Source organism: Ictalurus punctatus, chromosome 26 (assembly GCF_001660625.3).
Source record: "Ictalurus punctatus breed USDA103 chromosome 26, Coco_2.0, whole genome shotgun sequence".
Lineage (NCBI taxonomy): Eukaryota > Metazoa > Chordata > Actinopteri > Siluriformes > Ictaluridae > Ictalurus > Ictalurus punctatus.
The window spans coordinates 3,132,735-3,193,903 of NC_030441.2; the positions used below are offsets into that span (position 1 = coordinate 3,132,735).

Sequence of the window (61,169 nt, forward strand, 5' to 3'; positions counted from 1 at the left end):
GTAAGGTCTAAGGAGAATAGCCAGACTGATTCAAGCTGACAGTGGCTTCAATTTTTACAACCATAGTGAGCAGAAAAGCATCTCAGAACGCACAACGCATTAAATGGGTTGCAACAGCAAAATACCTTTTTTTTATAAAAAAAAAAAATTTTTAAAAAAGAGAGAGAGAGAGAGAAAAGAAAAAAGGATATATCAGAGCAAGTGAAAATATCTTGAATATCTTGAAGAAAAATGTATCTAATATTTCTGCTTATGAGATTGTTATGCAGCAAATACTGTATATGGCAATTAAGAGTATTTCTGCTCCTATTTACATAATTTCATGCTTAAAGATAATTTTGCTTCTGTCTAGAAATAAAATCTAAAATGTAAACCACTAGTAAAATAATCTGTTAGCAAATTAAGAAAATTTCAATCATGAATTTTTTTTTTAAAGGAAAAAAAACAAAAATCTAGAAATAAGCTTAACAATCTTATCTTTGTTTAAAATCTAATAAAAAGAGAAATTTTCATTTCTGTTTGCCTATATTCGAGATATGCGTAGGCCTAAAGGAATAACAGTCTCTGGTTGTTTCATTAATCTTTACTGAGCCACACTGACATGTTTGTATCAGTTCGCTCCTCTGTTTTTTAATGAGCATGATACACATAATAACGTGGTTTCCAAATTCTTTTTTAAAGGCATTCGCTTTATAAAGCACAGCTCTGCATTGACCATTTTCTACAGACTAATGCAGTATTAGAAATAACAAATTCCAATGGTCATGCGTCTCTTATAACGTCTTTATAAAGTTATCCTTTAATAACATGTCGTCATTTGCTCATGTGACACCAGTTAGATTTAGAATCATTTCTAAGAACATTAAATCAACAACAAAACAGCCATATTGGAAAGGGATTTTTTGTTAAAGTAATTAAATATAAATCTTACCTCAATGTTCACAGGTTTTTGGTTTGTTTTTTTTGGATTTCTATACACAACAGAGCACAGTTTCCATAGGCCTGTTTCACGAAACCGGTTTCATTGGCAACGCAGGTAAGTTCGAGTTAAGTTTGAGCAAACTCTGGTTTTCCTGTCTCAAGAAGGTGAACCGGTTTCTAGGTTTCGTCACCACGGTAACTTTAAGCTACATGGCTAACCTGCTCTGGCTTTTCCCGATGACTGTCTGTACAGAAGATATGGATTTTTGGCAGATCGTATAGTTTGAGTAAACCTCGATTCAAAGTTAAAACCTGGGTTGACTGAACAAGTTTATAACCAGCATGATGAAACCTGTTAACCTTTTTGTTTGGTTTTGTCAACTCAGAACTTACTTTTGCAACAGTTGAACAGTTTATTCAACTTGCTTCATGAAACAGGCCTTTGGTCTAAAATTTGCCTCTTTGTCAATCATTAAGCTGTGCTTTAGAATGTTCTGGTGTCTCTGCACTCTCTTGGCGAAAGGCCATGGTCTGAGGCCGATGGTAGTGAGCTAGGTTGCTAACTTAAACTAGCTAGCTAAAAGATAGTGTAGAGAACAAAAATCACATTTGCTCATATGGTCATTTGATGTGTATGTATTTTTATTAGCCAAATTGTGCACACTGAGTATTTAAAAAAAATATATATATTTGTTTGTTTGCCTCCTTTTGACCAAAAAAAAAAAAAAAAAAAAAAATCCTTTTATAACATAAAAATTGCCCCCCAAAAAGAAACGGTTGTCTATGGTGTTCTCTGTGCTGTCATCAGAGTATTACCCCTTGAACTGGAAACACCATTCGGAGTCTTTGAAACTGTGATATTCTATATATCCACTGGAATTAGATACACTTTTTCACAATTAACATGAATAATAGTAGAATGTTTTTGGTGTTTCTTTTTCAAATTTGTTGTAGTATCCTGTATATTAATAAAATGCCAATATACAGGTGACAGCAGTAGGATGGTAATGTCCATGGAAAAAGTACAAATATGCATGTGATTACAGGAACCGGTAAGTTTATTTACACACAGATGTGTCAGTGCAATGGCAGCATACTGGAAAGTACATCATTTGCAGGGATGTGTTTACAGGCGTCATGTATTTTTAAAAAGATTTAAATAAAATAACCTTAATAACAGGCATTGAACTACTTTCCAGGGAAGGTTCAGATTTCAAACATTTCAAATTATTTCAGGCAAATAAATGACTAATAAATGCTAGTAGCCAGCCCATGTGCTGATGTTAGCTAAAGGAAGCTTAGATACCAATGCCTTTGTTAGTGGAGGAGTGAATATATGTTTATTTATTGGCTATAAAATATATTTTATGCTACAATCTCTGACAGCTTGTAAATAATCCTGGTAATCGCTCTCAAGTGGCGCAACAGAAAACTGTTCACCCTAAGCCACAGCCATCCGTGACCAGAAGCCAAGGGAGCAAATCTGGGTTGAAGGGATGGTCAATTCTCTCTCCCCTGTCTATCAAAGTGACACAACCCAATCATGTATGCTGCAGAGGACGTATAGTGCGTTCCTTCTAGTGGGTCATGCTGCCTTGTGACTTACCATGAGCAGTTCAAGAAGATGCAGGGGCTGGCTTAATTTGTCTTGGAGGAAGCGTGTGTTAACCTTCACCCTTGGTAGCGGTTGTATGATAGGGGAAAGCTGGCTGGTGGGTGAAAATAGGCAAGAAATTTGGAGAAAGAAATCCTACAAATCATTTACAGTTTTGCGAGTGCAATCAGGTAAAAAGAACTCAACTTTTTTGGAAACACACATCCATCCATCAATTTTCCATACTGCTTATCCTACACAGGGTCGTGGGGATCCTGGAGCTTATCCCAAGGTAGGGGACTCCCTGGATGGGGAGCCAACCCAGCGTTAGGGTTAGGTAACCTATTCACACACTATGAACAATTTTGAAATGCCTATCAGCCTACAACGAATGTCTTTGGACTGGGGAGGAAATCGGCGTACCCCAAGGAAACCCCTAAAGCACATGGAGAACATGCAACCTCCAAGCACACAAGGCAGAGGCAAGATTCAAGCCCCCCAACCCCGGAAGTGCGAGGCAAACATGATGTTACCTTAAATCAGTAGGCATTCAGGCATTAGCTCTGTTGTTTTTCTTGGTCTGAATGGATATTTATGTGTGTGTAAGTGTAATGAACTTGTGAAAGCAGATGGATGGTGGATACTCTGTAGTTCCTAGCAAACAGCTGTTCTTTTGATTGATTTATGCCAGTTGTCTGTGGTATTGCCTGATGCAAAGGTTTGGATGGAGTTTGCTTGAGTCTGCTTGACTCGACATTTTTCCCCATCTTATTCCTCATGAACATTTTATTTCCCCAGGTCCTCGATAAAATGTTTCAATAGTTTTGAAGTCATTGTTTGGGGAACCGCTTGGGAAGCACAGATCATATTTACAAATAAACAAAGTTCTCCATTCAGTGTCATTATGGTCAGGTGTCTAACTGATTGTTTCTCCACAATTGTAAATCAGCAGACTTTGTGGATAGATTAATAGATTAAATTAATAATATATGCATACGCACACACGTACCTATGGCCCATGAGTCGCCAAAGGTCGCTGTGAATAAGTCATGAATCTCTTTCTGCAAGACTAATGACAAATCCCACATACTGTCTGTCCCAAACCTTAAAGACTTTTTCCCCTCAGAGGTCACCATAATTGCATTTTAATCCACCATTAACATAAAGCTATATAGCATAGCAGCATGGCAACTCAATTGCTAAGGATGGGGCTTACCCCAAATTAAAACACAGAGAGGGGGCAGAAGGAGGCATGACAGAGGGGCACAGAGATGTGGAAAGGTCCATAACCCTTCCCCGTCTGACACAGCACTTCCTGATTAGGTCTCCCAGAGTGTTACAGTATTTTCTACAAGAAGATAACATAATGGGAAAGGACCTAGTATAGAACCCTGAGGTACTCCCCTGTATTTACAACACCAGGTCTCACTTGGAAGAATATTATTTAATAAGGATTGTGCTGCACTCTTCCTCCACTGTGCTTCTAGCTGCCTTGAGGCATCACTCAGGATCCACCATATCAAACTTCGCCTTTATATCCGAAATCCTGGAAAAGGCTGCATTTCAGCAGCTGAGCTGATGCATATGGAACCATGCATGAAATCTTTCAGGTAGGATTTAGGCTTCATGACAATTCTGAGATGCTGCACTATATTGTACTGGTAAAAGTAGTAAATAACCTACTACTGGCCTCTGATCATGGCTGATCTGCACAATATTTGTCTAGACAAGCTAAAAAAACTTGCTGGCATTAAGTGAACAGCTCTTTCCTCAGTGAAGTCGTATCTGACAGACCAATTCAAAAGTAAAGTTTGGCGTCCCACAAGGCTCGGTACTAAGGCCACTATTTTCTTTCCTATATACCACCTCTATAAAAAATGTAACTGAATGTAATATGGAGCTCATTAAATAAGAATGTAAGGATGTAATGTGATTTTTGACCTGAATTTAAAGTACTGTATCCAACATTGATCAGAATGTTTGTCCATAAAAACGAAATATTTTTGGTTTTCTTCAACCTCCTGCCAAGAAAAAGAACATCATGCTTCTGGGTGTTAAATAAGGCAGGATGCCATTGAGAGTTAAGGGAGTAGACGAAAGTCATGTTGCACTCCGTACTCCTGTTCATGTGTCCTCCTCCAGGTGTCCATCTCTCCCTTGCTCTGTTTATCAGCCGCCAGCTAGTCACAGTGTCTGGGATAAATAAATTAATATATTTTGATCTTAAGAGCAATGGAACAAGACATAAGCATTGACAAATGCCCCATTTGTCCTTGTTCTTTCATTTGATCTTCAGAGAAAGCACATGGAAGTCCATTATGGATCTGATTTTTCCTCCTACTTCCTGTTGGACATTGAGGTGTTTGGTTGTGGATGCTGGGTCCACAAAAAAAAAATTGAGTGAACATGTCTGTATAGCTGCTGTTATGTAAGTGACAATGGTACCTAACTTGTAGTTGCTGGAACTTAACACTTGCAGAATCATATATATATATATATATATATATATATATATATATATATATATATATATATATATATATATATATATATATATATATATATATATATATATCCCTTTTAGTGTAGGAGTGTGAAGAAAACCCATAGAACTTTACTGCATGTGTGACCTCCATGTTATTATCCTCCTTGAGGTTACAGAAAGAGTGTGTTGCTTCTACACAAGACTTCCTGACCTTCAAGGAGAAAGAAAAGCTGGCCACAGGCTGCAGGCTGGATTTGTAGCGAATGAGGATACACACAGACCCCGGAACAATGTGTGTGTGTTTGCCCTTGTGTAGCTGTACAGCTGGAACACTCCTGTGGCTTTAGGAGGATCAACACTGCAGCGTGTTTGGTCTCTCCGCCTACTAATGTTGTGCGTTCTGTCTTTGATCCGTACTGTGGAGAACAGGGTAAGTGTACGTTTATGGTGGCAATACGAGAACTGAATCCAAATTAGCCTCAATGCATTGCAAATTTTTTATGCATTTACCGAAGTAACATCCTTGATTCGGCTGAATCAGTCCGAGTACAGGAAGGACAAATGAAAAACATGATGTGCTTTGGGGGTTTCCCAGGCACAGAGATCAAGAACATGTCTAACAACAACACATCTCAAAATCCAGAGAGACAGAATTGCTGCAGGAGAAAAATGAAGAACCGACTTTGTATAAAATATGTAGGCTTCCATATACATGACCCTTTTCAGTTTGTTATTGTGTTGTTCATGAAGAAATAGTGTGACAGCTGGAATCACTACACACATATACATACATTACTGAATGTTCTGCATTAAATGGACTTAATTTGTGTAAACAAATATAATATGTACGTCTCAAAATTCTCTTTTTTTTTTTTAAAGAGTTTCTCTTGCTTGGAAAGTGTAAAATATACTCATAAATATTCCATATTCCAGCCATCCAAATCCACTCATCACACACCGATCTGCTCTTGAAGGAATTCTGATCAAACCCGCCTGCCCTTGGAGTTATTTTTGTATGGACTTACCCGGTTGGTTCTGTTTCCCAAATACAGCATAAATTTAAGTTAGTCATTTAAACTAAAGAGACCCTGATCAGGATGGAAGGTTTATTAAAGATGATCGAATGAACTTGGTGAACATGTGCAAGCAACCTGCCAATGTTAATAAACATTTTCCACAAGTTTCATATCAGACCTCCTGCTCCAGACTTTTTTTTTCTTTTAAATTGGGTCCTATGGGATCCCAGTCACAATCCACACTTCTATTTAGCCCATTCTTTATTTACATAGCTCACAGCTTCAAATAGTAGAACACCTAACAACTGACTTTGATTCAGATTAACCAGCTTAGCAGTGATTTCCTAAATTGATGGCACTTAAAGATCCAACTCAAATTCTAAGACAGCCTAGAGTACGTTCATGTCATTAATTTGTGATCTCGCACTGCCCCCTGGTGGGAAACATCAGATCGTTTCAGTACAATTTGAACACTGTATGTTTAGGGGGCCAAGTGCTTGGAACCCTTATTTCAGGTATGGCCATACAAATCGACAAAATTTATATATGAATATTGTTTATCTTTTGAAGTTTTTATACTTGAGGGATAGTTTTGTTCCATCTTTCACATACCTTTTAGTTGTTTTTGTTTGTTTGTTTTTTTTTCAAATCATTACGATGCCATACGTTTAGCATTTTTGGAACTGATAATGTTTGTGATTTAATGTTCATGTGATTTAGACTTAGCTTAGTTAGCATTTCTGCTTTCACTCAGCAAGAATAGACTGATCAGCATGGTATGTTATTTGACATCACAAATAGCTTGATCGTATTGCTACAGGAACAACCGTGACCCGTTGGGTCAAGGTTTATTATTTTTCTTTATTTGATGCAGGAGCTAAACAGTTACAAACCCACTCACATTATCATGAACCCAACATTGCAAGATGATGAGGAGGGTAACAGGATTCTGGTGATTTACAGATCGATCGTGTCCTCAGAGCGAGGTAGGGGATTTTATTTAATTTGTCACTGGTTAGACCTGAGCAATCAGACTAATAAACTACTGTATAATGGCAGTGATCTGGAGTCATTAGTCAAGCTCACGGCACTTGCAAATGGGAACATAACACAGTGTAAAGTACCTCCAGTCAAAACAAGGGATGTAAGTAACTCTCACTGGCATAGATTTATGGTAAATGTACCAGAAAAATATAGATATGCACGGTAGCAGTAAATTGAAAATGAGATGTATTTGTCAAGCAGACAAAAGCTGCTCATGTAGAGAGAATCTTGGGAGGAAAACAAGGCAATAAATAACAATATTTACAACCTGAAGTCAACATAAAAAAGCCTATGAACACTAAATCCTTTCCTCAAAGTAACCTCAACCGTTCTGAACTTATACCATGACTCAACTTTTTTCATTTCTAAATATGTTGATATTAGGGTCTGGTTTTTAAATAGAAACGCATTAAAACGCAAATTGCAAAAAAGCAAAAAAAAAAAACAAACAAAGAAAAAACAACTGGATGTGCTGTTATAAGAAAATAATTATTTTATATAATTATTATTTTTTATATAATTATTTTAATAATCAATAATCAATGACTGAGTACAACCCCGATTCCAAAAAAGTCGGGACACTGTGTAAAATGTAAATGAAAACAGAATGCAATGATTTGCAAATCTCATAAACCCGTATGTTATTCACAATAGAACTTAGAAAACATATCAAACATTTAAACTGAGATAATATACTGTTTTAGGGGGAAAAAAATATGTAATTTTGAATTTGATGGCCGCAATACGTTTCAAAAAAGTTGGGACGGGGCAACAAAAGGCTGCAAAAGTAAGTGTTGGTAAAAAAGAACCAGCTGAAGGTTGATTGGGAACAGGTCAGTAAGATGATTGAGTATAAAAAGAGTATCTTAGAGAGGCAGAGTGATGGGTTTCTGAGATTTGCAAATCATTGCATTCTGATTTTATGGTTATAGACATTTTACACAGCGTCCCAACATTTTTGAAATTGGGGTTGTAGTTACTGTTACCATCTGAAAGTTGATTAGTTTCTTCAAAACACCTCCTGAAGTGTTGTGTTCCTCTAATACCACAGCAATTTGCCACCAATTACTTATTTTTAATTTATAGTCTCATTTAGGGTTGTAGAACAGCAGTGAAACAAGTTAGCTCCTGTTCTCGCTTACGTTATAGCAGCTATAAACAGTCGCTCCCTCCTCAGCCCCTATTTTCTCTCTCTCTCTTGGAGGAAAAAAAAAACAGTAAATGTAAACTCTTCCGTTTTGAAAATATTGAAAATTGATACTGTACAAAACACGTGCTCTGGAGACTCCTTCCAAAAAATTGCCAAATCAATCATAGAAAACGTCATCGTATTAAAGATTACACATCCTTTTATGTGGAGCATCCACCATTCAGTCTCTGTGTACATTGTTACTATAGAAACTGCAACATATTAGAATATAAACCTTTGATCAATCAATACCTTCTGACCAATCAAACGCTATTGTAGTATAATAACGTTTATGAGATTACGGTCGAGTTATTACGAAATGGATTCAGCCTAGAAGGTGAAAATGTAATAAGACCTGATATATAATAATGTTTATTGCATTATGACTGATATATTAAGCATTTAAGCAGTGAAAATAACAAATATGATGTAAACAGGCATATCATGCTAATCTGATCCTTGCTAATAACGGTAATGGCCCAGATATAATTACAACAAGAGTATACTTCCCGGTGTTTGCCATGTTAGCAAATCATTTTAGCTCTTCCTGTCTTTTCCTAAGCTTGCTAACAGTGTGGCAGGTTACTGCTTGGCACACTTGACGTTTCTGTGCTAAGAAGAGAAGAGTTTAAAACACGGCAGAAGTAGTAGGTCCTCAGATTTTCACAGTATGCTTCTTTCAAAAAAAGCCCTAAGTGCTTGTGACCTGTTAAACTGCTGTGCCATGAAGAGAAATAAAAACTGGTATTTGCTACTACCAAGGCTTCTAAAAGATTTGAACCCCAGCACTGATATCAGGCAGTGATGGGGGAAGAAGGACGTTCTTCTGGACAAGGTCTAATTCGTATGAATTTTTTCATAAATAAGTCGCTGCGAGCAAGCACGTCCTTTGCTTGCTTTATGCCTTTCTCAGCAGGGCTCAGCTTCAGGTGTTATTGTATGGAACAATGACTCTGATGCAATTAGGAACCCTCCCGTGAGAGGTTCAGCCCCCTTTTCAATTATGCCAAACTCTCATTTTTAATAAGGAGCTTGTCTGTTAAGTCCATTTGGGGAATTTCTGTTAGCAATTGTTCTGATTAGGAAAGTCTTGCTAGTAGATAAGCTGTATGAGGGGGGAAAAAAAAACATAATTTCTTATGTTAGTTTTATTTTTTAAAATACTGACCAGTGAGCGACATCCCAAAGTGTTGTATTCCTCCCATACTGCAGCAATATTTTATATATATATATATATATATATATATTTTTTTTTTACAATTGTTTATTTAGTAAAGAATGAGTCTTACCATGTTGAAAAATCACTCACTGTAACATGCTTCATTTAGGGTGGTATCTTGACCAGTTGGACAAAAGGACATCACAGAGCTTTACAATAATAGTATTAGTTCCATCTTTGATGACGCACAACTTTCTTCCTCGGTGCATAGTTTGGTATGAGATGTCACCCTGTATTTCAATTGCTACAGTTCCATTTTTTCATGCATAACATAGAACAACGGTTTTAGAGTTGTACAATGATACTAGAAGTGTTCAGTCGAGACTGAATTTGGCCTTTCAGGCTCTGGTTTGAGACAACACTGTCACCTAGAGGACCAGGCATGTAATAGCAGATAAAGTGCACAATTTTCTGCAGTTCTGTGCTTTGTGAAGTGACCTTGAAATCAAGAAAGGCACCATATATACTCAGCAAAAAGAAAACAATAGAAAGAAAAAAAGAAACGTCCACTCACATCCAACTGCTTTTATTTCCAGCTAATTTCTTAACATGTGTAAATATTTGTATTAGCACAAAAAAACATTCAACAACTGAGATATAAACTGAAGAAGTTTCACAGACTTTTGAGGAACAGAAATGGAATAATGAGTCCCTGAACAAAGTGGAGGTCGATATCAGAAGGAACAGTCAGTATTTGGTGACTTCCTGCTTCTTTAAGTACTACAGTGCATTTCATCCTCATGGACTGCACCAGATTGGTCAGTGCTTGCTGTGAGATTTCCCTCCACTCTTCCACCAATCAAGTTCTTGATCACATCTGGGGGGGGGGGGGGGGGGGGGGGGCATGCTTACACATGGTTTTCCACTGCACGGACGATCAGCTGTCCTTCCTGTCTCCCTGTAGCACTGTCTTAGGCATCTTACATTGCAGACATTACAGTTTATCGCCCTGGCCACATCTGCAGTCCTCATGGCTCCCTGCAGCAGATCTATGGTATATTCACGCAGGTGAGCAAGAACCCTAGGGATCTTTCTTCTCTTGTTTTTCTTCAGTAGAAAGGTCTCTTTTCAGGTGTCCTAAGTTATTGTAACTGTGACAATCGCCTAGCGCCTGTAAATTGTTCGTGTCTTAACTGTTCCACAGCTGCATGTGCAATAATTGTTTATGGTTCATTGAACAAGCGTGAAGAACATCGTCTAAACCCTTTCCGATAAAGATCTGTAAAGACTTTTTGGATTTTACGTCCTGAAAAATGTATGTTTCTTTTCTTTTCTTTTTTGCCGAGTAAATAACTTAAACTCACTATTAATTCAGATACATTTAAAAACACACACAAAAAAAATACAATGATTTTAAATATGACTCGTGAGTAGATCATGAGTTGATTAATTAAGCGCATTCAATCATTCATTCATTAATTGAGAGTTGTCTTACATTAGGTTTCTGCTTAAGAGGGCACGCTAAGTGTTTTCACTTGGCAGACCAAAAAAATGCCCTTCCCTACAATCAATATAAACTGATTCAGTTCCAGCATAATACAAACAGCAGTCAATTATTTGTGCCTCCTCCAGACTAACGCCACAGCTGCTTGATGAACTGGTGGAGAGACAGAGCCACGCCACGTCTTGCTCTGGCCCTTGAATGTAATCAAACTTATTAACTGTTAAGTAACCTAGCTTTATTTATTCATATGCTTTGTACAAGCAGACCTTCTTGAAAACACTTCACGTTAATCCATAACTGCTGGACTATATCTGTACAACTAGAAACGCATTTTCTAAAGAAAATGCTGAAAACCCTCCAAGGTTTTCAGCATTTTGTTTAAAAAGAAACCATTCAGGAGGGAGAGAGAGAGAGACACACACACACACACACTAAAATTAGTGTTTTAAAAATGACTAATGAGAATGTCTCAATGTTTCCCACCGTAGCTTGCTATCAAGTAATAAAGGTTTTTATGAGCAAAACATGCACATAATCATGGTCCATGGTCTCTGGTGGGTATATTATGTGGGTCTATTAACTTATTGTCTGGCAAGGTTTCTTTGGTACCATACATGCATTGCATTCTTTGTCAACAATAAGTGATATTTTTTAAGCTGAATGCATAATTGATCTACAAGTCATCTTGTTACGCTCTCTTATTACTCGTTAAAATGGTCGTGCCGATTAAAGGCTGATGACGCCGACATCATGGCATGTGTTCCCAATTCTCATTCATGACTATGGAGCGCTCATTAAAAGCTATTTTACAGCATAAGGTTAATCGTTTAGCTGTAATGCGAAGACAGTGAATACATTCATACATGTTAGTTATTTATTCAGATAAAACAAAAGAAATTAGGATATATTTGATTCACAGCCATTATCCAAACGATGCCTCTGTTAAAACAGCTATGTGGCGCTACACCAATGTTTACGAACTGTATATTTTAGCTTGTGGGAGACAAACCCCTTTTGTCCTTGTTCCATGTGTCATTTAGCTAAATGTCTAGATGGATTTTGCCAACACGATGCATAAAACCGTCCATTGTAGGTCATGGTACACACACAGCTGAACTTGACCCCAGAATGAAGAATATCCGATTGTACATTAGTATTCGTCCTGCATTTCGTCCCTCCTTTCGTACTCCTGTGGACTGGGAGGCTTTTTGTTGAGATGGTGAAGGGATCAAATTTTAATAACAGTTGATCTGGCAGTTTCTTTGTATGATAAAAGTCCTTTATCCTGACGTCTATTTCCTTAAGAGAGTCACATTTCAACTCGTAGTGCTCTGCCAAGGCCTTGAAGCAAAACCCCGGCAGGATGATATAAGGACTTCTACAAAACGATGTAGTCATAGTCAGGCTGTGACAGTCTGACAGAAAATTGCAGTGCCTGAAACCCTGGCTTTTAGGAGGCACACCTTTACAAACCATAGCGTGTGATAACGTAAAATGGCTGAGAGAGAGGGATTTTGGCTACACAGACTCCAAGACTGAGAGGCAATGAATCTGACACCTGTGTATAAAATTGAGAAGTGTGTGTCTCTGGACAAGTCACGCATGGCACTTAACATCTTGGCACTCAGCATGATCGTGCCTGTCTGGAGTGCACCTGATCACACAAATCCTGGATTCTGAACCAGAGTTCTGTATGAATTTGGAACTCTCGAACCAACCAGCATAAAATTTAAGCCTGAGTGCTCTTGTAACAAGTGCTTTCCCTCAAGCTTCAAAATAGACCTCCCACCGGGATCTCTTTTTTCAAGTCCTGGTAAACCGAACCCAGATTTTCTAGTCAGTCTAAATGGTAAATGGTGTGCACTAATGGTGCGCTTTTTGAACCTTAGCGGTTCTACAAAGTGCTTTACACTCTTTCACCCATTCACACACACCAATTGCAGCATAGATGCCATGCAAAGCACTAGCCTGCCATTGGGAGCAACATGGGGTTCAGTGTCTTGCCCAAGGACACTTCAGCATGTAGGCCAGGAATCGAACCGCCAATTCTGCGATTAGCGGACAACCTGCTCTACATGAACTAGAGCCACCCCAAATCTAGATAAAATCTAGATAACAGGAAAACACAAGCTGCACTTGCATTGAGATGGCACACACATACAGACGTTTAATGCTGGTTCAGGAAGTTCTTGCAGGCTGTTAATGACCTTTAAACTACAATCTCAGCAGTGTCTGACAAGGGGTCCAGTTCTGCCCCTGCCAGCTCGCATGCACCAACGATTTGAGACAGCAGGAAGGTTTTCCTTTGATAGCGGAGTGTGTGCTTTGACACAGTACATGTACTTGACAGCTTTCGTTTGGGATTCAAGCAGGACCCATGTTTGGGCTCTGCGGCACATGCCTGCCACAAATGCTTGTCTTATATTGCTGATGGTCTCACCAGATGAACTGGCTACTGCTGTAGCCAGATGTCCTGAGTGCGCAGGCACTGGCTCTCTGACGAAAGCATACAATACAGCAAAACAGTGTAGACTGCGGTTATGTTGGATATTCTGCTGCTAGCATTGGAACAGTGCAACTGATCTGCTCTGCCTGATATGTGCAAATAAACCCTACCGAAGTTATCTTGTTTTTTTAGGAGGGTGGCCAAAAGGACCCCTCCTGTGGGGCCTTTAAAACCACACTCTGGTTTTGTCTTTCAGCACCTGCAGGGAACCCATCTAATACCTTTAGGGGAAGCATTTAAAGTACCTGTGTCTACCTACACAGTCCCCACCCCACTCATTCTCACAAAGCACACTTCTGAAGGGCAGGGACTGGTAATGTGGCGTTTAACAACTGAAAATAATAGCTTGATGGTAAGAGGGTCAACTCTTGACACAAGAAGTTCATTCACTATTGGAGAGAGGTGCTTCAACAAAGTTTTCTTCATCAAAAAATGTGTTCTTTTTTTGCATGCTATGGATGACAGATGTGGTTCATGCTGTGAAGTCACAGGACTGGTTCCTGTCCATTATTTTTATGTTATCATTGCTCCAGAACACATGGTTCCTGTCTGATGCTGTTGGCTTCTCTCAGTCACATCTTCACTTGGGTTGGTTGGTGTTCGGTTGGCAGGGTGACAATGTACAAAGGTGGCTTCATGCCATGTCTGCCCCTCGCACTTAGTGCCCGATGTAATGCCACTTCCACATCCTGACACTTTTCCTACTGTGGTTCATCTCTCACCCTTTAGACTCTCTATCCAAACTGATCCAAAACGCTTCACTTCTGTTCCTCCTGTTTCTTGGTTGTAAAGCCCATCAATACTTATGTCTACCTTCCTTTTGCTGTGGAAAATTTTACATGGACACCCTAGAAACTTACCTACTACGAACTGCTGCATCCCAGGACCTTCTATTCACAACAACCCCATGCCCAGTATCTATTACCAATAGCACTATACAAATACATTTCTACTGAATTGAAACAAAAAAAAGAAAGAAATACTGATCTTGTGTATTAAGGCTAAGGTTCACACTAGAGTCTGGTGCATTTTTTATTTTATTTAAGTAATAAACATGATATTTATTATAATGCCATTCATGTTAGAATTAAAATAAAGGGACAAGAAGCAGGATGATTTAAAGCTGGAATTACCACTGCATGAAATATAGACTTGCTAATGAAATATTCTGTATAGATTGTTTTGTTGTTGTTTTTTTCACAGCACACAATTTAAGCCACTATTTTAGTTTAAAAACAAATTTAAAAAACATTATATGAATGCAATATACCATTCAATTCATGCGTTCGACAAGGATACAATATTACATTTGCTACATAACATGCAAAATATTATTGATTAACAGCTTTATCCAAAAACAGGGGGTCTATTCCGAGAACACATGGGACCAAGATGGGAACACACCATAAATGTGACATCAGTCCGACACAGGGCATCATACTCTCATACATATTCATACCTAGAGCGATTGATCCTAGAGTATCCGTCTACTGGCATGTCTTCGGTAGATGGGAGGACAGAGAGAACACATCAAACTCTACACTACTCTGACCCTGGAGCTCAGGCATCAACGCTACCTGCCGTGTCACCATGCTACCCGACTACGAAGCAATTAATCGGGGTTCTTTTTTCTTTTTTAAAACAACTTATCTGTAATATACTAAGTTGCTGTGTGGCTTCCCTCTTTTGTGTGAACGCGCTGGTGTTGTCGAAGGTTAGACCTGCAAGTAAAACTCTTCCCGCACTGGGAGCACTGGTATGGCTTCTCTCCCGTGTGAATGCGCTGGTGTTGTCGGAGATTAGACTTGCAAGTAAAACTCTTCCCGCACTGGGAGCACTGGTATGGCTTCTCTCCCGTGTGGATGCGCTGATGAATCTGGAAGCCTTCTAGGTAATTGAAACTCTTCCCGCACTGCGAGCAGGAATACAGCTTCTCTCCCGTGTGAACGCTCTGGTGTCGCTGCAAGGTACTCTGATAAGCGAAACTCATCCCGCATTCGGAGCAACGATACGGCTTCTCTCCCGTGTGAATGCGCTGGTGTCGTTGGAAACCTCCCAGTTGGGCAAACTTCTTCCCGCACTCTGAGCAGTGGTACGGCTTCTCGCCGGTGTGAATGCGCTGGTGTTTTTGGAAATTCCCCATCTCTGAAAAACTCTTCCCACACTGCGAGCAGCAGTACGGCTTCTGTCCGGTGTGAACGCGCTGGTGCCGTCGGAACGTACGCTGGTAAGCGAAACTCTTGCCGCACTGGGAGCAGTGGTACAGCTTCTCGCCCGTGTGAAAGCTCAGGTGTTGCTGAAGAAGACTCTGGTGAGTAAAACTCTTCTTACAATGTGAACACTTATACGGTTTGTCTCGTGTGTGAACATGCTGGTGTATGTGGAGGGTACTCTGCTGCGAAAACCTCTTCCCACACTGCGAACATTGATACGGCTTCTCTCCCGTGTGAATGCGCTGGTGGTCCTGGAGAGATGTTGGGTGAGTAAAACCCCTTCCACACTCCGAGCAGTGGTACGGCTTCTCTCCGGTGTGAATGCGCTGGTGTATTTGGAGGTTGATCTTTTGAATAAACGTTTTCCCACACTCTGAGCACTGATATGGCCTCTCTCCGGTGTGAATGCGCTGGTGGAGCTGGAGAGCGTTTTGGCGAGTAAAACCTCGACCGCACTCCGAGCAGTGATAGGGCTTCTCTCCCGTGTGAATGCGCAGGTGCGTTCGGAAGTTACCTTGTTGAGCAAAACTCTTCCCGCAGTGCGAGCAATGGTACGGCCGCTCTCCCGTGTGCATGCGCTGGTGTCGTCGGAGATAACTCGCCTGAGTAAAGTTTTTCCCGCAGTACGAGCACTGATACAAGTTGATCTTCTTTCCTGTGTGAATGAGCTGGTGCAGTTTGAGATCGCTCTGACGGATAAAACTCTCTCCACAGTCTGAGCAGTGATACGTTTCTATCTGCATTTGACTGTTAGAGGCTGTAACGCACAAAGTACCAGAGGACTCAGCGCCAATTTGATGACTATTGGAGCTGTCGGTAGGCATCAGATTTAATATCTCGTATGTAAACGCCCCTGAATTCATCAGTCTCACATACTCCTCACAGTGGCACCTCTTGATGTGTTTGTGGAAGTGAAACAGAGATGTATAGGAAAGTGCGCACAAGGAGCAGGAGAAGGGTTGCGACAGGATGCCATTCATCTCTGGAGCAAGACAAAAAAAAAAAAAAAACACAACTTGAAATGCAGTGCAAAAAGATTTAGGAAACAATATTTGTTATGGACTGCTTCAACAACAACAATAATAAAAAAGACTATTCACTCTCACTGCCATAGTAAACCAGACTGCCAGCCAGGCTTTGTGACAGGCATATTGCTTCCAAGCCTTTAATGTTGTTGTTTTTTTAGTATTCTGACTACACTCTACAGTCCTATGACCAGTCATTCTCTGTAAAGTTTCTCATGGCTGCTGGAAGCAAATCACTGCATTCTGTCAGACTTTTAGAAGGGACATTTAGAAGCAGACATACTCATTTCTACTCTTGCCAGCATCTACAGTATTCATCGAGCTTCAGAACGGTAAGAAAACTGCTCATACCAAGCTAACTGTCAAGGAACGTCAGTCCTGTCTGGAGAAACGTTGTCTACTGGCTTCTACTGTGGCGAGACCGCCCAAAACGTAACACAAGGTCCAGTAGTCTGACTCAGTAGCAAGGACGCTCAATCATTTTTCATAGTTCACATAACCTGTCATAGTACAGCAGTCAGAAACCTTCATTCATCTTGCAGTGCTCATTCGATAGGCAGCCAGAAACTTAATAGACGTTAACAAAGGACTCCATTCATGTTCAAGAACTGGACAGGAAATCAGTGGTACGGTGCCGTGCTACACCTGCACACGGAGCAAATCGGTTTCTGGGTACAGAATCTCCTATTGTGTTTGGTTTATCCTGGCTCAACTCTACAATTTGTCGGAAATCACTGTGCTTCTTACGAACAAGAAACAACATCGTGTAGAACCCTTTATTCTGAACTGTACGAACTCCGGAACTGGAGTTTGTAGCCATGCAACACTGTCAACTGGGCTGATGTAGTCACTGCACAACAAGCAACTGCCATACCACATCCGAGTGTGGCTGAGGGTGCGGGCATGGCCCTTTCTCGCCTAGGGCACACACAAGGTTGATGGAACTTTTGTGGGTGCTGAAACATGGAACGGCACTGCCACGACCTTAAAAGTACCATGTGACCAGTCTGTTTGGTGGTTTCATGATTCTGAAAGCTGTGCTTGGCAGCTGGTCCAAAGAGCAGCCCAAGCACAAAGGGCAGATATTACCAGGGTAATATAACCGTGCCCTGCAAAACAGACTGATCCACAGGGGAGAACCCCTAAATCATGCATTAGGGGAAAACATAGCAGATTCAGCCATGAACAGTATGCAGTACAGGCAGGGGAACCCCATCAAACACATTGGCAGTGATTATACAATTCATCAGTCAGACAGTGGGGAAAAAACTCTGAGCGGATAACGCTGAAGGAGAAACTGGTGAGATGAGAGGAGGATGAGGTGAACCTGACATCACTCCAGTATGCTCCATCTTGTAGGCTCAGGGCGAATGTGTGTGGGATGACAACAGCGCCCCACTCAACTACCCCAGTGGCCCACTGGACAGCCAAATGCTCAGAGGAGACGGGAGCCGAGAACCCGACACGGTGGGAGAAAGAGAAGTACGTGCCACTACTGAGCAATGGTACAAAGCAGTTTGTAAAACTGACTTGTGAACTGCGCAGTGAGTGATGCTATTAAGACTAGCAAGGGCAATAAAGGAAACCAATTCAAATCTAGAAAGAAAAAAAAAAACTAGAAACATTAAATATACACTCACTGCGACAGAAGAGAAGATACGAGATGATAAGAGTCACCAGCTTTGGAGAACTGGACACCTGTAGCTCCATCAATGGTCCCAATCTGCTAAAAGGACAGCTCCATATGGTGCATGTGTAGTCTGGTGTATACAAGGCAAGAAGAGAGGAGAAAGACGGCTGTATGACAGCCATATTTACTGTATACACTGTGCCATATGTCAAAATGGTTTCTGGGTGATTCTGAACACACATGGACGTTAGGAGGGGTGAAATACTGCCTGGGTGCAGATCGTTCGACTCTCAATTGTTAGAAAACGGCATGTGGCTATACCAATTACACTTTTTTTTTTTTCTTTTAAATCCAACAATTGCCAGCATGATCCTTCAAGTTCCATCATACAAAATACGAGAAATGAAATCTCATTATTGTTAATAATAATTGTTATTATTACCACTGTTCAATGAGCTGATAAACAGAAAAAATAAAAACCTCACCGTCTAGTATTAACAACTTAAGATTACTGTTTTTCCATTGCCTTCCATTTTTGTAGGTTGCATTTTCTTTTATTTGAGATTTTCTTTTAGATTTACCATCTATTTGATCTTACAAATTTTTTTCTGTCTGACATTGCTCTGGATTTTATGACCCATAGTAGGTTTTTTATTTTATTTTAAATGCTCATTTTAACTCATGTATATGTTATTTAACCAGACTGGATGTGATTTAGTCTGACACATCGCAAGAGAGCTTCCCTGAAAAACGAATAATGCCCAACAGTTGTCTGCAGTCCTGCTGTGTATAATTAGCTCTATAGCTTGACGTTCACATCCTGTAGACCAACCATCTGTAAACGTGACTTTAATCAGTGACTAACTCAGCTCATACCATATCCCCCCCTCCCCCCCCTAGCTGATAGGCCTCTTCTCAAGATAAGATGCATTTAGATTCTCCCCCATAATATCTCAAACACAGCTTCTTTTTTTTTTTGGAAATTCTAGAGGTTTTTTTTTTTTTTCTGGTTTATGGAACCATCCTAATACAGAATCAGTGCTAGCTAATGTGGCAAATTACCAACCGCACGTCTCGGACATGTTGAGTATATGTACTGGACTTGAGTACAGCATTTGACACCATTTTAATCATGATTATTTTAATAGACAGGTTTGAAAACATGCTTGATTAAAAACAATGGTAATCTGTGTAATCAATTGGAATTATTCAGTGCCTAAAAAAATAGTTCAATATGGTGTCCCACAAAGTTTGGCCTGCTACATTTCTGCCTTCTTGTAATTTCCAAACACAGCTACGGAAGATATATTGAGACTTTTTATAAAAAAAAAAAAAAAATTAAAAAAAAAAAAAAAAGAAGAAGAAGAAAAAAGAAAAAAAAAAAAAAACACCACACAAGAACAGAAGTGTCCACCTCTTAAGTGCTATTAAAAGAAATACTGATCTTGGGTACTACATCTGTCCCTCAGTAAGGACAATTTTACTCTAGAGCTTGATTTTTAATTCAATTATAAAATACACACATATATATATATATATATATATATATATATATATATATATATATATATATATATATATATATTATATATATATTATATATATATATTATATATATATATATATATATATATATATATATAAAATGCTATTCACGTTAGTATTAAAATAAGCGGAGACGATACAGGATGTTGGAGAGGGGAAAAAAAAAGTCTGAAATCCATTTCGTGGAACATAATTTACAATGAAAATGTTCTTTATATATTTTAGCAACACTATTTAAGCTACTATCTAAGACAAAGAAAACATATGAATGCAATATAACATTCAACACATGCTCTCGACGAGTATACAAGACCATTTAGCTACATAAAATGCAGAACATTTTCATTTCATCTCAGTCTTAAGTAACGGCTATTTCCTCATCGGGGTGTATCCCAAGGCCTATCCCAGGAACACTGGGAGCATACCCTAAAACGGGACAGGATTTTAAAAAAAATCACACACTCATGCATTTATTCACAGATAGGGAAGTTTAGAGTATCCATCTACTGGCATGTCTGGAAGGTGGGAGGAAGTCCTTGCAGAAACAAACTAACACTACTGGACCCTGGAGCTGTGAGGTACCAACACTACCTGCCATGTCGCTGTGCTGCCCCGACCGTAACGCGAGTCAACCTAAAAATCAGCGATCGTGACAAATCAGGTTTCTTGCTCTTGCGTCTTCAACGTCCGGCTTCTCTCTTTCGCGTGAACGCGCTGGTGTTGTCGGAGATTGGACTTGCAAGTAAAACTCTTCGCACACTTCGAGCAGTCATACGGCTTCTCTCCTGTGTGAATGCGCTGGTGCTGTCGGAGGTTGGTCCGGCAAGTAAAACTCTTCCCACACTGGGAGCAATGATACGGCTTCTCTCCTGTGTGGATGCGCTGGTGTATCTTGAGGCTGCTGGCGCTCGTGAAATTCTTCTCGCACTGTGAACAGGAATACGGCTTCTCTCCCGTATGAACGCGCTGGTGTACTTGCAGTTTGTGCTGGGAAGAAAAACTCTTCCCGCACTGCAAGCACTGGTACGGCCGCTCTCCCGTGTGAATGCGAAGGTGCCGCTGCAACCTGTGCTGGAAAGAGAAACTCTTCCCGCACTGTGAGCAGTGGTACAGCTTCTCTTTTGTGTGGATGAGCTGGTGCTGGTGCAAATTCCGCTGGTGAGAGAAACTCTTCCCACACTGGGCGCAGTGGTACGGCCGCTCTCCGATATGAATGCGCTCGTGTTCTTGGAGATGGGTCCGGTGAGTGAAACTGATCCCGCACTGTAAGCAGTGATAAGGCCGCTCTCTTTTGTGAATAGACTGGTGTTTCTGCAAACCCGCCAGTTGGACAAATCTCTTCCCACACTCTGAGCAGCGATACGGCTTCTCTCCCGTGTGGACACGCTGGTGTAGCCGAAGAGCGCTCTGCTGCGCAAAGGTCTTCCCGCACAGCAAACAATGAAACGGTCTCTCTCCCGTGTGAATGCGCTGGTGCGTGTTAAGATTGCTCTGGTGGGTAAAACCCCGCCCACACTCTGAGCAGCGATACGGCTTCTCTCCTGTGTGGATGCGCAGGTGTGTTCGGAGGTTACTCCTCTGAATAAAACTCTTTCCGCACTCCGAGCAGCGGTACGGCCTCTCTCCTGTGTGAATGCGCTTGTGTGCTCGGAGATGGCTCACTTGAGTGAAACTCCTGCCGCAATGCGAGCACTCGTACGACTTGGTCTTCTTTCCCGTGTGAACGTGCCGGTGCAGTTCGAGATCGCTCTCTTGAACAAAACTCTCGCCACATTCTGAACAGCGGTGAGTTTTTATCTGCGTTTGACTGCTAGAGGTTGTAACGCCCAACATACTAGAGGAGTCAGCTCCAGACTGATGACTACTCGAGCTGTCGGTAGGCATCAGATTTAATTTCTCATAGGTAATCTCTCCTGAATTCACCAGTCTCACATACTCCTCATAGTGGCATCTCTTGATATGTTTGTGGAAGTGAAATAAAGATGTATAGGAAAGTGCACACAAGGAGCAGGAGAAGGCTTGCAACAGGATGCCATTCATTTCTGGAGCAGGACAAAAAAAAAAAAACAGACAACTTCAAAATGCAATGCATTGTTTTAATTTAGGAAACAATATTTTTTGTTTATGAACTGCTTCAAAAACAATAATGTTAATTACTAATATCAGTAGCAGTAACCAACCAAGCCATGTAGTTTAACACAACCAATAACAAAAAAAACGTTCACGTCCGAGACACAACGTAGCGACCACTAGACGCGGTAAGACACTTGCTAAATAATGAGCACAAACACGCTAGAAAACGGGCTGCTCTGACACGGAAGTGAGGCAGCAGCTTCACAGCTTTAGACCAGATTTAATTCCCCCACAGAAATGCTCTAGCTAGGCTGACAAGTCATTGACACCCGTTATCAGCAGATTAGTTCCTGTACTTACCGCATGAAGCAAAATATAATTTCAACGACGGACGTTCGTGTTAATACGTTCAAAACGCCACCAAAACTCAAATCCCATGCGCTGAAGAAAAGTGCGCATTAGCTGTCATTTGGACAATGAAAGAAAGGTAACAATTTGCATACTGTGGAAATGAGACCTTAGGATGAAACGCTGGTTTGGGAAGTGGGCCCCAGAAACAGCCACAGTCGATGGCAAGCATCGCAGGCTTATCGACAGTGTAGAAATTCGAACCAAATCGTGGGCTAAAGAAATCACCAATAGAGAGGCCTACTTGTGGTTCAAAGAAAGTGCAACACCACATCCCATGGCAGGAGAGGTAAAGGTCCCAGGAGCGATAAGAATTATCATCGATGATACAAACTCATTAGCCATCCACCACTCAGAATGCACCAGACCCTGAGCGGTAGCTTCAGAAGAATCTTCAGCATAGACAAAGTCACACTGCTGACCTCTCCATCTGTTTGCCAAGGGGGCTCGGCCCAGAATATCAGGTGGAACTGATGGTTAAAACCACAGCAGGCAGTTTGTCAAGTCAAAAGCCTGACTTACCTGTGGGTGCAGTTCACTCACCTGAAGAAAATCCCTACATTGACAGGGCATCTCCCACCTGACTGCTCGTACCTGGATGCAAGTAAGCAGAGTAATAAAAGACAAAACAAGACAATACCAACATAAGTGACAAAAAAAAAAAAACAACAATAAAAAATAGGTGCCCCTTTTATGCCATGGAGGCATTTTGCTGGCTTGGTTTAGGTCCACTTTAATTCCCAGTTGAACACCAACTGAGAGAACGGTCTATAGGAAGAACCGTTCCATCTCTTTAATAACAGTACAGTAACAGTTCAGAGACTTCAAAGCAACATGAAGGTGTTCTCGTGACTCATGGTGGCCCAAAACTTTACTATGCACATTGAGTTTTTTTCCTTTAACATGGTCACCCACCTGTATATCTATAGGTGACAAAGCTGACAGGAGATTACCAACCTTTTTCTGACAGTTATATGTGTTCCAACAGCCTAGACCATTTATTTGCACGTGTCATAGTGGTGGATAACTCTAGAGAACTTTAGGGATCCGACCAAAAAAAAAAAACACATTTCCATTATAATAGATTGATGACTGCAATGATTTTGATCAGATCTGCTCACTACATGACTAAGCTAGATGGTTTAAAACTGTATTAATAAAATCTGCCTACCTCTAGATTCTCTGAGTTTCACTCCAGATTCACTCTTAAAAGCATCGGATGAAAATATCTGGCCTTGACAAACGCACCTGCTACGTTTCAAAGACTAATGAAACAATTTGCTAACATGTGTAGCCACAGTTTATGTGGACACACTCTGGAGAACCTCGAGAGGTGTTTCAACACCTTGATACCTTATATTGAGCATGCATACATGTCAAGGTCGTTAATACAAAGTCACATGGCTAAAATATGACGCTATAAAACGCCCCAGAAATGGCCGGCATTCCCAATGGAACCTTCTTGCTGAATTTGGCTTAGGTTCCAAGTGACTGGGAACCCTCGTGGCTATCTGGAGTTCATAGAACACCGTTATATACGTAAACGAACATTCCATTTCACCCCTCCTAACACTCCCAGGTCGGTGTTTCAACAGCAGGACAACCTATAGAACTGACGTACCCTCTAAATGGAAGGGCAGCAATGTTCCTCTTACAATATCTTAGAATAAGGTGCATGCCGATGAACAATGCAAATCTCCTGGAATGGCATGCTTCTCAGAGTCCATGAGGATGAAACACACCTTTGGTTGTTTGCCATAACAATAGTACTGTAGCAATGCGAACATTCTACAGATTAACACTTGCTGCACACTGCAAAGTCAACCCCTAGGTACTTGAGGCACATAACCTTAAACAGGAACCCTGAGTTTTGTCACAAGGTCACTCTGAAACCATCTGGTTGTCAGAGCATGCAGGGCAGTCTTACTGCCAAGGCAAGCAGTCCTCCCAGCCCACTGTCAAGGTGACTGTTGGCCAAAAAAAATGCTGACAACGATAATACTACAGCTACATGAGCATCCTGTCTGAGTCGTGGGATTAAGAGATCTCAACACATGGGGGAGATCCCGCATCTGACTATTGGGGAGCCGGATAATTGATGGACACCTAACTTTTTTCAGAAACACTCCTTTGGCTTAAAAGCTCCCAGCATAGAAGGCACTCATGTCTTGAAAAGTGCCCCATTGTGCTGCCCTGGTGGGTAAGTCATTCTCCAGAGGTTAACCATTAGGTCCAACAATTTCCAACTGTTCGAACAAGTCTGAATCCCACCAATACCACAACCATCCGTGGCTCTATTAGTGGGAGGGATGGCATATTCTCCCACCACGCTAATCACAATCACCGCAACACATAATTGTCTTGTAAGTGTTTCTGAAAGAAGCTAATTGACAAAATATTTTTTTAAAGAAAACTTGACAGCACAAATACAGTTAGGAAGGACTTGAGGGTCTCTCCTTTCTGAAAGCAAACCCTGCTTCCTGAGAGTAGGAGCTCACGCGCTTCTAACTAGAACAAGGATATGTTCCTGTCTGTGGTACTTGGGATTAGGTGCAGGCTCTATGGACTTCTAAAATCACTTTATTTGCAATCACCCATGCAGGGCCTACTGCTGTAGGTGCGGCTCACAGTCCAAGCATGGCAGCAAGGCCTGGATTTCACCATGATGAGCCGTATGGTCTACTCCAGTACTAGCTATATCTCCTGTTCACCATGAAACTGTCTGCATCGTCACCGTGAGATCTGCATGAGGGTGGTGTACATATTCCAGATGGCCTGTTCCTTGATAGAGGCCCATCAGAACCCATCTTATGCATGGTGGCACCTTTATGCCTCTGGTTCCCAGAGGTAATAGGGCCATTCCCAGATGTGATGAGGCAGTTTGCCTACACACACGGCTCTACAGAGAAGATGGATGGTTGGACATTTACTTGAAATATCGGTCATGTTGTCAAAAGGCGACTTGAAAGGGAACGGTGTTCCAGAGCGATAATAGCACAAAAAGCACATCTCACAGCACTACTAATACAAGTCTAACAGACGAGCTGCGAATACGAATGTAGTTTCAGAACAAGAAAAACAGGAATTGTGGTAAATAAAATGCAAAAGTGTTTGTCCAAGCAGTCCATTGTGCTTCTGAGGAAAACAGTAGGTCATTGGCAGAAATTATGCTTACACACACACACACACACACACACACACACACACACACACACACACACAACTAAGTAATCAAAATCCCTGTCTGATGCAGACACAGCTAAAAGATTTGGTTTTTGATGTCCCAAATGTCCCATCGGCAGCACTTCATGAATGGCTCCATGAGGTGGAGGGGTATCCACAATTAAAAGTAAGTCAATAGTGCGGGCAAGATGTCAGTGTGATGTTTGTACTTTTAGGGCTCAAGACCCAGACAGTTTGGAGCCTACCAGCAGCCTCTGTGGCTGGTAAAGGCTGCCAGATACTGCTGAAGCTTGGCGGTTCACAGTCAGCTGGGAAATATTCCCCAAACACAGCTATCAACATGGCATGAGAGCCTTTGACCGTTTTATTGGCTAAGCATAACCGCATAATTAGCACAGGGAATCTCCCTACTGAAAACAGTTGCTCTGCCATGGTTAGTGCTGTGAAAACTGACTGGATGCTGGTGTCTGCTCCCAGTCTCCAGAAATGCTGGAGAGAAGATGGTAGGGCCAGATGAACACGTGTCATGTACACGTTATGTCACTACAGCGGAAAAAATACCAGAAACTGGTTATGAATCGGCTGTAGCTATAATCGCTAGCCTGAGCATTTAACCCATTTTTTGGGCTTAATTGCCCATAAACAAGTTCAAGAATGCTTGCGAAATTGAAGTCACGACTGTAAATAAATGTAACGAGCTACTAGCAGTGACTAAGCTCATTATAAAATTTTAATGAAATTATATCAACTGTGTGCGCATGTGCTCTGTGGTAAACAGCAGTGAAGATGCTTATTAAATTATTATATAGCAAAGTAGCCCTGATTACAAACACGTCGCTTCACTTCCCTTGGTTTCTTTAAGTCTCCCTTGTCATGTTTGAGAGCGGAGACATCGGCGGATTTATCCGTTTGGCTGTGAGATTTTATAAATATATATATATATATATATATATATATATATATATATATATATATATATATATATATATATAAAAAAAAGGGAAGCTAAGATGCATCAAAGAAAGACGTTTTCATTGTTCCGCTCCAAGGTCAAGACAGCAGGCTATTAAGGTTCGTGTAGGACTACAAAAAAGGCAAAAAGGTTATGGTTGTATTATGTATTATGGTATACAACACACTGTTTTTTTTGTCAATATTAAAGCTGCGGATGCCACGTTTTCCCACAGACATTTAAAACCTGACAGCCATCACAATAGTTGGAATCTATCTGCGCTAGAGCACTAATCCGAGGACAAACTGCTCGGGGATATCAGAAGGAAGCCAACGGGTTGCTACTTTACTATAGACTGCTGTGAAAGTATAAATCGCTAAGCAAACCAGAGAATTAAATTCTCAGTGGAGACTTAACCCCAAACTTGAAGATCTTTTGGAGACGTGGGTTAACTGTTAGTGACTGAAGCCCTGGAAGTTGCCCAGAAGGCTTTGGTGAGAGAGGCCAAGGCAAACCCTGCTCACTGATTACACAGGAAGATGGAGGACTACCCCTCCAGCCCATATAGGCAAGTTCATGAAGAGCAAATTCACCCCACCACACGCCTGACTCAGTGTTATAATCGCGTAATTACAAAGTCAATCCCACTCCACCACACTCATGGCCTTCTCACATGCCATGGTACCCCAAGGGCCCAGTACACCAATGGACGCTGCCCCAACCATAATTGCAAAGTGCGTGCAGCGTAGATTAATCCATTAACCTGTAGCCAAATAAACACCTGAGAAACTATCGCCAGCTCTGACTGTAGTTACAAGCTATTACACGGATATGCCTGATGTGTAGAAGGCAAAAAGAATTTAAAAGAACACCAGCCAAATATTGATGGCATTTTATGATGCCACATGGTCACCACGTAACTTTGTGTTAAAGGTCTCTACATATGTGCGAATGTGCACAAGGTATCCAGGTGTTAAAATACCACCCCTGGCAGTTCGGAGGAGTGAAACAGAGCTAAAAACGTTTTACTTTGAACTTCAGTGACCCAAGTCAACCCATACGTCTCCTCATGTACCCAATCCCCTCATGGCCACCAATCATGCCCTCAGAGAGAGGATGATTTGATTGGTAACAAAGGCCATGGGGGACATCCACTCTAGCACAACAACATGAAGCAGAGGTTACTTCCAACCCAGGGATAACAAGCACTTCCAGTTTAAGCCCTGAAGAGCAGCAGCTAGCTCAAGAATAACAGCTCTGGATGGGTCCAGTTTGTCAATACATATCTAGTACCACTAATTCTAGCCCAAATAATGATTAGAATGTGTTCCCACCAACAAGGGAACACCCTGGTTTAACCTGTGACATACAGTGGTGCTTGAAAGTTTAAAATTTTCTATATATCTGAATAAATATGACCCAAAACATCAGATTTTCACACAAGTCCTAAAAATAGACCAAGAGTTCCTAGTTAAACAAATGAGACAAAAATATAATACTTGGTCATGTATTTATTGAGGAAAACGATCCAATATTACATATCTGTGAGTGGCAAAAGTATGCGAACCTCTAAGACCAGCAGTTCATTTGAAGGCGAGATAAGAGTCAGGTGTTTTCAATCACTGGGATGTAGATGATGATCAGGTGTGAGTGAGTGAGCACCCTGCTTTATTTAAAAGAACAGGGATCTATCAGAGCCTGATCTTCACAACACATGCTTGTGGAATTGAGATTTCTGAGGATCTCAGAAAAAGAGCTGTTGATGCTCATCTGGCTGGAAAAAGGAGTGAACACCAACAAAGATCACTCCAAGAGAAAGACGTGTAACAGTCTGTGAGGTCATTAAGTCACCAGGGTAACTTTTAATCAACTAAAGGTCTCTCTCACATTGGCTAATGTTAATGTTCATGAGTCCACTATGAGGAGAATACTGAACAACAATGGTGTACATGGCAGGGTTGCAAGGAGAAAGCCACTGCTCTCCAAAAAGAACATTGCTGCCATCCTGCAGTTCAAAGATCACATGGACAAGCTAGAAGGCTACTGGAAAATTGTTTTGTGGATTGATGAGACCAAAATAGAATTTTTGGTTTAAATGAGAAGCATTATGTTTGGAGAAAGGAAAACACTGCATTCCAGCATAAGAACCATATCCAATCTGTGAAACATGGTGGTGGAAGCGTCATGGTTTGGGCCTGTTTTGCTGCATCTGACGGCTTGCCATCATTGGTGGAACAATGAATTCTGAATGATACCAGCGAATAATAAAGTAAAATGTCAGGACATCTGTCCATTTACTGAATCTGAAGAGAAAGTGGGTCGTGTAGCAAGACAACGACCCTAAACACACAAGTTGCTCTACCAAAGAATGGTCAAAGAAGAATAAAGTTAATGTTTTGGAATGGTCAATTCAAAGTCCTGACCTTAATCCAGAAGAAATGTTGTGGAAGAACCTGAAGCAAGCGGTTCATGTGAGGAAACATACCAACATACCAGAGTTGAAGCTGTTCTGTACTGAGGAACAGGCTAAAATGCCTCCAAGCCGACGTGCAGGACTGATCAACAGTTACCACAAATGTTTAGTTGCAGTTATTACTGCACAAGGGGTTCACACCAGATACTGAAAACAAAGCTTCACATACTTTTACCACTCACAGATATGTAATATTGGATTATTTTCTGCAAAAAATAAATGAACACGTATAATATTTTTTGTCTCATTTATTCAACTGGGTTCTCTTGATCTACTTTTAGGACTTGTGTGAAAATCTGATGATGTTTAAGGTCATATTTATGAAGAAATAGAGAACATTCTAAAGGGTTCACAAACTTCCAAGCACAATTGTAGTTCTACTTGGGTAGGAGAATCATAAGCAAGTGAGTTGCCCTAGAATGGACAGGGTCAACAAAAACTGCTAATATGTATACCTGTAAAAAAAAAAAAAAAAATGCTTTCTGTGTCTAAACGGCATTTGCAATACTACCCGATTCATAAGTCTTATTACCAGGTCAGGTCTTATTACCTCAATCTGTCTGCAGGAGCATACACCGTATGTAGTACGAATCAAGTACACTTTTTTTTAAAAATCATAGTCTAAATAAGCATAATGAAATTAAAACGTTGGTACATAACCATTCGTGGAACACTTTTTGTTCCAAAGGTATTCAAATGCAGGACTGAGATCTTTGGCGTATTCCTCTTCGTAGCCCACTAGAAGCTCCTGTCCTGGTTTGATGGGTCGACAGCAGCGGTAGAAAATCCCTCCTTGGTACTGAAATGCCATGAGATTCTGATCCTCATCAGTACAAGCGCAATTCACGTACCTGAAAAAGAATGAGAAACAGAGATCAAGCACAAGCAAAAAGACAGAATTTAGACAAGGAGTAGCAAAGCATGTGGCAGGGGAAATCCAAATAACTCAACAGCCATCAGCAGTGTATTCCTCACCTCATCCAGTTAGCATGAATCTCATTCGTAGCGTCTACATATTCCTCACGCTGCCTGTCCTTGTATATCTGCAAAAAAATATTGCAATAGTTACTTTCGACACATTAGCGTAGTTAGTTTTTTTTAACCGATCATTGACTGATTTAATTGATGGTATTTACTCACCACCCATGAATAACCACTGTTCATCGCTTCCTCTCGGTCTACTGGATCTCCCTGGTAGGGTCCGAAGTGTGCTCCAACTGGAACTGTCTCTCCCTTATTAAACACCCCCAGGCCGGCATCGGGAACGTCGGACTTCCGAATCTCAAGTCCAGGCGGAAGGGTTCGTCTGGCACGCTCCGCCACCCCCATGGGAACCGGAGCGTCGGGAACGAACAGAGCGGGACCGTGAACCTCGCACTTGTTGACGAAAAAGCATTTGCAAACCTCGCAGTCTGGAAGCAGAGAAGGCGACAAACGTGCTTTGTGTACGGGCGGGTTCTTCATGTGTTCCAGTAAGTTAAGTTACCGTGTATCCTTGTTCTGAGTCGTTTAATATTTATTCAAGTAGGATATAGGAGCTCAAGTAGATCGCTCATCTTATTCAGGATGTTTACCATATACGATTTTATCCATATTCCAGTAGATTAACTCGTATATCTGTTAAAGTAGTTCATCGTTCATGTTTAAAGTGGTTTCTGTGTTTTCAGATTTATATCAATTACCCATCTTCAAGAAGTTCATTATTTGCGCATGCATAGGTAGATTATCACGTAACCAAGTTTAAGGCAAGACACTACAGACACGACAAATGACTCTTTTCTTTACGCTGTAGTCTCATTTTGATCGATTGATTTGTGTCCTGCTATATGTTTATACACACGCCATTTTGAAACATGTCAACTTCCTTCATAAAACCTTTATAAACCACACCCAAAAAATCTAAAAGAAATAATAATTTAAAAAAACAATCCTGCAGTCAGGATATTATAGAGGAAGTTATCTAGACGCTGCTCACAGCTGGATTTGTATTAGGACATTTCAGACAAAAAAAATCCATCATAAGATATATAAGAAAATATATAGTATATATAAATTTAAAAAAAAAAAAAAAAAAAAAAACATTTCCACAAAACAGTGTATGGTATTTTGTTAAACAAAGAAATTATGATCCAAAAACCTCTGTAAAACCATCCAAAGATTAGAGGTTTTATTTTGGGTCTCACATGATCCCAACGTACATATATTTATGTTAAGCCTTCTTTGCATAAATAAAAAAATTAATAATATCAGCTCATCGTTTTAAGATGCTACACGCAGTGTCTTGCCTTAAAGAGTTTATTCTGTCATATATAAGGAACATATAGTGCACTACACAGGGTGTGTCACTTAGCACATTTACATGGACAACGAAATTCCGATATTAACCCAATTAAGACGATTCTCTGATCAAGAAACTAGCATGTAAACAGCGATTACTGATGGCCTCAATCCGATTAAAGTCATACTTGATGTAAACACAAATCGAATTAAGATGTGTGGAGTATTCCTGTTTTAGTCGCATTATTGAAGTGCGTTACAGACATGTACACACCTTAATCATACTATTAACGTCATGTGGGAGTTTTCACCGCATTTTGCGACAAGACACGTACATACACGGCAGCGCTCAACTGTTTGATGGCAAAAAGAAAGCACGGCTGCGTCCGAAACCGCGTAATTACCTAATATATAGTAGGCAAAATACATCTATTTCTATATACTATATAGACGGTAAGGACGCGGTTTGGGACGCAATCCACGGCTTCAAGCAGTCATCTATTTGCACGGATAGCATGACAAATAATTAACTGCACTTGAAATGGTCGTAAAATTAAAACTGAAACACCCAAAACTGTATAAAGATAATATTCAGACAAACAATAATACTGAATATTATCTTATTCAGAATAAGGTCAATAATTAGATTATTGCTGCCCATGTAAACACCTTAATCAGAATACTGTCTTATTCAGAATAAGGTCAATAATTAGATTATTGCTGCCCATGTAAACGTTGTGACTGAGTGGACTCTGATGTGCCCTGCTGTCTTACAGAGGTAGTCGTCGTCTTCGGGATCTTCCTCCTTAATGCAGATGATGTTCAGTCTGTCGAGATCGTTTCCATCACCGTCATCATCCTCGCTGTCCAGCTCCAAAGACTCTTCCTTCAAGCAGCGTCCTAATGTGCACATCGATGAAGAAACCCACACACACAGTCAGATACAACGAAAAGTTCATCAACACATTTATATAAAGAGGCCACGTAACCATCTCTGCACTGACCAGACTCGTCGGATCCAAACTCGTCGTCAAGAAGTTCATTCTGTTCGAAGTTTGACGTCTCTCCGCTTGTACGAGTCGGCACATCTTCAACCTGACGGCCGGAGAGAAAAAACAAATTGTCAAATTAAAGCCTTATCATCAAGCGCATGTCGGTAAACCTGGATTCTCAAGGGTGCATCGGCTGTGCGATGTCGCACAAGCATGCAAGTTCTCAGTGGTTCTTTCAAAAACGAACCCTGGTGCGTTCCGTCTGGTCCGTCAGGTCGGAACCAGAACAAACGGTCCGAGACCATCTCCACAAGCGCCCCGAATCACCTCAGATGGAAGGAAGCGAATCAAACATGGTGTGCGTTTTGGGTTGCAGACAACAAAATAAACTTGAGCCAAAGGTCAGAGTTAAGCGCTTAGGAAGCTTGCATTTACCCCAAATTCTGGAGAAACAAGGTGCAGGATGTGATGCGCGAAACACTTTACACTAGTCAGTTCCAGAATTATCTACTAAGATATTAAGCACGCCGAAGTGTTCTCCATGCTTGGGTGGCTTTTTTTTTATTTACGGTTAAACCGTACTTGTTTAACGACACCGCGGTAAACTGTTAACTTGTTAAAAGGTTTAAACGAGAAAAAGTTGCGCAGTGCGGGTGCTCTAATCTGGCAGGCTCTACGTTTTTGCGGTTATGACGCCGACATACCGTAGCACGTCCACCTTGTATTCGTACTCATCGGTATGTCCTGTATAGACGGCCGTGCCGTACGTACCGTCACAGTTTCAGACTCAGCCTCGGTAACGGTTTAACTTTTTCCCCGTCACCGTATTTCTGACCAACGGACGAAGGATTTCTATGCATGCGTTTACAATCCCTACAGTTGGTCTGGGGCTCGTTTCGTTTTCGCGCCGAGTCCACACTGGAGGAACAGGTGTGAACGCACAATCAGAGAAAGAGCACACCAGCCCTCATCCTGAACAGCTGTCGAATGACACAGGAGGGCTAGCTAGTAACCTGGGAACTAGCTAATGACCAAAATTTGGAGAACGTAACCTTTAAAAACAAAAATAAATAAATTAGATGTATGTATATGTGTATATAGATAGATAGATAGAACAATGAGGTGTTTCACAGGAAAAATTTGGAAAACATAACTATTTTAACTGGATAAACGAATGAGATATTTAAAAGAATGAGGTGTTTCACATGGCTATTCTTTACCTGTGAGTGAGCAGGGTCATGCGCCTGCGTCCGAGGCATTGCAAGAGACCACCGTCTGAAGAAAAGTATAAACACTTCATTTAATTTGTTTTGGGTTTTTTTTAAGATATACAGATTGAACGTAAAGAAACCTTCACAAAAGTTTTTTTTCCTAAAATAATAATAATAATAATAATAATAATAATAATAATAATAATAATAATAACAGGCCTCAATTGCGAAACATTTTAGTCACTGGTTGCAAATAAGTGAGGAGGAAAAAAAAACCTTGACCAGGGTTGATTAGCTAACTCTCAGCAGCTTGACCGCTTAGCTCTGAAATGTTAGCTAGCGTGCTAATAACTCGCTGAATGCTAACAGCTAAAGCCTTTGTGGTGAATGTAACCTGTACACTGCAGCGGACAAACTACACAGGAGTCGTCCTTCTAGGCCTTCGTGTCTGTTACATTTCACATTTGTTATGAATTTATTTATTTATTGAAATTGCTGCCTGGTGCCAACTTATCACATCTATGGTTATATAACCGTGCTGTGATGTTTGAAGAGAGAAAAGAAAAAAAAGCAGCCGAGAAGAACAATGTAGGCTAAACGAACCTGCCTATTTAATCACTAGCGGAACACCGAAACAATAACTCTCTCCATATATATGTATATATATAACACGCTAATTTATGGACTCCATAAATCATCGCTTAACATAAAAATGTTAAAACAAACAAACAAAAAACAACACAACACAAACAATGGAAAAACTAGCTGAACCAGCACCCTAACGATTTACTATGGCTGAATCCCAAATAACTTCCTATTGGATAAATCAAGTGCACTGCAAAGGGGCGTAGGCGCCATTGTTTTCGCAGCCTCTGTAGTGGACGTATGCAGGAAGTGGAAGTCGATTTGGGATTCAGCCACTCACCGTTAGCCGAGCAGCTCAGCCAGCGAGGTGCGGTTTTAATTGATCTCAGACACAATAACGAGTACTTTTATTTATATTTTTAACTCGATCAGATTAACTTGGTCGGAATAGTCTTTTTTTTTTTTGTAAAAAAAAAAAAAAAAAGAAGAAGAAGAAGATGATTAGCTGAATGAGAACGCTCAGGTTCCCGAGCCGAAAAAATGCAGAGTGTCGCCGTCACCAGTGGAAATTATTTTTTCTTCCTTTTTCTTCTTCTGCACTGAATTTATTACGTTAAGTAATTAACGTAGTGAGTTATCTCCACCTAGCGGCCTGGTGGTATTATTATTATTGCTTTATTTTTTATTTAATATATTTTTTTAATAATAATATTTTTTTATTATTATTATTATTTTTTAACCACGGATGTTACAGAACACGGCATGACACAAAACACACATCCTGTACATAAAAAGAGACTATTTTATGTAACCAATAACACACTCCAGTCCGTGCTGTTATGCAAAATTATTGCACGCTAGGGTGGTGTGATGCGACACAACGTGCAAGCGGAGTGCCCATAACCCCCAGAATGCATTGTTTTTTGTATAACAGCACGACCTGGAAAGTGTTATACAACAGCGATTTTCCAATTACTTCGATGTATCGTTCATTGATATGTTGATACATTGATATGTAATCAATGACACAAGTTTGGGTCCTGTTAGCGCTTACATTATAAACAGTAATTTTTCACCAGTCTCTCTCTCTCTCTTTCTCAAAAAACACAGCCTGTCATTTTACCGACAAACTGGAATGTGTAAAGCTCCCCTGTCCTGATGATGTTCCTGTGTTTTTGTGGCGATGCATGATGACGTAGCAGGTTCAAAACGATGCGGTTACGTGGCAGGCACTTTTTCCACCCAGGGATTGCAGGACAGCGTAACAGATATTGCGTCATCGGGAAGGCGTGGTCTGTTTTGAGAATCTTGCACAGGTCGACAATCACACGTGATATGATAGTTATCTTTCCTGCGTTCGCATGGGGTTTGCATTCATCCTGCTATATCTACAGATACATGCCCGTGATCGCAGGGGTTTCACGTTGTTATGAAATGCTTCTTTCAATTAAATAAATCGGTATTCATTCGGTACATAACCAATACAATTTCTATTGATGACATTATTGAATTTGATTATTCGATTATTGACTTTGCTTCCAAAAAAAATTCAAGAAAGCAGAAAAGTGTTAGTGTGTTGCAATTTCCTTTATTCATTTTTTATTTTAGAATATTTTGTGTGGGTTATTTATATGTACAAATAAGGTGTTTAAACGATCTTTTTCTTTGTTAAATTAAGTAGAATATATTTTATTAATATAAGTAGAATATATTTTATTCCAATTTCTATTCATTTATTTTATGTATATCATTTGCTCATTTAGAGTTTTAATTCCGTGTGTGTGTGTGTGTGTGTGTGTAGTTCTTGCTCAGTAGTTTTTATTTTATTATCAAACTGTTTTCCCCTCATACAGGATAAGGAGGTATTCATTCTTCATCATCATCATCATCATCATCATCATCTTATTATTATTATTATTATTATTATTATTATTATTAAAACATTAATTTACAGCCAATACACAAAGGCCAAATGAAAATCCAATAAGCCACAGTTCTCTCTGTAGTAATTAATAAATTAATTTTAATAATTAATTAATAAATTAAGGTGAGGAATAAGAGCTCTCCTGCAGGTCACGTCACATCACATCATCTCTAATTTAAGCTCCTTTTCATGTTCACCCCAAGCTCGGTTCTCAAGATGCCAGATTTACGCCTTAAACAAACAAAACATTGAAATGCAGCTTGGAGCTTCTCGGTCAGACGAGCTTGTTGTCGTTCAGTGTTTCACGGTGTCTCAAAAATCGATCCAGCATGAAACGTTTCCGCTGACCCTCTTACAGTATGATCACAGAACGGATTTAATTTTTTTTTACGAATATACGAACATACGATTGTGTATGTGCGTAGAGTCAAAGTTGTATTGAGATGGTTAAATACTGCCCCTAATGGAGGGGAGTGGAGTTTTGAGGAAATAAAGTGCACGTCGTCCCGACTGTCTGGGGCCAGGCCAAGATAGGGTAGGTGCACAGTTCAAATCAGCTCAAAACGTAAAACTTCAGGAGGCCAGCAATCCATGCTCTAGACATTATTGCCTGAATTGATACAGTGAACCTTGACAGTCGTGACTCATTTAAAAGACTGGGTCTGGGAAAATTTCATGGAGAGCATGAGATATCCCTAAAGCCAGACCCCAAGCCCTTTTTTACCGTCAACGCCCTGTCAAATTCCACTACCACTAATGTCAAAAGTGAAACAGGAATTGGAATGCACGGAGAGTCAGGGCGTGATTGAAGAGTAGAACAGCCAACTGATTCCTGCACAGGCACGGTCGTTGTTCTGAAACCCAGCGGCACAGTAAATAGGCAAAGATACGTTGTTCCTTCTGCGGAACATTCTCCGGGTCGACTGGAAGGAGCCAAAGTCTTCTAAAAACTCGACGCTGACTCAGATACTTTTGTCACAGCCCTCCTCACCGCCTTTATTACCCCTTTCGGAAGGTTCTCCTTCACCAGACTTTGTTTTGGAATATCTTCAGCTCCAGAACATTTCCTAGGAAGCAGATGCTTGATTGTCTAGAGGGACTCTTGGAGCGTTCCGGACGGAACGTGACTGAGGTCTCTTTGCTGTGCTGATGAGACTGCGAAAGGAAGCAGTTACCCTCAATGAGAAGTGTGAATTCTCTAAGAGGAGTGTGAGGTTCTTTGAGCAGGTACTGGATGAGTCAGGAGATCCTGAAAAGGTGCAAGCAATCACATATATGAGCAAGGCAACAAACCCAAGTGAAGTGAGGAGATTCAGGGGAACGATAAATCACCTAGGTAAGTTTTTACTTAGCGGAGAAGACACCGCTTTCAAGAGATCTCCTTCAGAAAAAAAGAATATGTGGGCATGGGGAGAGCAGGAGCAGAGGGCGCACCCCCTGGGCTTGATCTTTATGATCCAAAAGCAACCACAGGAGCCGTATTGCTACAAATGCGAGCTGACAAACAGCTTCAACCCGTAGCCTGTGCATCAAGAGGACTCGCAAACACTGAACGAAGATATGCGCAAATTGAAAAAGAGGCTGTAGCTGTCGTCTGGGCTCGTGAGTGCTTCTCTGACTTTCTGGTAGGTCTTTCCTTTCCACAAACCCTTGGTACCTCTCCTGAGTTCCAAAAACCTAAAAAATTCAATCGTCTCAAACTCACCTGCTACTGAAACGAGACTTTCACGAGAAATGCAGCAATGTCAGGAAGCCGATCCGGTTTTACAGCTGGTGAAGAAGTACTCTCTAGAGGGCTGGACGACTGAAAACACAGCGGTGCGGCCGTACTTCCAGTTTGCAGCGGAGTTAACGCTGGAAAACAGACTGTTGTTAAGCACGGGGTCGTGAAACGTGAAATTTAAATGAACTTTAAATTAAATGTATACTGCTAGTGTCCCAGCATACAGTGTAGACCAGCGCTTCTCAAAGCTGTCCTGGACGACCCCCAGCACTGTACATCTAACACACCTGATTCAGCTCATCAGCTCATTAGTACAGACTGCAAGACCTGAACTGGGTGTGTCAGATAAGAGAGATGTACAAAACGTGCAGTTCTGGGGGTCATCCGGCGCATTCTATTACTATATTTTATAGAGAGAGAGAGAGAGGAAGAGAGAGAGATTTTTTCTATTCTCTTCCTATCTAATGTGTATTCTTTCTTATCTGTGTTTTGTGTAATTGAGCTGCTGTAACGAGGAAATTTCCCCAGTGTGGGCTCAATAAAGTTGATCTTATCTCATCTTAAATCGCTGCAGAGATTGTGATGTTGCGCCAGGTGTCCATCAGGTGGCAGTGATCTCAAACGTCGGCCTGCAGCGCGTCAAACAGAGCGACACGAAGAAGACGCAAACAACCGGGGCCGCGTCCCAAACGAGGGATGATTGGATAGTTAAGTGCACTACGGAGACCGTAGGATGCGTTATGTCATACCCTAGCTAGTGCACGCACATAATGAACGTAGCGTTATTTGGGATTCAGCACGAACTTGTACGGTACGTTTTCGCTGCGTCGTAGTTCGGTTAAATCATTCGCCTTTTACATCGAAAATGTCGTTTTACATTCGTAACTAAAACCTTTGGTGAATTTTCCTAGCTTGGACAAACATATTTAGACGTCGTTGAGTAAACTACGTTTTTTTTTTTTTAATAAACGCCATGCCTTGTTCCTGCTGCGCGCCGTAGATAAAAATGACCGTTGTTTTATTAGGAAAAGAGTTAATATCTGTTTAGCTTAGCTTTAACGCTAACGCATACGCGTCTCCAACATATGCTCTTGTTGTGTTTTTTCCGCACTTTATTCTCGACTAACGGAGACTAGCCATCCGTTAAATCGAAACGCACATTGTTTTAGGCCGGAGTTATTTTCTGATACGTCACACAGATCCAAAATGGCATCTCGGAGAAGCTTTTTTTTGAAGGAAAAAAAAAAAGCACGCGCGCGCGTCACATCTGTAAAACGTGTCCCGTTACAACACAGCGCCGCGTAGGAGTTCCGCCTTCTTCATTCAAAATGCACCTATTATGAGTTTAAAACGTGCCTAAATTTTATTTAAGGTCTCATACAATCGATTTGCATGCTTCCAAGATCAAAAAAAAAAAAAAAAACATTTTTAACGTGCTCATAATTTAAATTGCAGCATTAACAACAAAAATAACCCCCCCCAATCACAAACGACTCGTTAAATGATTCGTTCTAAATGATTCATTCTAATCTCCTTTCGGAGAGCATACTCTGCTCTGATTGGTCAGATGTCGCGGTCTGTTGGCGTGTTTGAAAAAGGAAACACCCTCGAGCATAACGCGTTTCATCTCCGAGAGGAGGGGCTTTTTGTTCTAAACCTACGTAGGTGTAGTACCGGAAGTAACGGCTGGAATTACTAACGACTCATTTCAGGTGTTCAGAATCAGTTCCTTCTTTTGGGAGTCAATTACTTCCGTTTTGTCGTGCGCTTTAATTTTGGAAACTTTGCAGACTTTTTACATTCGCAAAAAGCGATATAACACGCTGTATGAAAGGTAATTTTGAAGAAAAAAAAACATAATAGGTGCACTTGAGATGAATCGTTTCTACAGTCACAGTCTCGAAATAATGCGATTGAAAAGGCGTGGCATCGTCGAAACGGTGACATTTTTCCAGAAGGAGACTCCAGTGTTAGGGGTCAAGCAGGACAGATGAGGTTCTGGTTCCTATACGATGTGTTTTTGAATAAATTCATTGTTTTTCTAAAAAAAGCACCACCACACTCTGCTGGTTTTAGCAGTTAATTTGGATTTGACGAAACCTTGTATTATAACTAGTCATGTTTCTGCAAAAAATAACAGTGCCGGTTCGTTGTTCGGCTTAAAAGCTAACCTGCGATCATGTCTTGTACTGCAGTCCTGTGCAGCGAGGTGGAAGATGGTTGACCAGCGAGCTCTGAAGAACCCCTATCTGGACTACAATGGGCCCGAGAGCACACAGGACCTGTTCGACTCTCAAGGCAAAGTGAGTTGCGCGCGCCTCGGTCGATAACTAACTGTATGAGCGTTGGAGGTTTAATAGTGTTTCTAAATTGTGAACCCTTTCTGTACGCAGCTCACACCTGCTTTCGCAGGTCGTATCAGCGGTAAGATTAAAGAGCTGCTGGCCGTGATGGAGAACGGTCTGAAGACTGCCGACCCGAGCGATGGAACCGGATACACAGGCTGGGCAGGTACGAGAAAAATTGCAGCGAGACCGGTTGATTGGACAATTGGTAACTTGCGTATCAAAATGATTGCCTCAAAGTTTACAAACTAATCAGTTAACTTCGTCAACGTTTTATTCCTTTTTCTGTTTTTAAAATTACTCACTATAAGCACTTATTAGTGTTATAGAATTCATGAGTTTATACACCAGCATGGAAAGAATGACCAGAAGAGAGGGGAAAAAAAGTATTTATGTTTATTTAGTATCGTTGGTTTATAAGAATACCTTGGAATTAATTGAATACATTATTTTGTTGTAGAAATAAATAAATGAATAAACAAACAAAAATGAATAATGGCGTTTTTATTTGTTAAATTGATAAATAAATAAACGATTTTATTATACGAATAAGTTGGAAAGAATGTATTTTTATTATGAGAAGAAATTGGCGTCGATGGAAAGTTATGCTTAATAGCCACCGAGATCTTTACTTGGGCGCCAATACTTCTAGACCCCATGTGTAAATTCATACCATTTGAAGCCTGTAGTCACAACATCATTGATTTTTTGTTTGTTTGTTTGTTTCTGCGTTTAGGCATCGCCATGCTTTACCTGCACCTTCACTCGGTCTACGGCGACCCTGCGTTCCTGCAGAGGGCGCTGGAGCACGTGGACCGCAGTCTGAGGAGTTTAACCCAGCGATGGGTGACGTTCCTATGTGGAGACGCGGGGCCGCTTGCCGTGGCCGCTGTAATTTATCACCGCTTACAGAGAACCCAGGAGTCAGAAGAGTGCATCAACAGGTTAAGATCATGATCCCTTCTGTTTGTTCCAGAAAGTTCCAGAGTCGTTTGGCTTCATTTTTGTGTTGTTGTATTGCACATTCCCAGGTTGATGCAGTATTACAAATCAGTAGTAAAAGGTTCAGGCAGCCTCCCAAACGAGCTGCTGTATGGCCGTGTGGGCTACCTCTTCTCCCTCATCTTCATCAACCAGCAGTTCCAGCAGGAAAAGATCCCAGCACCGTACATTCAGCAGGTCTCTAGGCCTGTCACTCCTTTCTAAATACTGTGTAGTTTGCCCTGTTATTCTGTTTCATCCGCCGTCCACACATTTAAAACTGACACTTTTTATACATCAAAATCTGTTCTTATACGGTCTCGTCTGAAAGGATTGGTAACAGCATGGCCGATTCTGTTGTTTTCGCTATACATTGAAGACATTTTGATCTGAGATCAAAAGATGAATGAGACGAGAGATCAGAATTTCAGCTTTCAGCATAATTATAACTCCTATTTACATCTAAACGTGTTAAACAACTTAAAACATGGCACATTTTGTTTGAATCCACCCATTTTTTCAAGTGATTAAAAATATTGGAACACGTGACCGTTTCTTGCTGTCCCGGTATGTCCTGTTAGGTTGATTGTTTAGAGCATTAATAGCTCTGAATGTCTACTCTTGGTCTGAGCCCTGGGTTTCGCCTGTGAAAATTGTATTCGTTGATAAAAAGGGTAAATCACCAGGAAGACCAGAGAGCTGTCTATGGGAGAAAAACCAGCCATTTTGAAGCTGAGAAAAGAGGGAAAATCTGTCGGAGCCATTGCACAAGCATCGGCATAGCCAGTATAACAATTTAGAATGTCCTGAAAAAGAAACAAACCACTGGTGTACATAACAGCTAAACTTGGAACAGCTCAGCCAAGGAAAACAACAGCTGTCGATGAAGGAAATATTGTGATAGCTGTGCAGGAAAAACCCCAAATGTCTGTGACATCAACGAAGTTCTCACAATCCACCGTTTGAAGAAGACTTTAAGTGAAGAAATATAGCGGCCATACTACAAGATGCAAACCACTCATCAGCTGTAAGAATCAGAAAGCCAGATTGGACTTCGTAAGGAATTACAGAGATGACCCACAGATGTTCTGGAACAAAGATGAACCTCTACCAAAGTGTGGAGAAAGAAAGGATCTGTTCATGATCCAAAACATAGAATCTCCTCAGTCAGGCATGATGGAGGTAGCGTCATGGCTTGGGCTTGCATGGCTGCTTCTGGAGCAGGCTCACTAATCTTTATTGATGATGGAACTCATGACGGTAGCATCAGAACGAATTCAGAAGTTTACAGGAACATTGCCAATGTCTGCCGATTTACAGAGAAATGCATCCAAATTAATCGGGAGGAACTTTTATCATGCAGCAAGACAACGATCCAAAACACACTGAGCCGACTCAACAAAGGACGGTTTTAGACTGGCCAAGTCAATTACCAGACCTTAACCCAGTTGAGAATGCAGTTCACCTCCTGACGAGGAGACCAAAGGGAAAACCCCCACCCCCGAAACAAACCAACAACTGAAATAAGCTCCAATAAAGTCACCGGCTTGATACGGTTATTGCAAGCAAGGGATATATTTCAAATATTAAATGTTATTTACTTCGAACGTGTCTGTTCCATTACTTTTGCTCACCCAAATATTGGCTGGTATGCCACAAAAGGTGCCACATTCTAAGTCATTCAACACATCTAGATGTAAATATCAGGAAATTAACGCTGAAATACTGATCTATAGCCTCACATTCATCCTTTGGTCTCAAACCCACATGTCTTCAGTGTTCTAGTGAAAACAATAGAACTGGCCTTGCTGTAAGAATACTTTCAGAGGGGACTGTATTACTAAATAAAACATAGTCAGACTTGAGGATTTACCTTACTGGTAAAAATAATCTGTAATGACAGTCTGTTCAGACACACATGTATTATTTGACATGCTCATCATGAAGAGTAAGAACAGGAGACCTGATTCTTGGTGTTGATGTGTTTTCTTTGCGTGAGCGGTGATATCAGTAGCGAACATAGAATTATCGGTTGAAGTCGACGTCCTCTTGGTGCTGTCTCGCCATGGGTGCTTTGTACTGCTGCTACCTTTTGGTGGCTTTATGAGGACGTGGACGATCCAGCAACCCAGATACTGTGCCTTAACCAGGCTTTGATAGAACTTTCTTGAATTAGCAGAAAATTTTATCCCAGTTCCACTCTTTGTTGAGTGACTTGCAGAGTTATCAAAACGGCAAGTGTAGGCATTCTGTTTTTTTTAATTGATTTAATGGCGTTCGGTCCCCAGTGATGAACTGGTGTCCCATCCAGGGTGTATTCCCTCCTCACGCCCAGTGTTCCTGAGATACACTCCCGAGCCACCAGGATAAAGGGTTCTGTGAACTCTTTTCAATCCATCTTGCTCGGGAAAGCTTGCTGTGTTTACGATTATAAAAGTTTGTTTTCTATTGGCCTACGTTTTTTACATAATGGTATATGATCCTTGCCAGGTGGCATTCTGCATGAGGATGGAACCCAAACAAACTGGATGCAGGGTTAATGACCTGCTGATCTCTGGGATCAGCTGCATGTCCTTCGTTATCCAAGAGTGCACTCTATGGACACAACAGGCTTGAGGTCCTCCAAGTGTGATGTCCCGGGGTCAGAATCCCCATCAGCAGCCCAGGAAATTGCATTGTAGAAGGGTAGGAACTGGTAATTTCGAGGTGATTTCCCACCACCACTGGCTTTGATTTGTGGATCCTGGTATATTGATTCCCTATAGTCCACCATGGGATGAACTAGAGTGATGGATCTGCCGAGGTTCATTATCCTCAGCCAAGAGTGTTCTCCGTGGTCACAACCGGCTTGAGGTCCTCCAAGGGTGGTGTCCCAGGTTCAGAGTCCCCATCAGGAGCCCAGGAAAAGCCCAGGTAGTTGCCTTCTAGAAGGGTATGAACTGGTAATTTTCAGATTATTAAATTTCCCACTATACAGGCCTTGATTTTTGGGTCCTGGTGTATTGCAGTCCAATAACCTGTAGGGTACTTTTCAGGCTCACTCACTCCTTACCTCCATGTACACTATAGCTGGCAATCATGGTTGTCCTCCTGTAGAGAATGGAATCTGTTGCATTTGCGATCCTACATTTTGGCCTCCCCAAAAGTTTGAGTGTCTTCAGTCGGGTCCGCATGCTCTTGAAATGCTGTCTCCTTATGGCTTCATGGCCACCTATTGAACGACTTGTCTTCCTTATCCCAGTCCTCAGTCTCGCTTAGTGTAATACATCTCAAATAATTCTAGGAATGTTTTTACATCATTATTGGTCACTTTTTAAAAACAGTGACCTGCTTTATCACACAACACTTTAGGAGGTATTGTAGCTTGTAGATAGTTGTTATTGAATGATAAAGTAAAAAATAGTTATTGATCGTTGACTTGTGTTCTGTGTGTGTGTGTAGATCTGTGATGCAGTGTTGATATCGGGTCAGAACCTGGCTCAGAGGATGAGGGTGGAGCAACAGTCTCCGCTTCTGTACGAGTGGTACCAGGAGCATTATGTAGGCGCCGCTCATGGCCTTTCAGGCATCTACTACTATCTCATGCAGGTAAAATCTACCATCAGGCATATCATCTGACAAAAAGCAGTATTTGTTTTTGATAGAATGTATGAATACTATATAATGGAATTAAAGCAGTTCTCTTTGTATCCCTGTAGCCCGGTTTCATCTCTAACCACAGCATCCTGCCAGCTCTCGTGAAGCCCAGCGTGGATTACGTGTGCCAGCTGAAGTTACCGTCAGGTAATTTCCCTCCATGTATTGGCGACAATCGTGATCTCCTGGTGCACTGGTGCCACGGCTCTCCTGGAATCATCTACATGCTTCTGCAGGCCTACAAGGTACGAACGAAAGAATCAAAACCATAGAGAACTGATCGGTTTGAGACCAGCCCTGACTAATTTACCACTTTATTGTACACCTTGTAGGAGTACTGTAAGAGACTAGACCTTTGTCTTAGTTCATGTCCAGTTTGTGTTAATCAATTTTTGATAATCCAAACAATGCTGAAGCGCTTGGAGGATAAGTATATGTTTATATACAGTATGTTTATCGCTTTCTTTCCTAACCGAAAGGTGTTTGGTGAGCAGCAGTACCTGCATGACGCCATGCAGTGCGGCGAGGTGATCTGGCACAGAGGTCTTTTAAAGAAAGGTTACGGATTGTGTCACGGCGCAGCAGGAAACGCCTACGCCTTTCTGGCTCTCTACAAACTCACCCAGGAGCCCAGACACCTCTACAGGGCCTGCGTGGTAACACCCTTTTCTGGATATGAACATGTTGTTTTTGGTTTTTTTTTAAATTTGTAAAAAAAAAAATAATTTGGGTAATTACTTACCTACTTGTCAATGACCCAGGAAAATTTGTTTACAAAATGAAGTAATTAATTAATAATAATTTTAAAAAGAATGCATAGTTGCCTGAGGTAGAGAAGATGTCTAATAATTATGCACACCTTATTTAGGGTATTAATCACTTTAAGCCACACCCTCCTTTCATTAAACAATTCGACTTGACTTGAAAATAAATTATACACCGTTACCATTCAGGTTTATATTATTAAGAGCTGCATAGAAATAACGATCGGAACATAATGCTGACTTCCATAATAATTATGCGCGCAGTTTTTTTAATATAACAAGTACAGCGAAACTGGGATTTAGATTACTATTTAACGTTTTGATATAAATTAGCATTCTGGACGCAGTCGGCATATTGCTGTCTCCATCAGAAGTGCCGATTTTTAAAAAAGGTATAGTACAAGTATTGTAAATAAATTGATATGACAGTATTTTGCATAAAGCAATTAAACTATTGGCGGTTATTTTCTCACTTAGCAAAAGCTGTATCGTTGTTTAAAATGTCAAGGCAAGACGGGGAAATATAATATCTGATTGTGATGATGGACGGGATGTGCACGTGTCTGTTGTTAGTTTGCAGATTGGTGCATGAACTATGGGAAACATGGCTGCCGCACCCCAGACACACCTTTCTCTCTCTTTGAAGGTACTTTTTATTTAATATGTAATGATGATGATGAAGTGTGGTTTATCGCTAGTCATCATTTGTTATCCTAACAGGATTAGGGGTTATGCCTCTATGGTTTAAAAAAAAAAAAAAAAAAAACTATTAGGACAGTATTCTTGATAAATATTCATATTTTAATTCTTTATAACCCCAGACATTTTACAGTAATTCAGTATTACTGAGAAAGTTTTAATTTGTGATTGATTGATTTTTTGTTCAGCATATATTTGCATGTTGCATATTATCATTAAGTTTTATCTTTTATTCAAAACTGTGGGGGGATTTATACATTTCACCAAATTTGTCGCATTAGACATATCGAATTCTTTCCTTCTTCGTTGCAGGAATGGCCGGAACTATTTACTTCCTCGCCGATCTCCTGCAGCCGTCAAGAGCCAAGTTCCCAGCGTTCGAGGTGTAAAGGTGGTTAAAAAAAATTTTTTTTAATCTAATACAAATCCAACGATCATCAACGTTTTGGTGTTTCCGCTGTATTGTTTCAAAATAGGGATAGGAGGGAATGCAGATCATGTAGAAATTGAGATGTTTCAATTTAGTGTATGAAGCAAATGCAATAATGACACACAAATTGACTTTATATATAGGGTATATGGCATGATATGAATAATGCACATGGACCCAAATGGACAAAAACACTTAAATAAACAAATTGCTATTGAATTGATGTTTTATTCCTACAGCGTAAGACAATAAGATATATGTGTGTGTGTGTGTGTGTGTGTGTGTGTGTGTGTGTGTGTGTGTGTGTGTGTGTGTGTGTATAAAAAAATATGACGTTTTTGATGCAGTGTGTCCAAACATCTGGAAAGTGTTTTGCCGTAATTAAGCATTACCATAACGGAAACTATGTATATTCAAATGAAGATACTGAACTTGATGTGTTTTGGTCCGCTGTGTTGCATCACAGGTTCACTGCTACACAACGTCGCACGCTAATCAGCGCTTGAAGTGCAAAACCTCAGCCTGGAGCTTTAGTGTCCTCCAGGACAGGAGACAACACACACACACACACACCCACACACACACACAGCCGTGTTCTTGTTGCTCCCCATTCTGTAGGGAAATTGTGCATGCCTTTGCCGTGTCCTATTCACTTTTCATGTCCATGCTTCCAGTTTGTCTCCAATTGAAAAATTACCATCGAAAAACTAAAAACAGGAAGTGGCGAACGGAATCTGTGCACTGTATTTAGAAATCTTTGTATTAGAGAGTTGCCTTGGTGAATTGTTCTCAATAATTAGACAAGAAATGGGAATGTGAAAATTTTTGTATTTGTATCTCGTCTCGGCATTTGCTTTTCAGATAACAGTGAGCTGTTCAACAATTATAGTGTAAGTCACTTGAAGATACTTGCTTAATTAGCGCTTTAAACTAAATTCGCCATTATTTCTGGTATTTCTGCAGGCGTACTCTGCGAGTCTTAATAGTAATTGATCATTTTAGAGATTCCGTTGTTTTTTTTGTTTTGTTTTTTTAGGAAACAGCACTACTACTGTTGTTTTTTTTTTGTGTGTTCATTTGCATCTGCTCATTATATTAATAAAAGCTAAAGGAAGATGATCATGATGTGTTCTTTATTTATATTTATGTTCATGTAAAATATGCTTAATGGAGATGTACTTGGGGGTTAGCACATTTGCCTCGCAACTCCAGGGTTGGGGGTTCGGTTCCCACCTCCGCCCTGCTCTGTCTATGTGGAGCTTGCGTGTTCGCACCATGCTTCCTCGCCTCGGTTTCCTCATCCAGTTCAAAGACGTGTATGGTTGACATTTCCAAATTGTCCGTTGTGTCCGTGTGAGTGTGTCCAGAGTGTCCCACCTCCTGCTCCGAGTCCCCTGGGATAGGCTCCAGGCTCCCTGCGACCCTGTGTAGGGCAAGCAGTACATAAAATGGATGGATAGAGATGTAAACCAATTACATTAAAACCATTGACACGTGACAGGAATAATAATCTGATGAATCTGATCTGTAGAGGTCCTGTGGAGTCCATGTCTCGATGGGTCAGAGCTGTTTTGGTGCCACAAGGGGGACCTACACAATGTTAGGCAGGTAGTTTTAATGTTACTGCTGATGGGTGCATGAAAAAGTTTGTTAAAATTACATAACCTTACTACACTTAAAAGCAAATTGACATTAAATTGGAAAAAAGGTGATGTTTTTCATAATATTTTTATAGTAAATGATTTAATTAAACTATTATAATGTAATGACTAATATTATTGTTGTACACACCTAGGTTTCTGTAAGTTTTCAAACTGTTAACAAATAAATATTGAGATGCTAATTTATGTTTTAAAATCTAATTGCATGTAAACAAAACAAAAAAAAAATACACAAACATTACACGAGGCTGGGACCAGGAGTAAAAACTCCTTCAAGACTGCCAAATCCAAATAAGGCTGCTCCCTCCTCTACTATGTACAATACAGCGCTCTCGCTACGGCTTTTTTTAAACCACAGTCTGAGATCAGCCTTGCTGTACAGCTATAAGAGCGTAAAAGCCCGTCGGCCGTCTGGTGAAGCTGATCCTGGATCAGTTCTAAGCGCAAGGAGTAGCCCAAGCTGCTGTAAGGCATCTTTATGATCTGTGGCTTGGAACTTGGTTAGGGTGTAAGACATGTAGGACCCTTGGGAAGTCTTGGAGTGAAAGAAATCGACACCGCTGGACCGAGAGGAACTAAAGATAGATCTCGCAGAGGAGGTGGGTAAGATGTAAAGAAAGAAGGTTTGCATTTTATACAAGTGTACAAGGATCTTGTGGGGTCTTAATGGCTTTAATGGCTATATTTAAATGTGGATTGGAACAAGTCATCATTCTGCAGCTTTGTTTAATTAGTATTCCTGTTAGGATGCCTATGAAGGGAAACATCTCGAAAAAGCCACATAAGCTATGCAGGGAAAGACTGCTTATTAAATATACAAGCAGGACCACAGATATACAAGTGCTCTATAGATTGAGAATTTATAATGTCCACATTCCATCTACCCAGAAGCACTGTTGGGTAGGTATTATTTGGTCGGTGGAACCCAAGCACATCACCAGGAAAATGAAATTCTGCTGTTTTTAGCTCCTGGAACTGTTTTTACTCCCAGTTACAGAATTTTCCAGACTTGCTGTACTTGCTGCGTGCTAAGATGCCAAATCCATCATGCAGTTTCTCAAAAAAGTACCAGAACCTTGTCGGAATGGTGCCTAATACATACAGTGAGGGAAAAAAGTATTTGATCCCCTGCTGATTTTGTACGTTTGCCCACTGACAAAGAAATTATCAGTCTATAATTTTAATGGTAGTTGTATTTGAACAGTGAGAGACAGAATAACAAAAAAAAAATCCAGAAAAATGCATGTCAAAAATTTTATAAATTAATTTGCATTTTAATGAGGGAAATAAGTATTTGACCCCTCTGCAAAACATGACTTAGTACTTGGTTTAAAAACCCTTGTTGGCAATCACAGAGGTCAGACGTTTCTTGTAGTTGGCCACCAGGTTTGCACACATCTCAGGAGCAATTTTGTCCCACTCCTCTTTGCAGATCTTCTCCAAATCATTAAGGTTTCGAGGCTGACGTTTGGCAACTCGAACCTTCAGCTCTCTCCACAGATTTTCTATGGGATTAAGGTCTGGAGACTGGCTAGGTCACTCCAGGACCTTAATGTGCTTCTTCTTGAGCCACTCCTTTGTTGCCTTGGCCGTGTGTTTTGGGTCATTGTCATGCTGGAATACCCATCCACGACCCATTTTCAATGCCCTGGCTGAGGGAAGGAGGTTTTCACCCAAGATTTGACGGTACATGGCCCCGTCCATCGTCCCTTTGATGCGGTGAAGTTGTCCTGTCCCCTTAGCAGAAAAAAAACCCCAAAGCATAATGTTTCCACCTCCATGTTTGACGGTGGGGATGGTGTTCCAGGGGTCATAGGCAGCATTCCTCCTCCTCCAAACACGGCGAGTTGAGTTGACGCCAAAGAGCTCCATTTTGGTCTCATCTGACCTCAACACTTTCACCCAGTTGTCCTCTGAACCATGCAGATGTTCATTGGCAAACTTCAGACGGGCATGTATATGTGCTTTCTTGAGCAGCGGACCTTGCGCGCGCTGCAGAATTTCAGTCCTTCACGGCGTAGTGTGTTACCAATTGTTTTCTTGGTGACTATGGTCCCAGCTGCCTTGAGATCATTGACAAGATCCTCCCGTGTAGTTCTGGGCTGATTCCTCACTGTTCTCATGATCAATGCAACTCCACGAGGTGAGATCTTGCATGGAGCCCCAGGCCAAGGGAGATCGACAGTTCTTTTGTGCTTCTTCCATTTGCGAATAATCGCACCAACTGTTGTCCCCTTCTCACCAAGCTGCTTGGCAATGGTCTTCTAGCCCATTCCAGACTTGTGTAGGTCTACAATCTTGTCCCTGACATCCTTGGAGAGCTCTTTGGTCTTGGCCATGGTGGAGAGTTTGGAATCTGATTGATTGATTGCTTCTGTGGACAGGTGTCTTTTATACAGGTAACAAACTGATATTAGGAGCACTCCCTTTAAGAGTGTGCTCCTAATCTCAGTTCATTACCTGTATAAAAGACACCTGGGAGCCAGAAATCTTTCTGATTGAGAGGGGGTCAAATACTTTTTTCCCTCATTAAAATGCAAATTAATTTATAAAATTTTTGACATGCGTTTTTCTGGATTTTTTTTTTGTTATTCTGTCTCTCACTGTTCAAATACAACTACCATTAAAATTATAGACTGATCATTTCTTTGTCAGTGGGCAAACGTACAAAATCAGCAGGGGATCAAATACTTTTTTCCCTCACTGTATATTGCCTCTGCTCAACCTTACAAACAAAATGTCTTACTGTACCGTAATGTATCAGATTCTTTCCAAAAGCAATGCCCAGTCTTCCTCATGTTACGAGTTAAGCATTGTTGAATTATCAATGAAACATCATAGAGACACATCATAAATGAAGGTTAAATAGAAGAAACCAAGACAGATGAAATGTCCAGGGGTTCATTGTGCAACATCCACAAATTAAAGGAAGAGTTCGACCAAAAATATAGTATAAAAGGAGCCTTCAAAAATGGGCCTAGTCCTTCAGGAGCAAGGAGGGTCGAGGCTCGCCAATCTGCCAGCAAATGCGTCAGCGAATAATCCAACACTTTGTGAACAACATTCCCCAAATGCAAATCGGTAGGATTTTGGGCATTTCACCTTCTACAGTTCACAATATAATTAAAATATTCAAGGAATCCGGTCAAATCTCGTGCGTAAAGGGCGAGGCCAAAAACCACTTCTGAATGCACGTGATCTCCGATCCCTCAGACGTCACTGTCTTAAAAACCGTCATGAGTCTGTAATGGAGATCCAGATATGGGCTCAGTAATACTTTGGTAAAACTCAGTCAACACCATTCGCCGCCGCATCCACAGATGCAAGTTAAGGCTTTACTATGCAAAGCAGAAGCCGTACAGTGAGGGAAAATGTATTTGATCCCCTGCTGATTTTGTACATTTGCCCACTGACAAAGAAATGATCATTCTATAATTTTAATGGTAGATTTATTTGAACAGTGAGAGACAGAATAACAACAAAAAAAATCCAGAAAAACGCATGTCAAAAATGTTATAAATTGATTTGCATTTTAATGAGGGAAATATGTATTTGACCCCTCTGCAAAACATAACTTAGTACTCGGTGGCAAAACTCTTGTTGGCAATCACAGAGGTCAGACGTTTCTTGTAGTTGGCCACCAGGTTTGCACACATCTCAGGAGGGATTTTGTCCCACTCCTCTTTGCAGATTTTCTCCAAGTCATTAAGATTTCGAGGCTGACGTTTGGCAACTCGAACCTTCAGCTCCCTCCACAGATTTTCTATGGGATTAAGGTCTGGAGACTGGCTCAACTCATCTCAGTGGGCAAACGTACAAAATAAGCAGGGGATCAAATACTTCTTTCCCTCACTGTACATCAACATTGTCCAGAAGCTCCGGCCACTTCTCTGAGCTCGGTCTCATCTGAGATGGACAGTAGCATAATGGAATCGTGTTTTGTGGTCTGACGAGTCAACCTTTGAAATAGTTTCTGAACAAAACAGCCATTGTGCTCTCTGAGCCAAAGAGGAAAAGGACCGTCCAAGCTGTTATCAGTGTCAGGTCCAAAAGCCAGCGTCTGTCATGATATGGGAGTGTGTCAGTGCCCATGGCATGGGGAACTTGCACATCTGTGAGGGCATCATTAATGCAGAAAGATATGTACACAGTTTGGAGCAACATATGCTGCCATCCAGAGCAGGACAACGCCAAATACCTTCTGCCCGGATTACAAGCGCATGGTTGCGTAAGCAGAGAGTGCGGGTGCTAGCATGGCCTGCTGCAGCCCTGACCTGTCTCCGATTGAGAACATGTGGTGCATTATGAAATGAAAAATAAGGCGACGAAGGCCCTTGTGTTGTGGTTTGTAGATAGAGATCCAGTGGTTAGCTTTGAGGGCGCACAGTGGCTTAGTGGTTAGCACGTTCTCCTCACACCTCCTAGGGTCTGGGGTTCAAGTCCTACCAGGGCTATTTGTGTGTGGAGTTTGCATGTTCTCCCCATGCTGCGGGGGTTTCCTCCGGGTAGTCCGGTTTCCTCCCCCAGTCCAAAGACATGCATGGTAGGCTGATTGGCATGTCTAAAGTGTCCGTAGTGTATGAATGGGTGTGTGGAGTGGTGTACTCTGCCTTGTGCCCGATGCTCCCTGGGATAGGCTCCAGGTTCCCCATGACCCTGAAAAGGAGTAAGCGGTAGAAGATGGATGGATGGATGGATGGTTAGCTTTGAGAAGTGAAAGGCCACACCTCACTAGAACTGAGGGGCACAGAGGTCACACCTCCTTTAATGGGACTGACAGGCACAAAGGCCACACCTCCATTAATGGGGCCAACAGGCATGGAGGCCACACCTCCTCTACTGGGACTGACAGACAGAGAGGCCACACCTCCTCTACTGGGACTGACAGGTACAAAGGCCACACCTACTTTACTGAGACTGACAGGCATAGAGGCCTCACCTCTTTTACTGGGACTGACAGCCCAGACGCCATATCTCTGAATTTTGCTTTCCTTTAAGAGAATTTAGGACAGCTCCACTAAAATCCATGTGTGTATTGTTGTTCTGAAACACGCCATATGTTAGTTTGGGAAATGAAGGAGAAGACAGACAGAAATTAGGTTATGTTAAAGTAGGTCATGTTAAAGAGCTCATCATGAGCACATAAATGCATGGTGATGAAGGTTCTTGCTGATGAAGGAGACTCCGGTGAGCAAGCAGTCAGTTATTCAAATATGACTGTTCAGCTTATAGATTGACTGATTGTACACTGGAGGCCTGTTCCTGCAGTTGTTATTCAGAAGCCATCTTTAGATAGATAGCAATCTTTGGTAGACATGGGCCAAGTAGTTGTGAAATCATTCAATTGTATTACAGAATTGTATTATACAGACTACAACCTTCTCCATTTAAAACAAGTTGCCATGTGCTTTGGATTTTACAAGACAGTTGTCTATGTCAGAAATGCTGCCTCTTCCTGAGAGAACACAAGGTTATTGGTGTATTGTGATGTACTGTACATGATGTATTCATGTTTGCTAGCTTGGTAACTAACTTGCAACTGGAGTTAATGCTTGGCAACTAACTTGCTACTCTCTTTAATGCTTGCTAGCTTGGTAACTAACTTGCTACTGGCTTTAATGTTTGTCAGCTTGGTAACTAAGTTGATACTGGCGTTAATTTTTGCTAGCCTAGTAACTAACTTGCTACTCTCTTTAATGCATGCTAGCTTGGTAACTAACTTGTTACTGGCGTTAAAGCTTGGTAACTAACTTGCTACTGGCGTTAATGCTTGGTAACTAACTTGCTACTCTCTTTAATGCTTCCTAGCTTAGTAACTAACTTGCTACTGGCTTTAATGCTTGTTAGCTTGGTAACTAACTTGCTACTAGCGTTAATGCTTGCTTGCGTAGTAACTAACTTGCTACTCTCTTTAATGCATGCTAGCTTTGTAACTAGCTTGCTACTGGTGTTAATGCTTGGTAACTAACTTGTTACTGGCATTAATCCTTGGTAACTAACTTGCTACTGACGTTAATGCATCCTAGCTTGGTAACTAACTTGCTACTTGCGTTAATGTTAGCTAGCTTGGTAACTAACTTGCAACTGACTTTAATGCTTGCTAGCTAGTTAACTAACTTGCTACTTGCTTTAATGCTAGCTCGTATGTTAACTAACTTGCTACTGGCGTTAATGCTTGCTAGCTTAGTAGCTAATTTGCTACTCTTTTTAATGCGTGCTAGCTTGGTAACTAACTTGCTACTGGCATTAATGCTTGCTAGCATGGTAACTAATTTGCTACTCGCATTAATGCTTGGTAACTAACTTGCAGCTGGCTTTAATACTTCCTAGCTTGGTAACTAACTTGCTGCTGGTGTTAATGCTAGCTAGCTTGGTAACTAACTTGAAATTGACTTTCATGCTTCCTAGCTTGGTAACTAACTTGCTACTGGCATTAATGCTAGCTAGCTTGGTAACTAACTTGCTACTCTCTTTAATGGTTCCTAGCTTGGTAACTAACTTGCTACTAGTCTGCTAGCTTGCTCAGGTTACTGTTTTTTCCCTCTTTAACAATATAATAATTAGTCTAATATTAGCTAGCATCTTAATGAACCTGGTTAGCTGCTGGAGAGGTTTCATTAGCTAAACTGACAGCTAATTTTAGTGCAAGTACAGTAGTTAGCTTGGCTAACATTGCCAAATCAGCATGCATAGTCCTCTTAAAGTATATTTTTCCGTAACCAAAAAAAAAAAAAAAAAAAAGGATCCTTTCCACTGCTGGATAATATCATATATCATATCATTTGGGAAAATCCTTCATACCCTAAATGAAAATATTCAGTAACGGATTATCGTTGGGTTATTAATGAAATTAATTCAAATAGCATGTAAGTTCTTAGTATTTACAATCCAAGAAAGCACATTCTGACTATTACCAAGCTCTGTATATAACCATATGTGGTCGAGCATCAAAGGTTAAAAATATCACTGCTGCAGACTACAAGACTCCTAATTTCCTTTGCATTAAAAACTCAATATTGGTGCATAACACATCCGTTTAACATATTCATCCTGAACAGGTCTTACAGTCAGTTATTACAATCGGAATATTATGCAACGATGCACTACCATGCAGTATAATGCTGACCAAAAAGTTGAGAAGGTCTGAAAAAAAAAAGTTGTCTGGAGAGTGAGTCTAAAAATACCGAGTGCCCTAGAGGAGGGCGCGTCTCGGGCATTCAGCTTGCCCTAAGAAAGTTAAAGAAAGCCACGAAGCGTCAACCGATCCTCCGTGTGACATCACCGGCCCGACTTAAATAAGAAGGCCTTGAACCGAGAGATCAGGACCACTCTCCTGGGACTACGGCTTCTTCACTTGTGCCCCTTCTCCCCTCCATCTAAACTGCATCATGGTGTGTACTTGGGAATATTTCTCTCTCTCTCTCTTTTTGCTTTGGTGTGGATATTTATCGTTGCGATGTCTGCAAAAAAAAAAAATTCAGCATCACGTCCTTCCCAAGCAAAGGAACGTAATGCTGGCGATCCCTTTTTCCCCAAAAACTTTTTTAGACAAAGCTGTGATATTCGTTTTTAGCGTCGCAGAGATGCATCTGCAGGATGTTTTGAAATAGAATCAATTCCAGCTTAGGTTTTTATGCACAAACAAAATCTTTTAATCACGTCGATGCATTTATGAACCACTTGCAGTCATGTAATCCAGAATGATTTTTGTATTTGTGTCTTTGCCAGGCTGACTTCACTGCTGACCAGATTGAGGGTGAGTATACAAACCTTCTGTACAAATGCTATAAATAGTGTATTTATTTATTTATTTATTAGTGCATTCTTAGTTTCAGCAAAATTGTACTCTTTTTTTAACTACGTAAATATACAGTTTCAAAGATAGTTCTACATGCATATACATATATTGCTAGGAGCCATGGTGCTATTTCTGTCACAGAACTCCCAATTAGTTTTTTTTTTTTTTTTTTTTTACCTATGACAGAAAATCTGATACGGTCACGTGATGGATGACTTTTAAAGGCTTTGATTGAATTCTACCTATAACACACCCCAAATCTTATTATTGAATTATAATTCAACCTTAAACCTCTGCAGCTGTATTTTCTGCTAATCCCAATCTCCAATTAGTGAGGATAAGCGCGTCAAAATTGTAGGTTGAACGTAGCATGAAAAAAAGGTGTCAAATTAACACATATACATTTGTCACCGCCGTGGGTTGTTTGTTTATTTTATTTTTTTGACGATAGCAAGTTGAAATACCACCAAACCCAAGGACGACCCAAGAAAAGCGAGGCTAAATATAGCTTCTAGCGGAGGGTGTGCTGTACTGTACATGGATACAGAGTGGTTTGAGTGTGATCTACATGATGTGATCTATCGGACTTGAAATATATTTTAAAAATGTGATTAATTCATCTGTTTAGGAGTACCACAGTAGCATATATTGGAATATATCAAGTAGGCATACCTTAAAAATGCTTGTATAAACCAGCTTCAAGCCAGACATGATTCAAGGATTCGGTGCAGCTGTTATCCTGGATATTTAAGGCGATGGAGAATTAGTGTTGATCCCCTAAGTAAACTGCTGGAATGTGATCTATTGTTCCTGCGGGGGTTTTTTTTGCTCTCAGTCCCCTGATAAGTTGTTACCATTCACCATTAGAGTTATTGTTATAATTTTTATATGTTATATTGTTATTGCGTGCTACGCTCCTTCCTGTTTTGATAGAATCGCAGGCGTGCGTACAGTCGCGTTTCCAGAAAAAGCTGCCTTGTTAACTCACGGTTTCGGATTACGCCTCAGTCAGCATTCCCCTGTTGCACTTGGCCATGTTTGGCAAAAGCTGCTTTCTTAAGGCGTATCAGCTAACACACTACCAAATGGCGCCTGAAAGAGGGACAGCTGGTCCATACTAGGCCATGAACCTGTCACTGGATCAATTTCCATTTAGACCCATAGAAATAGCAATGCCAGCTGAGGGTCACTCCTTGTCTTCTTGGACATACAGTTGGACTTCTTGGACACACCACTTCTTACTTTCTTTCTTTGACCTTGAGTGGAAAAACAATAACCGGGATATCAATGGAACTCTTTACAATGGTAATGAAATACAATTAAAATAGACGCAAATTACGGATTTGTAAGGATAAAATCATTAGCCTTTGTGACCACCATGCTGCTACGTGGTTTTTCTTTTTAAAAAATCCCATATAATGGCCAAATTTAGGCCTGAATATATCTTAATTTCCTTTCTCTAGACTTCAAAGAGGCCTTTGGTCTCTTCGACAGAGTTGGTGACAGCAAGATTGCCTTCAATCAGGTTGCTGACGTCATGCGCGCTCTGGGACAAAACCCAACCAACAAGGACGTCAAGCAGATTCTGGGAAACCCATCTGCCGAAGGCAAGATATCAACCATTTAAAAAAACACACACACACACACACACACACACACACACACACACACACACACACACACATACACACACACACACACACATAAACATTGGCAAGTTATATGGTATGACAGTTGGTCACCTTGATAAACTTTGGATTTACTTAATCCAAAATAACTATTCAGTTCAATCTTATACTTAAATCTGAACTTTGCTAAGTCTAACTTTAGTTCATGATTATATATATATATACATATATATATATATATATATATATATATATATATATATATATATATATATATATATATATAAACATTATAGGCTACAACACCTGATCATCTTGCTAAGCAATGGACTTTGGATTAAACTGTCAGTCCCGTAACTTAACCCAAAGAGACTATTACATTCATAATGGAAGTTGTTAAGTCTAACTTTTCCATTTTTTTTGCTTATACAAAAAAATATTTGAGCCTCATTTTCCCCAAAACATTGGTGATCCTTAGTGCTGCGTGTTACAGTGGTACGTGGTATGATCTGTTTTTAGACATGGCCAACAAGAGGATCGACTTTGATGCTTTCATGCCCATGATGAAGACTGTGAACGCCGCACAGAAGGGAACCTATGACGACTACGTTGAAGGTCTGCGTGTTTTCGACAAGGAAGGCAACGGCACAGTGATGGGCGCTGAGCTGCGCATTGTTCTGTCCACACTGGGTGAGTGAACAAGTAAGGGGGCTGTTGGAAATGGCTGATTATGATTGTCTTCGTCTTAGTTTTGCCTTTCATGGCTTGGTCAAATGGGGGTTAAAGTCCAAGAACCACAAAGACTATCATGGGAAATGTTAAGTTCCAGATATATTTACCTTAGCCTTAGGTGATGTATTTTCTGGAAGGAAGTCCAAGAGCTTTCTTTAAGAATTGATGGTTGGAATAAAGTTGTAACGTTGAACGTTCCCGCCCTTCTACAGGAGAGAAGATGTCCGAGCCCGAGGTAGATGCTTTGATGCAAGGTCAGGAGGACGAAAACGGTTCTGTCAACTATGAATGTAAGGCTTCTAAACGAACCAGGCTAACATCCTGCCCCTGACACACCCACACCCACACGTGCACCCCTCCCCCAGCATCATGCATTGATAATTAAGATCGTTTTTAGAAATATCTGATGTTTGTCTCCTTGTCATTTTACAGCTTTCGTCAAGCATGTCCTGTCTGTGTAAGAAGCCCCCAGCTCCAAGAGAGTGGTGAGAGAAAGGTGGTGTATCTACAGACCCCATGGTGTCAGGACATGAACTATGTTTTCGAAGACCAACTGAACAACAACAAAAAAAGGACTATGAGATGTAATTTCTAAACACATTCTCTCAATTTTTTTGCCTTTTGCCAACATTTTTCTCTCTCTGGAAGTCAACCACCCTAACCCCTAGCCCCCTAAACCCCCCCCCCCCCCCCCCAACCCCCAATGCAGTTTTTTTTGGCTCTTGCATCTTTCCTTTCTCTTCGGCCCGGGGACAGCGTTCCACGGTTGGGTGGAAATCGAGGGAATAGTCACCGTCCGCTCATTAAGTGAGGGTGCGTTTTCTGTTCTCCTCGGCCACCCGTGACACTCCAGTCGTGCTAAAGGCGCGACACTTGGCCGCCGTCCCCGCTGCCCAGACCTCACACACTCACGTTTAGCAATAAACACTTTTTCCAAAAGTTCTTATTGGTCTTTGGTTTTTGTTCTTACAGAAGCATGTTAAACGACATTTAAAATGAAAGAAGGACAATATTGAATAAAATGTTATAACATAAAAATGACTATGAGTAGAAAATAAGTAACATCAAAAAATTCCAAGTATATATAAAATGTAAAATAAAGTCATACAAGTGACATCAAATTAAATCATATTTTATTTGTTTCAACTTTATATTGTGTTATAGTCTATAATCAATTGTGTAAACAATTAAGAAACTAAAGGGAGAAACTTTTTTTTAAATCCTCAGTTTATTCACTTGATTTTTTTTTTTTTTTTTTGCTTTGTCACCAAATCAAAATTATTATTATTATATGACTATAAAATGATAATTGCTATAAGATGCTAACCTGTTAAATAAACACCTGAAAAGTGTTTTGAATTAAAAAAAAACTCAGATTAATAATTTATTTCCTTGGATCTTTTTTTTATGCCTTAATTTATGTTTTCAATTAATTTCAACATGGACCATCATGAAAGTCATAACTTGAAGAAATTGTGTTTGGTCTTTTGTTGTTTTGAACTGATGCATTGTACAGTAAGCAATTTCTGTATGAAATACATTTAAAGTTAAGCACTCGCTACTGAGGTACTAATGAGTGAGTCAGTCCATTTCAAGTCAATATTAATTAAGCAGAGACTTTGCAAAAGAGATGGCGAGATGAAGACGTGGGTCTGCATTTCCAGAAATATCCATGTCTTGGGTGTGTTGAGTATCGTCAGCATAACTGTGGTAAGAGAATCCATCTAAGGTCCTTTGCAGAAGGAAACACAAGAGGACCAAGCACTGAACCTTGTAGGATACCTCTAGAAAATTTCTCTTTTGATATATAGGACGTAAGCATTGCCACCACACTGAGCCATCGATCCCATCTAGTGTGCTTAACTGTAGTGAGAGCTCCAAGAGGATCAGGACAAGAGATTGTAAGATGACTCAGAAATGAACCTACTAAACTGGTTCAGATCTGGCTCGGGTGCGGCCGTGTCTTACAAATATACAAGGTAAAAGTCACTTTTGGCCCAGATATGCACACTATTAACAAATCCAACAGTCATGTTAATTATTTCAACCCCCCCAAAAAAGGAAATAATAAATCATAAAATCAGAAATCAGAATTTCAAAATCTTGTGGTGTGCGTTTCAGAGGATTTTTACAGTTCTAGTGTGGATGTCAAATGAGAAAATGAGAAAAACACAACCAATTTGTCATTTTTTGTGCACCCATACACAACCTGTTTCACATTCCAGATTTTATTAAGATAAATTTGAGTTATACACTTTATATTTTATTAAAATATGTTTAAAAAATGTGTATGTGGTAAATTAAAGTGATATTTATAAACTTTATTTATTTATATATATTTTTCTACAATTTACCACAGAAATGAAGTATGTTCATGGTCATAACGTTTGAACTGTCTGTCCAAAATTTAAAAGGTAGGCATCCCTGGATTCCCCGGGTCGAGACTAGTTCAACGAACAAACTCGACTCTATGATGCCAATCAGGTTTTCCGCCATCTTGTTTTTTGTCAAAACTATTTTTTCACTACTCTGCCTACAATTTTTGCCAAATCATTACCAAATTTGGCACATGTCATATTCAGAATAAGTTTCATAAAGCAAATTCAAAGAATGTTGAATACTCCAAATGGTTCACCTGTAATGGGCCAATGAATCTGACAGCAAAGTTGCCAAACAGCAAACAGGATGTGCTGCCAAACAGGATGTATCTCAGCAACGATTTTGGGCACTGATACAACTTGTCAGGCATCTTCAGGACCATGACCTGAGGCTATGCGACAACATTTGTGACAGCGCCACCTACTGGTCATAAGTTACAATAACATGCTAAAAATCCTTCAATCTTAGTGACATTTTTGCTTCA

General features: G+C 40.6%; 3 protein-coding genes and 1 long non-coding RNA gene across 9 annotated transcripts; 2 read left to right on the forward strand and 2 right to left on the reverse strand.

The window, feature by feature from the left end:
- Positions 1–14,437: 14,437 nt before the first annotated feature.
- On the reverse strand, positions 14,438–34,573 carry LOC108258657 (gastrula zinc finger protein XlCGF26.1). Of its 5 annotated transcripts, none has more exons than XM_047151329.2 (8): positions 34,326–34,573; positions 33,410–33,464; positions 32,202–32,292; positions 31,972–32,097; positions 30,061–30,332; positions 29,896–29,963; positions 29,581–29,771; positions 14,438–16,613 (listed from the first exon to the last, which is right to left on the reverse strand). In XM_047151329.2, the coding sequence occupies exons 2-8, from the start codon at positions 33,446–33,448 to the stop codon at positions 15,079–15,081; spliced, it is 2,322 nt and encodes a 773-aa protein (XP_047007285.2). In that variant the 5' UTR covers positions 33,449–33,464; positions 34,326–34,573; the 3' UTR covers positions 14,438–15,078. The 5 variants fall into 5 exon arrangements, with proteins under 5 accessions (XP_047007285.2, XP_053532271.1, XP_053532274.1 ...); XM_053676296.1 differs by lacking the exon at positions 34,326–34,573 and adding an exon at positions 34,004–34,319; XM_053676299.1 differs by lacking the exon at positions 34,326–34,573 and adding an exon at positions 20,590–21,873 and having other exon boundaries at positions 14,438–16,346; positions 33,410–34,319.
- Positions 34,574–38,428: 3,855 nt separating this feature from the next.
- lancl1 (LanC antibiotic synthetase component C-like 1 (bacterial)) lies at positions 38,429–47,606 on the forward strand. 2 transcript variants are annotated; one of them, XM_017457445.3, is made up of 11 exons: positions 38,429–38,443; positions 39,828–39,935; positions 40,026–40,143; positions 40,714–40,921; positions 41,009–41,156; positions 44,400–44,546; positions 44,657–44,839; positions 45,074–45,250; positions 45,932–46,004; positions 46,370–46,448; positions 46,954–47,606. In XM_017457445.3, exons 2-10 carry the CDS (start codon positions 39,849–39,851, stop codon positions 46,444–46,446), a joined length of 1,218 nt encoding a protein of 405 aa, XP_017312934.1. In that variant the 5' UTR covers positions 38,429–38,443; positions 39,828–39,848; the 3' UTR covers positions 46,447–46,448; positions 46,954–47,606. The 2 variants fall into 2 exon arrangements, with proteins under 2 accessions (XP_017312934.1, XP_017312935.1); XM_017457446.3 differs by lacking the exon at positions 38,429–38,443 and adding an exon at positions 38,450–39,627.
- LOC108258659 (uncharacterized) lies at positions 47,061–56,899 on the reverse strand. Its single transcript, XR_001810718.3, has 2 exons — positions 56,619–56,899; positions 47,061–47,910 (listed from the first exon to the last, which is right to left on the reverse strand). It is a non-coding gene; the product is annotated as an uncharacterized LOC108258659 (long non-coding RNA).
- Positions 55,516–58,878, forward strand: mylz3 (myosin, light polypeptide 3, skeletal muscle). The gene is given in 6 exon segments (NM_001201024.1): positions 55,516–55,539; positions 55,877–55,904; positions 57,410–57,553; positions 58,094–58,264; positions 58,519–58,596; positions 58,739–58,878. Coding segments are annotated over 6 exon segments (453 nt in total). The 5' UTR covers positions 55,516–55,536; the 3' UTR covers positions 58,768–58,878.
- Positions 58,879–61,169: the final 2,291 nt, after the last annotated feature.

Coding starts and splice junctions, on each gene's coding strand:
- LOC108258657 (XM_053676299.1), bottom strand. CDS start 33,448: ATGCCTCGGACGCAGGCGCATGACCCTGCTCACTCACAG. Junction 32,098..32,201: donor GTTTGGATCCGACGAGTCTG/GTCAGTGCAGAG, acceptor TGTGCACATTAG/GACGCTGCTTGAAGGAAGAG. Junction 30,333..31,971: donor CGAAGACGACGACTACCTCT/GTAAGACAGCAG, acceptor CTCTGCTTCCAG/ACTGCGAGGTTTGCAAATGC.
- lancl1 (XM_017457445.3), top strand. CDS start 39,849: ATGGTTGACCAGCGAGCTCTGAAGAACCCCTATCTGGACTACAATGGG. Junction 39,936..40,025: donor TGTTCGACTCTCAAGGCAAA/GTGAGTTGCGCG, acceptor TTCTGTACGCAG/CTCACACCTGCTTTCGCAGG. Junction 44,840..45,073: donor TGCTTCTGCAGGCCTACAAG/GTACGAACGAAA, acceptor CCTAACCGAAAG/GTGTTTGGTGAGCAGCAGTA.